Source organism: Talpa europaea (genome assembly GCF_964194135.1).
Source record: "Talpa europaea genome assembly, chromosome: 11".
In the NCBI taxonomy this organism is placed as follows: domain Eukaryota; kingdom Metazoa; phylum Chordata; class Mammalia; order Eulipotyphla; family Talpidae; genus Talpa; species Talpa europaea.
Genome location: NC_140078.1, coordinates 73,755,546 through 73,818,514, shown reverse-complemented (window position 1 = coordinate 73,818,514; position 62,969 = coordinate 73,755,546). Strand labels below are relative to the sequence as shown.

The 62,969-nt window shown below is 46.1% G+C and overlaps 2 protein-coding genes across 4 annotated transcripts; both read left to right on the top strand.

Moving 5' to 3' along the window:
- Positions 1–15,456: 15,456 nt before the first annotated feature.
- Positions 15,457–43,171, top strand: EXOSC7 (exosome component 7; the record flags this gene model as incomplete). Of its 3 annotated transcripts, none has more annotated exons than XM_084246548.1 (8): positions 15,457–15,513; positions 24,671–24,772; positions 25,066–25,160; positions 33,313–33,478; positions 35,925–35,995; positions 37,919–38,042; positions 39,564–39,719; positions 43,067–43,171. In XM_084246548.1, the coding sequence occupies 8 exons, from the start codon at positions 15,457–15,459 to the stop codon at positions 43,169–43,171; spliced, it is 876 nt and encodes a 291-aa protein (XP_084102674.1). The 3 variants fall into 3 exon arrangements, with proteins under 3 accessions (XP_084102674.1, XP_084102673.1, XP_084102675.1); XM_084246547.1 differs by having other exon boundaries at positions 15,457–15,609; XM_084246549.1 differs by lacking the exons at positions 24,671–24,772; positions 25,066–25,160; positions 33,313–33,478.
- A 10,334-nt stretch (positions 43,172–53,505) lies between these two features.
- Positions 53,506–60,447, top strand: CLEC3B (C-type lectin domain family 3 member B). Its single transcript, XM_084246546.1, has 3 exons — positions 53,506–53,785; positions 56,973–57,071; positions 59,849–60,447. The coding sequence occupies exons 1-3, from the start codon at positions 53,677–53,679 to the stop codon at positions 60,247–60,249; spliced, it is 609 nt and encodes a 202-aa protein (XP_084102672.1). The 5' UTR covers positions 53,506–53,676; the 3' UTR covers positions 60,250–60,447.
- The last annotated feature ends 2,522 nt before the right edge of the window (positions 60,448–62,969 follow it).

Genomic DNA, 62,969 nt, shown 5'->3' with positions numbered 1-62,969 from the left:
GTAGGGACAATGAGCCCAAAAATACTTCCTCATGCCTGGCTGAGGGGCTCATCTATGAAAATGCCACATTCCACCCCCAGCCCCCTTTTCATGGGGCTGGTGTGAGGTCCAGGGCCTGGAGGTGCTTGCTGAATGCTACATGCTGGAACACCCGGTACGAGTCACAGATGGTGCTCCGGATTCTCTCTTGGAAAGACATTCATTCCTTCAGAAACAAGTGCTGAGCAATGTGCCGTTCTTCCTCACAGCTGCAGCTGGAGTCTCTGAGACAGCAACGGAGCGATGAAGAATCAAAAACTAAAGTCCGTCCACAGCACATGCTCAGGACAGAGCAAGTACAAGATTTCCCTCCTTCAATTCTTTATCTTAAACTCAGTGGCCGGGCATCACAAATTAGATTTCTCACCAGATACAGGTGCCATGGAAAAGCTATTTGTAGCATAGTTAAGTGACATCTGTCTTTTGAGAACTCAAGTAACTTCCCAGGAGTGGGAATCATTCAAGAGCAGCACTGGCTAAATGTTTTTTCAGAAGATGGTGGCTCTGAAGGACAAGTGCAAGCTTGAAGTGGTTGTGCCGGGTTCTTTATACCCTTTTTACCCATTTTCCTTTTTCCTCCACTGTCCTCACACCCCCCTGACCTATTAAAAAAAGGGCACCTGGGTTGAAAACAGCACCAACATGGAAAATAAAGAAGTGTCTGGAAAGCTGAGGGCAGAACAGTAACTACCACTCAAAATGACACACTAGACTCAAAGTTGCACGGACCAATAAGGCAAGAATAAGGCCAGGGTTGCCTGCCCCTGGGATGGCTGAGAATTAAGGGCCAAGAGGCAGTTAAATGTATACTGTGTAACTGTGCAAAGGAACACTGACCAAACACTCCGAGTGACTATCACATTCCGGGCACACTGTAGTGCGAGCGAGGGAACAAGAAATCACAAGGAACAAAAAATCATAACACATACAGAAATAACCTCAAGTATGTTTTAATAAAGCAACCTTGTGCTCTCCAGAAGACAGTGGCGATTAGTGCTGCTGGTGACACCTGATGCAGGGGAGGCCTTCTCAGCTGCCAAACGAAGGACAGCAGCAGATCACAGACCAGGGAAATCTGGGACTTGACCTATGGTCAGCAAATTCTAAAATTTTAAACTATTCAACCCAAACCAAACCAGTCAAAAGCTAAAATCCCACAAAGATTCATAACCTGATTAAAGCTCAACATTTTGATAAACTTCAGATCATTCTCTTGGATTTCCCACTGCTGCAGAGATTTGTATGTATATGACTGATGTCCCCACAATTACTATATAAACTCTAAGCCAATTTATTGGCCCAGAGCCAGAGCATCTGATCAGGTACTGCCAACATCTGTTTTTACAATATAATGGCAGAATGGGGAGTTGTGACAGACGGTGACTCTCAAGCCTGAAGTATTTACTCTCGAATTCTTTACAGAGTTGCTGACCACTGGTTCTAGGTAGTTGAACTGATAAGTAACTGAGATCCATCCCAACGCCGGCTTTCCCTTCAGGACACTGGGGGTGACAGAGATGGTTAAGGTTACAACTCACCCACACCCATGTCTGTGGCAGCATAACCTCCTGTCCTCTACAGCCTCAGAGGCCTCTCACCATAACCTGTGCCCTTCATCAAACTGTTCTTCAATTGTCAGAAGTGAAATGGTGCAGTTTTTGGAAATGCACAATCACTGGAAATACATTTTAGAGCAGTGCTCCTGTTTAGATATGCCCAGAGATTAAGCTGATGGTATAGTCAGAGTAGTTGACTGTATTCTGTCCTCTGACAATCGTTCATTTTTGATGGCACATATGGCAATGACTCAATTGGAGTTATGTTTCATATGTTTGGTTCTGCTGAGGAATAGGTCCTTCTACAAAAGTTAAGTTTCCCAGGTAACTGCAGCTTGTTCATAAGCAGTAACATCTGAGCCATTTAGCCATTTGGATAGTTAAGATGGAAGTCTTTTTTTTTTTTTTAAAGCCCTATCTATCTATCTATCTATCTATCTATCTATCTATCTATCTATCTATCTATCTATCTATCTATCTATTCAAGCACTGGGTACAGTCAGAAGCACAGGAGGGTGAGAGAATTCACCAGAGCCAGAGCGGGGAGCAGAGCAGGCAGAGGGACCGAAGTACACTGCTGGGGGGGGGCGGCAGGCGGCAGGAGAGGTCTGCGCGCCATGTGGGACCCTCCTCCAGTGGCCGGGGAGCAGCCGGGGATCGAACCGGCGCTGCAGAGGCTGCGCAACCCAGTGCTCAACCACTGCGCCACTGGGGAGGCCCTAAGATGGAAGTCTTAAAAGCAAAATCATAGACAACCAAAACAGACATTATAACCGTTCCTGTCTCAAGTACATGAACCATCCATTTCTTTGGAATGATCTAGTCACTGCTGGGAACATCAATTACTGCGTGTGTTAGATAATGATGTCCTCAGGGCGCACAAAAATACACACTGGGCTCTCCACCTCATACGAAAACCCTATTTGGACTATAATATTGCAAATCTGTGTCCTCTTTGTCTTCCTTCTCCATTCTGTCTGCAGTTAGCAATCCCCCATATATATAACCTGTTTGGTGGAATTGAACTTCTGTTTCTCTAAGTGATAGTTTTCCAAGAAAGGGAACAAAGATCACATTGTGTTTTAATAAATTAAAGTAATTCATACTTTATTTGGGGGGGGGTGCAAGGTTTTATAAGAAGGCTTTGCCATGTTAATAATTCATGTCCGAATAGAGGTACACACTGAGACCCAGAGAAGGGAAGGGACTAAGCCCTGGAGCCAAGAAAGTCTTAAGTGAAAAGACTCACAGCGTTAGGGGGAAAGGATGTCCTAAACAAGCTCCATACAGGTTTTGTGGACTCCACCCCCACCTCGCATGAGCAGTGCCTTCAGCAGCAACAGTGGTTGATCATCTGCTGGTGCCAATACTCTCGTCTTTTGCCACTAGGTTGGTGCCCTGCCTGGACTTATTTGTGTTCTGTTATATTGTTTCATTGTTATGTATTCAGTTATATTCTATTTTCTTTTGTGGGCCATGGCTACAGTGTTTGCTAAAAAAATGTATATAACTTATATGTAGACTGTATAACAAAAAACCCTGAGGGGGTGGATTGTAGGGTAAATAATTTTCAGGCTTTTCTGCCCTCCTGCCATTAGGATTACATGCCTGATGGCAGGTACCTACATTTTGTTACATTGTCATTTTCAATTCTGTTGTTCATTCTTTTATTTTTTTTAAAGTTTTTAAAACCACTGTTTGGCAGTACTTTTTTTTTTCCCCTCAAGATTTATTTTTTATTTATACAATAGCTGGGGTACAGGCCAGAAAAGCGGGAGGGTGAGAGGATTCACCAGAGACAGAGCAGGGAACAGAACAGGCAGACTGATGAAATACACTGCTGAAGCGAGCAGCGGGCAAGACAGGAGAGGTCTGCCTGGCCATGTGGGAATCTCCCTGGCCGGCCGGGAATCGAACCCACACTGCAGGGGCTGTGGACAGTGTCACAGCACTGTGTTCAACCCACTGCGCCACCGGGGAGGCCCTGTTGTTTACTCTTGTGGGCCATGGCTACAGTATTTATATTAGCCAAGAGAAGCGGAGGGAGAGCCAGAGAGCCCAGAAAGAAAAAGTGCAGCCTATCCATGGCTAGGTAGCTCCAAGGATTCAAAAAGGGTGATGCTAACTAAGGTCAAACTCACAGGCCCCATCCCACTGTGACCCATTGGTGGGTTGGCTAGGCTGGACTCCTGGACTGGCAAGTGTTGACCATTAGTGATGGACAGAATCCAGCAACCAGGCATTAGTTAATCATCTTTTGTTGAATGAGGGGCAAATCCTTATAAATCCATCACGTGCCCTAAAAAACTGCCCCAAAGTTCCTGCTTTATGAACAGGGGTCAAAAACATGACTGTCACATAATACTTAAAAGTTCTGTATTAGGGCCTCCCCTGGTGGCGCAGCGGTTGAGCGCTGGGCTGCGAAGCTGAGCAAAGCCTTAGCAGCGCCGGTTCGATCCCGGCTGCTCCCCGGCCACCGGAGGAGGGTCCCACAGGGCACGCAGACCTCTCCTGCTGCCCGCTGCTCCCCTCAGCGGTGTACTTCGGTCCTTCTGCCTGCTCTGCTCCCCGCTCTGGCTCTGGTGAATTCTCTCACCCTCCCGTGCTTCTGACTGTACCCAGTGCTTGTATGAATAAATAAATAAATCTTTAAAAAAAAAAAGAAAAGATTAACATGTAAGAAAATAAAAGTTCTTTAAAAAAAATTAAAAAAAAAAAGTTCTGTATTAGATGTAGGAAAGCCTCAAATTCCACTATTCTCAATCCAGACAGTGTCCCAAGAACCCCAGCACCTCTTAGATTGTTAACAGGTCCTACTTCACCTGCTTTCCTGAGGACAAGACCCTATAGTGAAGTCATGGACTAGTTCAGCTAGATCAAAAATCAAATCCTTGAAGTATCTCAAAGTACAGTAAAGATTACTTTCCTAAAAGACCACACCCATCCACACAGGGATTCATAGATTAAAGTAACAAAGGGCAATGACTCTAACCAGTAAGGGCTATGTGAAGTATCTGCAGGTACAAGTTTGACAAACTCAAAATCAGGTGTAATTATTTTTCCCTTAGAGATAAAGATCATTTTAATAAATAAACAACAACAAAAACCTTTGGGATTACACTTTCTGGGTTCTTACTGGTAGGAATTATATAGTAGAAACTCAGTTTCATCAACTCCTTAGCAGATGTCATGAACATCAGCAAGGCAGTAGAAACCCTTAAACTTTTAACTTAGGTCAAAATTCATTTCAGGTCAACATTTTAAATTTTAATACATTTAGTATCATTGTGGACTGCGATTGGGGGGCTGGCCCGGAATTCTCTTAAACTTGCCCTAAACATTGAATTCTCACCTAAACTTATTTTTTAATTAGATAGTTAAATAACTCAGTTTGCCTTTAAATAGTTATTTAAAAAAATACATGGAAAGAAGGTAGCATGTTTTCTGATATTTCTGTCATAATTCTCAGTTGAAATTCATCCTAATGAGCATTGCAATAACCTATGGTTTAAGTCATACTGTCATAAGAATATAGTGTTTGCCTCTTTTCGAACTCACATTTTAGAGTGATAGACTAAAAGCACAAAAATATTCACAAACCAGTCTGACAACTTCAAAGATTAATAAATGGTCCATGCCTGGAAACTTTAGAAATGAATCTGATCAAGCAGAAAATTAACTTATCTGAGCCATAATTCTCTTAATTTGTGTAAGGATCCAAAAGCATTATAAATTTTACACTCATTTTTAGATGATTCTCAGAAAAACAAAGAATGAACCATGAATCATTTTAGAAATCATTGTTTCAGAAAAAAAAAGAATGAGTCACTATTCTATAAAGTAAGGGTGTGCTCTAGAGGAAAGGTACCTTATCTTCCATGTCACACCCTGTCAGTCAAAGGAAGGTGTTCAAACAGGCAGAGAGCTCCCTGGCCTAGTCTGTAAGATCTTTACCAACAAAGCATACATTGTTTTTCCTTCAAAAGGAGAGTCTGCCTCTCTCTACCTGCCTCTTGTCACTGCCATATTCAACCTTCAGCAAAAACTAAATTAATAGTATCAAAGAGAGGGAAATATCACACCCCAAACCAAACCTTATATACATTAAAATTCACTGAGGAGTGATAGTGAAGGCAAAGATAAACAGCTGGGACTACATCAAATTAAAGAGCTTTTGCACAGCAAAAGAGACAATAACAAAAACAAAGAGAAACCCCACCAACTGGGAGAACATTTTTGCACCCAACACTAATGATAAAGGACTGATCACAAAAATCTGCAAAGAGCTGATGAGACTCAACAACAACAAAGAAAATAATCCAGTCAAAAAATGGGCAGAAGAGCTAAAAAGAAACTTCTCTGAAGAGGAAATGCAAATGGCCAACAGGCATATGAAAAAATGTTCAACATCACTTGTCATCAGGGAAATGCAAATCAAAACTACCATGAGATACCATCTTACACCAGTGAGAATGGCACATATTAAAAAAACTAGCAACAACAAATGTTGGCGAGGGTGTGGAGAAAAAGGAACTCTTCTGCACTGTTGGTGGGAGTGCAAACTGGTCCAACCACTGTGGAGAGCTGTGTGGAGATTTCTGGACCTACTAAACATAGAGCTTCCATATGATCCAACAATTCCACTCCTAGGTATTTACCCAAAGGACACAGAAACATCAATTCCAAAGAACACCTGCACCCCTATGTTTATAGCAGCACTGTTTACAATAGCTAAGCTTTGGAAACAACCCAAATGCCCCAAAAATAGATGACTGGATCAAGAAGATGTGGTACATATATACCATGGAATATTACTCAGCATTCAAAAAAGATAAACACATGCAATTTGCAGCAACATGGATGGCGCTGGAAGGGATCATGCTCAGCGAAATAAGCCAAAAAGAAAAAGAAAAATACCGGATGGTCTCACTCATAGCAGGAATCTAGAAAACTCAAATAAGGGACCAGGAAAATGAATATAAGAAAGTGAAAATCAAAATCAACAAAAAACTATGAACCAGAGACACTTTTAGGGGGGCAGGGGCGGGAGGGGAGGGATTGGGGTCAGAATGGGGGGGCTGCAATTGTATGGGGAATATAACAATAAAATTTATAAAAAAAAATAAATCATAAATACTTAGTATTATTTTTTCATAATCTAAACTCAACATATTCTACCCTTTATTATGACTACTGTTTAATACAGTTAGCATCAAGATCAACGATAATAACAATTTCAGGAACCTATATGGCATTTGTTTGTGACTAAAGACATTTACATTTAGTATATTTGTGTAAAAAAAAAAAATAAAAATAAAATTCACTGAGGAAATCAGGACATGATCAGGAAACCAAATTTGCTTCTGCCTCATAACCAGTCACATTCTTATAAAATCCACTCCTGCACACATACAGATTCCTAACAATGGCTCTTTATTTCAGAAGTTAGGGATTTGGACAACTCATGGAGGCTAAGTTCTTCTCCTTACTACCATGACCACTGTACTTATAACTACCTAGTTTACCACTGCCTGGCTTTCTAGATTTATTAAAAAATCTCTCCCTATATGTAGGAAGATATATGTCACAGATGTTGGGGATCAGCTGAAACTGTCTACTGCTATTTGGGAAATATACTCTTTTTCTGGGTGTGATTTATTATACGCTTCAACAATGAGAAAAATTAATGAGACAAGTCTAAAACAGACCATGCATAAGCTTGACTAGAAAAACAAAACACACTATCTGAGTCAGAATTTTCAAGTTGGAAGAAACCTTAAGACCATCTAATAAATTTTATTTTATTTTATTATTTTTTAAAAAGATTTATTTATTTATACAAGCATTGGGTATAGTCAGAAGTGCAGGAGGGTGAGAGAATTCACCAGAGCCGGAGTGGGGAGCAGAACAGACAGAAGGACCGAAGTACACTGCTGAGGGGAGCAGCGGGCACGGCAGGAGAGGTCTGCGCGCCATTAATAAATTTTAGTCAAACTCCTCTGCTTTATAGTTAAGGAGACTGAGATCCATTTGAGATTTTGTCAAAAACATACATTTTAGACAAAATACGTAATGTTTTGTGTGTCTACAGGAATGGGGATGGATGGGTACCAACATTAACTGAAAGCATGTTATGATGGATTTACATAAAGCAGCATCTTTTAATTCTTACAAATACCCAGCATAGTAGCTTTTATTATCCATGTGAAGAGAAGAATGAAGGGCAGAAGTCTGGGGAATACGCTTCAGGTCATATGAAGTAAGTGGTGAAGCCAGGATTCAAAACCAGCCCTGCTTGCCACCACAGACCACACTTTGAGTTCAGTACATGGACTCCTTTGCCAGAGGGGGAAGGGAGGAATGACCAAGCAGGAATAGTTCTGCTGCCTACTCGCTCACACACAGTTGGACTGTCTCCCTCTCTAAAGTGCGAGTATAGGATAGATCTCTAAGTGCTGTGACTCTTTTTTGAAAAACCAAGAAATGGACTCTAAGTAGGCTTTCCTTCCACTAGCTCCTCGGAGCCTTTCATACCCATTCTTAAGGGAAAAGAACATTCTTTATTTCACTTTTGGCATTCTTTCTTCTACTTCTGGCAGTTACCTGTTTAATGGAGCATGATGCTGACTAGGCTACCCCATACGCTTTGGCCCTCAAAAACACAGTCTTTGGAAAGAGACTGCAGGGACTAGATGGCCTCTTCCAAAGTCTGTTCCAGCCTATTCTACAGATGGTAAGGGAGAAGAGATTAAGCTTCAGGAGTCAGTTGATCTTCCATGAGATGTTGAAAGCAGTGGCAGTGCACCTCCCCTTGTGGCGCAGTGGTTGAGCTCTGGGTTGCGAAGATGCCCGCAGCCTTTGCAGCAACGGTTCGATCCCCGGCTGCAGGCGAGGGTCCCACATGGCGCGCAGACCTCTCCTGCCCTGCCTGCTGCTCCCCTCAGCAGTGTATTTTGTCAGTCTGCCTGTTCTGTTCCTCACTCTGGCTCTGGTGAATTCTCTCACCCTCCTGCGCTTCTGACTGTACACAGTGCTTGCATAAATAAATCTTAAAATGAACGTGGTGGCCGCTTCCTTTACTTGGCTCGTCAGTTAGGCTCTACCACTTGTTTAAGCTGCCTCTCCCTGCATTAATTCAGGAAGTCTGCAATCCAGCAGGAAAATCTTTAAAGAGAGAACAATATTTTACTGATATAGCTACTCAGTATTTGTCAAGGAATGTGATAGTCCAAGGTATGTGGAAGCTTTTATAATGCACATGACATTTGACATTAAGCTGCCTTCTGGTCTCTGTCAGGGTAGATTCTAAGATGGGCATTTTGCAATGGGGCAGTGAATGGAGAGTGGAGCATTGACTTTCCAGAAATCTACTACCGGCTGGGCACATCTCACCCTGGTTGACCTGCACACCTACTCTCTCTTGTGGGTACATGCGCTGACTTTCCCAAACTCCCTTTAGAGATAGGAAGACGGAGGCATGATGAGATTTGCCTAAATTCATACTTCGAGGAAGCAGGGGAGCATGGATACACTTCCACACCTGCTCTCATCCTAGAATCTACTTATAACAACTCACTACAACCATTCATTCTGCTCAGTAACTAGAAAAAAGGGAGAAGGAAGGTACCACCAATGACCTGGGTTACTTACAGCTGGCTCTCTTGCCCATACATGGTTATACAGAGATGGTGCTATGGTGGGCCACATGCAGCGGTATTCACAGGCCTGAAGTTAAGCATTTGTACTTGAAGGCATTGCCCCAGCTGAATGTCAGCCAACATTTAGAAGACTGGTCCTGCCTTAATCTAGGAAAGCAGGAGGGCTGTGAAGCTTTAGCCAGGAGAATCACCCTAAGATCGAATCCTTATAATTTGCTTCTGCTGGGGAATACTTCCTGTGGGGCCAAATTCCAGCACGCTGCTTGTTCTGCAAGTACTACCCATGCTAGGTAGAGACCAACCCACAAAGGTTCCCACCTGAGGGTGTTAAAAATTGCACCTGACCCCACATTGTGCCATGCGCAGGTATGCAGCCACTGTGACATCACCCAGGCAAAAGTTTGGCTATTTTAGGGACTAAAACCAAAAATGTTTGGAGAGATCTGAAAGAGCTAGGGAAGAGAAGAGTGAAGCAGTTATTGCAAATGTACCAGATTTGAAGAAGGGGAGACACTTAGCTTTTAGGTCTCTGCTGACCCAATTTGTCCAAGGCACTCATGTAGCAATGCAAGAGTAGGGCCTTGGGAGAAGCCTGGGACTGAGGCAATGAAGCTGGTGTGCTTTTGTCAGTTCGAGTTCAAGTTCCTGCTTGCCAGCAAGGGACTCTCTGGCATTTGTTAAAGAACTTTGGAGATAGGCAGGAGGCCAGTGTGAATTAGAATGAAGATGGGCTTAGAGTCAAGAGATCAGAATTCTACTTGCAGCTAACCTCGTGATTTGGGACAAGATAGTTATTCTCCCTGGACCTCAGTTTCCTCATATATACACTTCATCTTAGCCAAAAGGCCGAGAAGCGATAGCTTCCTCATCTATAAAACAAGAGGGAAGGCTGAGATGATTACTAAGGTCTCGTGCAGGGCTATTATGGTTCCTTTGTTCTTAGGAACAAAATTCAACATTTTCTTTGTTAATTTCCTGGATTCTATATTTTTACCAAAACTTTACCCTTAACTTTCTTTGTTAACATTCAAAAAGACATTCCCATCAATGCCTGTCTATTGGCAATTTTCCAGAGCATGTTCAGTTTTTTCGCTCTAATATGGCATGTTATTATCATTTCCTTTTATTCATGCATTTAAATTTTTGGGGGGTGATGGTGGAAAAAGCACTATCAAAATACATCAAATATTACAAAAGAGAAAATCTGAAAATCCAAAATTAAATATGACCATTTTTCAGTGTTCAAATATTTGTATACCCAGAATCTACTCGGAATTTTACAACTTGGTAATAGAAGCATGTTAGGGTAAAATGAGGCATAGAGAGGTTAACTCTCAGGGGCCAACTCCAATTCTCTGGAATAAACACCCAAGAATCTTTCTATCATAGATGGTAATCTTCCAAACCAACCTGCCTTTCCGGATTCTCTGCTACTATTTTTTGGTTTAGAAAGACACTTTGTACATAGCAAAGTCAAAACTTTTTGCAACAGAACTGTGGCCAGAACTGTACTTATTCCACTAGGCTTATTTTCCTCAGGTGGGAAGTGGATCCCACCCAAAGAGATTCCATCTCTGCTGATGCACAAGAAGAAATATTCTAGTCCAGGTGGCCCAGAAAATTCAGAGTCCAGTTGCAAATCTCTCCATACCAGGAAGGTTAGAGTTTAGAAGAGACTATCAAAAGATGGTGTTTTTCTGATATTTCTGGATCAGTGAGGTGAAAAATTCTACTGTAACCTTCTCACTTTCATAGCTGAGAACCTGGAATGACCATGTTTCTCTGGGAATATGTTTCTAAAGAGGGAAAAAAGCCATTAAAAAAAAAATGCAAAAACAGGAAGAAACTAGAGGCTGAAACGCCTCCTTTTTTCCCCTCAAGAAGTTAGTATTCAGATATTACTCTTCCATTTCTACTTTGGATTCTGTTACTTTCTAAGGCCAGCAGAGTACATATAGGTGTTTAAATATTTACAGATTTGCTAATCAGGATATATGACCCCATTTAGTCACATATGCCCTAAAGAGAGACATAGGAAGTCTCCTGTCACTCTCTCAAAAGGAAATACATGGGAAGACTTTTTCTCTGAGAGAGAATAAGCTTTACCCATGCATTCCTATGAACTTTTCTATCACTGTAATCCCAAGATAGAATTTCTAGAGTCACAAGACAAAATCAGCTCTGCTGGCCAGATGATGGCAGCTTGTTTGCATAGGTTATTCTTTTTTTTTCTTTAAAGATTTATTTATACATACAAGAACTGGGGTATAGGCCAGAGGTGTGGGGGGTGAGAGGATTCACCAGAGACAGAGTGGGGAACAGAACAGGCAGACTGACTGAAATACACTGCTGAGGGGAGCAGTGGGCGAGTCAGGAGAGGTCTGCTGCACCATGTGGGCAGCTCCCTGCTGGGGGATCGAACCCATGCTTCAGTGGCTGTGGATAGCCTCATAGGTTGCATCTCAACCCCTTGCACCACCAGGGAGGCCCTGCATAGATTATTCTTTAAGACAAGGTACAGGTAGGACAGATAGAGTGTTTAAAGGAAATAAATCTATCGAGAAAACAGCACAACTTGTGCTATTCTGGGGGTGCTAGACTAATTGTGAACGCAGAGAAAAAGGCTTACAACTTGTCTACCTCTGTTTAAGACCTGGGGTAAGATGTCCCTTGCTGGGCTTTTACGAGCTCTCTGCAACTTCAGCACCAAGAATCAACACTGCCCTGCAGCTCTTCTGTAACCACCTTTTATTGCTTTAATTAACCAAGGTTAGGTGGGACATTTTCTGCTCTACACTGTTATTGTTGCCCGCTAGTGGCTAGCAGCGGCTCTTTACCTCTTGCCCTGGATACCTGGCATACACAATTAGCACCTTATTATAGGTTGGCCTCTCCTCTAATTACCACAGGTCTCAATTCACCGTTTTATTTTATTGTCTTCTGCATGTACTAGTTCAAGTGCTTAGGTGCTCTATCTATAATAAATCCTAAACTACTTTTAGCCAGGCATGTGTTTTCAGCTTCTCGCCTCTTCCGATCCAGGAGAACACTAGGGACTCACAGCAAATGTTTTTTGATTGTTTGAAAAGCTTCTAGATGCTTACCCTGGGAGTAAGGCATAAGGTTGAAATCTGGGTCTCCATGCTTAACTCAACTTTCTATAGAGATCCATTGGCCTTCTTTGCTGTTGAGGGCTTTCCTCAGCTACTCTGAGTTAAGTTCTACTTGACTTGTATGTAACATTTTCCCTTATCTAAAAGAATGGGGTAAAACAAATATGGGACTTCCCATCAGCAGGCGGTTCCATGTTCTTCTAGAAAAAGGATTAGAGGGATGTAAGTTTATGCTTGAACAGACTCCTTGCTTTGGGAATTAAAACTAACAATAGCTTATAGAGCAGTCATCGACTCCATAACAAAGATAGCTAGGCCTCCTTCACCAAATACTCTGATGAATGAAATGGAACCTGAGGAGGGACAGCATGAGGTGATGGTAATGAATTAGACAGCTCTCAAATCCTGACTCTGCCACTTACACTTTTTGAATTGCTCCAATAGACCAAAATAGAACTCTGAACTCGGGGGTTTTAACAATGTCTAATGCATCTTAACAACCAACATGACAAAAATGTTCTGGCTACATTGAAGTAGAAAATTAATGAAGCTGTCATTGTTTTAGCAGAGAATTTAACATGAAGATTTTGTCTACAATTCTCACTTTTTTTTTTTAGAAAAGATTTATTTATTTACACATACAAGAACTGGGGTACAGGCCAGAGGTGTGGGGGGTGAGAGGATTCACCAGAGACAGAGTGGGGAACAGAACAGGCAGATTGACTGAAATACACTGCTGAGGGGAGTAGTGGGCGAGTCAGGAGAGGTCTGCTGCGCCATGTGGGTAGCTCTCTGACTGGGGATCGAAATCATGTTGCAGTGGCTGCGGATAGCTTCATAAGTTGCGTCTTAACCCCTTGCACAACCAGTGAGGCCCTAAAATTCTCACTTTTAATTGGCCTAACATGTCAGACATTGTTCACAATATTATTTAGCAAATACTGCCAACTCTCCTCTAGCAAGAAATCTTTAGTCAACTGTCAGGGGAACAGTTCAAATATATGTTCTATAGTTTAACAGACATGAAATGATTTTCATATAAAGATGATTCCATGGAATACAAACTTTCCTTCGTGTGTCTTTTCTGATCTGTCCATTTGATATTGCTTTTTAAATCCTCATTCCCCTTAGATATTCTAGCTGCTAGAATTCCACATCCAGGGTTTCTCCTTTTTTGAGCAATCTGTAGAACAAAGCCCCATGTTATCGCAACACACAAAATTCCTCACATAGAATCCAGGGATCCAGCCACACATAAAGGCATCTATACTCCACAATAGGTGGGGAGAAAACCCTGCCAGCTTCAACTCTTCCAGTTTTCCTGGAGGGCAAAGTCCATCCCTACAAGACCTTTTCCCTACAGCTGTAGAGAACTATGTAGGAACATAAGAAACAACGAATGTCCAGTTTCCTAAGAAGTGATTTGGGGGCGCAGCGGTTTAGTGCTTAACAATGTAGGCAGGTGCCCGTCTTTGACTCATCTTCCATCCACTGTGCCCATCCGTGCCAACATCATGGCTCTTTTTTTTATTTTTTAAATTTATTTTATTTTTTTAAAGATTTATTTATTTATTTATTTATACATACATACATACAAGCACTGGGTACAGTCAGAAGTGCGGGAGGGTGAGAGAATTCACCAGAGTCAGAGCGTGGAACAGAACAGGCAGAAGGACCGAAGTACACTGCTGAGGGGAGCAGCGGGTGAGACAGGGGAGGTCTGTCGCACCATGTGGGACCCTCGCTGGTGGCCGGGAATCGAACCGTCGCTGCAGAGGCTGTGGACAGCTTCGAAGCTTCACAGCCCAGCGCTCAACCGCTGCGCCACCAGGGGAGGCCCACCATCATAGCTCTTAACCACCATGTATTTTGGTTATGTTGGCCTTGGAGCCTTCCCCACTGCCAAGAAATTAGTGTTCCAAAGTTAGCCTTCCTATCCAAGGAAGGCTCCCAATAGTTACCTGTGAAGGTGTACTGAAGTCACTATCTGAGAAAGGCTGGCTCATTCCTTGATCAAGCTGTTAACGGTTACTTTCACTTTCAAAACCAGAGGTTTATCAAAAATGGGACTTTGGAAAAGCCCTCTGATCTCCTTGGCAAATTACTTTGGGTTAACTTTTCCCCATTTGTCCACATGACCCCTTTAAAATCTCTACCATACCCTGTGAGCACCGCCTTAATGGGCTCCTTCAGTGACCCCATATTCACCTTGCAGGTATCCTCTTGGGATATCCAAGGCCCGTACTCCTACTCAGCGAAGGCAGGGGCTGGCTCCCCGCCCCGCAGCTGTCCACAGATCCCAGAGATAAAACCGGGGCTTCCAGTCGCCACTGGAAGCACGGGGGATACCTGGACACCGCGCCCCTCGCCAGCACGAGCCACCAAGATTCTCCCCACTCTCTTTGGGACAATGTTCCACAGACCAGCCGGATCCGTACCACCGAGAAGAACCTAAAGAGTGCTTCACTGCCTCTTCTCTTAAATCATCTTGGAAACTGGGCAAATGGAGTGGGGATGGTGGAGAGGGGAGACAGCTACCCCCGCCTCCCCAACGAGGATCACGATATCCGCTTCCCTTTGCTCAGAGTCCGTCTCAGTCTCTGTCTCTCTCTCGATCACAACCACGACCTGCTACTTCAACTCCAGCTGAGCAATCTGCGCCGCGCGCCTCTCCCACGGTGAGTCCTCCGGCCCGACTCTGGCCGGCGCCTCTCACCTCAGCCCAGCATTTCCACCCAACCCTAGTTTCCTCTCCCAACTGACCGTGAAGCCGGAGGCAGTTTCCCAGTCCCAGGCCTCCGGTGGGGCTCCCGCCGCCGCCGCCGTGGCCTCCCCCTGCAGCCCCCGACCTGGGACCCGGCCTCGGGCTGCAGCGATGGCTCCCCAGCACGCGACGCCGCGGCTCCCTGGGCTCGGCCAGACACGCGGCGGCGCGCAGAAGAAGCCCATCGAGCTCCCGGCACTGGCAGCGGCCGCGGCTGCGGGAGCGGCCGCCGCGCAGGCTGATGACGCACTCGCAGGTGGGGGGGAGCGGGGAGGCGAGGGGCGGCGCGGGCGGATGACGTGCGGCGCGCGGGGCACCTCGGCAGCATGGCGTCGGTGGCGCTGAGCGAGGCGGAGAAGGTGTACATCGTCCACGGCGTCCAGGTAGCTACAGCAGCGGAGTCAGCCTCGGCCTTCGGGTTTCCCTGGCCCCCAGGTCGCGGCCGGCCTCCTGCCCAGAAGGAGGCGACTAGGGCTGCGGCGAAACTGGGTTCACCCCGTGATGAAACAACTGCGGCCAGCATTCGCAGCCCAAGGCCAGCCAACGCGGGCGATTGTAGGACCGCGAACTCCATGTAGGACTGTATGCGTCCTTTCAGCCTTTCGGGTCTGCAGTTCTAAGCTCGAGTTGGAAGCTGTGGGCGGTCTCTGAGGCCTTTCTCGAGAAAGCATCGCTTCCCCCCCCCCCCCCCAACCCCCGGGCTGTTAATTTGCCTTTGCTTGTCGCTTCATGGGCTTCTGGCCTGCTTTTCCTCATTGAGAGCGAAGGCACCCGAGGTGAAAACTCTTTGAAAGTAATAAATCACCTTTAAATTCAAGAGGGAGGCGTGTTTAAAAAGCGGTCCCACAGCCGGTAGTTTAATTGTTGCCATTTCTCATTCTGCCAGTGGAGACTAAGATCCTGAGAGGTAGCAATTACTATACTAAGACGTGTGTTCAGTCTTCAGTACCTAGTTCTGACCACTCCAGAAGCAGAGTTGGAGAATCCTGGGCTTGGTAGTGAGCTCCCAAGGAAAGCCAGGTATGTCCTTCTGTAGCCTTCCAGATTAGAGACCTCTCCCAAACTTAACTCCAAGGCCTAGCAGGAATTGTTATTGCCTGTACAGACCTAATTATTTTGTATTTTACTTTTCACCTTTGGTCTATATGGTCAATTTCAGCCTTTGAGATTCCTTTTCCATCAACCTTTGATTCCATTAAAGGCAATGGATAGTTAGTGGAATTCAAAGGAACTAAAAATACTGAGACTATAATGCCCTGAAGACCTCCCAAAGAGAATGGAATTGCTCCCTTAAATCCACATCATGTGTCTTTCCTTTGTGTCTTCAAGATTCAGTATTCATTCATTCGACCTAGAACTGAGCTAGTCTTGGGATAGAAGGCACATTCTGCCTATAGAGCTCCCTTGCTAGAAGGAAGAGACAAAGTACAGATCTATTTTGTGTTTATAAAATTGTACTGAGTGCTGTGAAAAAAGAAAACAGGAACCCTATCCAGGCTGGGAGGTCAAAGGAGGCTTGGCTAAGGAAATGGCATTGTGCTGAATTCTCAGAGTGACCCAGAATTAAGTATGGTTGATCCTTCCAGATGGACGGATAGTCCACAGCCCTTAGGTGGAGGAAACATGGATCTGGAGGGGGGTAATGGTGGAAGATCAGGTTGCAGGGGTGGCCAGAAGCCTGATCCTAGGGGTCTGAGAGGGTCAGTCATTCCTTCGTTGTGGATCTTAGAAGGTAATAATCTGTTGACTGTATGATACTCTTATGGCCTAGCCAGTGTCTAACACTTGGTTAGTACTCAGTGACATTGAATAAATCAGGCCTTAAAGGAGAGATGATTTGGACAATGATTTCATTTTTTAAATGAAATCACTCTTACCAGTACCATGGAGATATCACAGCCACAGTTGTTGATAAATTCTCAGCTCTGTCTATCATAGAACAAAGCCGATTAACTAACTTTAAATAAATCTCTTCATAGGGATGGTTAACATTGGCCACACATTTACTGTTTTTGAAGTGAAATGAAATTCTTTGTTTATGGAGGAGCAAGACAGAATTCATACCATGGATAAAGGTCAGAATACTGGTGAATGAGCCCAGCATGGGATGTCTATTGACTTAGTTTTAAAATTGTCAAAACTTTTCTTGAGGGCCAGCAGTGCACTTTAAGCAATGCTTTGCTGGATTCCTGTTCTTGCCAGAACAGACCTAATCATTTTGGTGTTGCTCTTCACCTTTGGTCCAGCATGGTCAGTTTCAGCTTCTGGCATCTCTTTCTTTTTGACCTTTGATTTCTTTACTATTTCAGGGATATTTCATCTTGATTTCGTGGTGGTTAAGAGCAGTTACAGTTAACCTCAACATGAATATTGAGGTCTTAGTTTCTGGTTGTAGTAACCAATAAACTGACTGAAGCTAAAAAGTATGTTTTAGAAGCTGTGTTTCTCCAAGAATTCAAGGGCACCTGGATCTTCAGGCTCTGCCTTGCTCAGCTCTGCTGCTATTTTGATCTTTCTTCAGATTGACTTTCTGTTCCTTAGTTCATGTGCTAGAAAGAATGTGGTTACTTCCCAACTCCTGGGGTTATAGTTCCTCTATATGAAAAATCAGCTTTTCTATTTCAGTTCCGATTTCTTATTCCCAGGAGGAAAAAACTGTTTAGCTTGAGTTGGGGGAGAAGATGAATTGTTAGGCTCAAACATGGCCACTGGAGGGTGAGGCACGACAAAAGAGAGAGAGAGAAAGAGAGAGAGAGAGACTTCTTCAGCTTCCCTTCAGCTGCTCTTAACTTCCTTCACTCAAGTATTTCCTAGATCAGAGATCCAATTCCAAGGGGAGAATCAGTTCCAGAACAAAAAGAGCTGGCTTTGCTAGATTGTAGGCCTTTGGTTTTGGTATGTACGCCTGGTTCAGCAGTGGAGGTAAGTGGTGACTCAGTTACATGGCCTGAATAGGCACAACCTCTTTCTTTCCACAGTTCTGCTTACTGTGGCCTTGACCTGAATGTTAGATTGGCTCTCCTAGGTTCAGACTGGGCCCCAGCAGCTGATGAGCCCTACCAAGAAACATTCATCCTAGGGCCTTGTCAAAGCCATTTCATTGAATTTTCTTGGCAGTTGTAATGAAGTGTGTGTCAGCTGATGGTTTCAGTTCTGAGTCTGACTTTAATTGTAAGCAGTTGTTGAGGGGAGCAGCACCGAAAAGGGAGTGCAGGACTAAACTGAGCTGTGGGATTGAGCAGTCAGTGCTGTGTTGCTCAACTCAGCCGTGCAAAGCAGGAGCCAGCCCCAGCCCCCTCTTGATTTTTAGCACTGTGGCATTTCCATTTACAGACCTCTGGCACAAGAAGTCTGCACCCCAGCACTTCACAAGGTAAATAGAATCACAGCCTTCTGAGGAATTTGGGGCTACTCAGCAGGCTTAGAAAGTGAAGTAAGGATCAACATCTAGGTTTGCATGCTGTGTCTTGGGCCTGGGCCTCACAGCTGGACCACATATTGTCCCTCTCCTGGGGGGTCACTTTTTAGGTGGGGGAGGTGGCATTCTGGGCTCAGTTCTAAGCTCTGAATATTGATGAGTCAAAGCAATGTAATGGGGATTCACATCACCTTAGAGGACCACTTGAGTGTCACATCCTCCAAGCGTGTTGGAATCTTAAGGGCCAACTTGTCAGATTTTATTAAGGAGTAGAGCACTGGGTTCCCTGGGTGTGAGGAAAAGTAACTGGGCAGTTACTTTTGTCTGTCCTTGCGCTCTGTCACACACAGGATACTGAAACTTGGGACCTCAGTTTTCTCTCTCCAGGGTAGTTTTTGAGGATTCAGTGAGCTAATATATGCCTCCCAGAAGCAAGGGAAGGGAACTGCTGAGGAGCAGTCTTACTGTGCTGAGGGTTGCCCTTAAATGACTTACGGCTTTTCCATTCTCCTATAACTACATGGTGGGCTGGCTTCTACTTTTTAGGTGAAGAGACAGGGCAGTTGAGGAACTTACTCATAGTCACAAAGTTGGTGTGTGACAGCAGGGACTTAATATAGGTTGGAAGGTGACTCCCCCACACCATATTCAAACACCAGGGCTGTTGTGGTCACAAGGGGAACAACTTGCACGTCTCCAGGAGCCTTCTTGGCATCAGGAACCCTTATGTAGAAAGGTGCTTTAGTCTCTGTTGGGAAGAACAGGGCTCCGCTCCAAGCTGCTTCCATCAGCTGTTGACATCGCTATTGATTTTTCAAATGGAGCTTTCACTTCAGAGCAGCCCCTGTTTAAGTATTCACAGGTGGATTAATTCCTTTGCTCCTGAATCCTACAGATAAATGAAAATTGTGGTAGGGCACCAGGCGCTGAGCCAAGTCAAACAGGCTTGGGCAATTTCCTAAGCATTTTATGAGGAAAACTGGATAAAATAAGTTGCCTGGATGCAGTGATTTGTGAACTAGTTTGATTTTTTTTTTTAAATTTGTTTTTCTTCTGCATTTTTTTTTAAACATTTATTTATTTATTTATACAAGCACTGGGTACAGTCAGAAGCGCGGGAGGGTGAGAGAATTCACCAGAGCTAGAGCGGGGAGCAGAGCTGGCAGAAGGACCGAGGTACATTGCTGAGGGGAGCAACGGGCAGCAGGAGAGGTCTGCGTGCCATGTGGGACCCTCCTGTGGTGACCCGGGAGCAGCCGGGGATCGAACCGGCGCTGCAGAGGCTGCGGGCAGCTTCACAACCCAGCGCTCAACCGCTGCGCCACTGGGGAGGCCCTGTTTTTCTTCTGTATTTTTAGGTGCTTTATTACTATGAAAATAAAGTTTTATGTGTACCTGGAAAAGAAAATTTGTAGCTGTTTGTTTTATCTTGTCACCTGAACCTTTCCTACTGAGCCTTCTCCTGGAAGTGGAGAGTGATTTAAAGGCTGAAAAGGAAAAATCTAGTGAGACCCAGTTTTCTGGCACTCTTTTAACCCCATGCTGGAACTAGAGTGTTGTCACATTAATGGTGTGGTATGAGATCTTTCTGGAGTGAGTGATATTTAAGTAATGGTTGGAAATCTGTAATTTGTGGCCTCCCTGCTTCCAGAGTCGTTATCACCATCATCACTGGTATAGCCAGCTAGTTGATCCTTGGAGGGAGGCCTGTGTCGACACCCTGTGAAGTGCAGATGGCCGTGTGGAATTGTGGTTAAGAGATCTGGCTTGGAATTCCAGCGCTGCTCGCTGACTTTGTGACCTTGGATCAGCCATTTAGCATCTTTCAGACTGTTTTCCCATTTGTAAAATGGATTGAAAAAATACCTATCTAATTGGGGTATTGTTTTTTTTTTTTTTTTTAAAGATTTGTTTATTTATTTATTTTATTGATTGATTGATTTATACATACATGCATACAAGCACTGGGTACAGTCAGAAGCGCGGGAGGGTGAGAGAATTCACCAGAGCCAGAGCAGGGAGCAGAACAGGCAGAAGGACCGAAGTACACTGCTGAGGGGAGCAGCGGGCGGCAGGAGAGGTCTGCGCGCCATGTGGGACCCTCCTCCGGTGGCTGGGGAGCAGCCGGGGATTGAACCGGCGCTGCAGAGGCTGCAGGCAGCTTCGCAACCCAGCTCTCAACCGCTGCACCACCGGGGAGGCCCTAATTGGGGTATTGTAATGATCAAATGTTAACTTTCTGATTTTGCTAACACATTATCTGGCATATTGTAAATGTATGTTGGATAGCCATTATTTGCTTTTGCAAATATTTATGGCTATTTTAATTTATAGATCTGTGGAATTAGAGAAGCATCTTTGAGACCATCTCTGTCACCAATTTGTGTATGAGTTTTCCCCACATCACTAATTCTCAGACACCAATTTTGTGTCCTACAATTCAAGGCAGTTCTGACACTATCCAGTTGGAAAGAGAATCAGATTCCATGGGTGAAGGACTCAGCCCCACAAGACTGCCCCTGATTTTATGCTAATTGCAAGTTCAGGTTGTTATCTGTGCTTTTGACCAACTGGCTGTACATCAGAGGTCCCCAGAACCTCCTCCTTAGATTTGTTTAATTTGCTAGAGTGACTCACAGAACTCAGGAAACCAGTTTACTTATTAGATTGTTAATTTATTACAAAGGATATTAAAAAGCGATGAGTTGACAGCCAGATGAAGAGATGCACAGTTCTGTCCCTGTGGAGTTTGGGTCCCAGCATGTATGGATGCTTTTTGGTTCCCCAACCTGAAAGGTCTTCAAATTCCCTCCTTTTGGATGTTGCATTTTTACAGAGGCTTTATTACATAGGTATGATTTATTAAGTCCTTGGCTAATGACAATTGATTCTAACTCCAGCCCCTTTCTCCTCCTCATAAATCAGGGGTGGGGCTGAGAGTCCCAACCTTCTAGTCAGGCTTAGTTCCCTTTTCAACCTGCCCTTCCCCACCTTTAGGAATTTCCAAAAGTCACCTTATTAACTTAAATTTAAATGCAGATGGGTCAGCATCCCTTTCCACAGATAGGAAAGGGACATATACCATTTTGGGAAGTGGGGCTTGGCAGAACAAAAGAGTTGAATTTCATTGGTCAGGGACTCCGGGATTTGCAGGACATCATTGGGTAAAATGGACACAGAAACAGGAAGGCAGAGTTGGCTGAAGGCCATTGGATAGTGGTGGGCTCTTGTCCTTCTGATGTGTGACACCTTGTGGACAGAGAGCTAGGCCTGGGCTGCTAGGTTTTCTTTATCTGTCTAAGCAGAACTGCTCTGGAAGAATAGTTAGCCTTGGTATTGTGGCAAAGGGTCCTCATTATTTGATTCAGCTGGCCAGCCTGGAAAACAGAAAGCAGTTAGATTTGGTTAATAGCTGAGCTGTGGGCAGAAGGAACGCAGACCTCCTTTTGGGATGGATTTCAGCTTTGAGAGACTGGTTTCACCTCCAGGGAGGGGGCAGACTGGGAATGGATGGGCGGTAAAAGGACTTCAGCCTGACTTAGGTTTTTTTTTTTTGTCCTTCCTACCTCTCATCCTCCTCCTAGCACCTCTCCCTCCCCCACAGTCTTATTGATATGATTTATATTTTCTCCCCTTTAACAGGAGTTGAGAGAGAGAGTGAGAACTGAGACAAACACGACAGATGGTAGTAGTTAGTGCTGTGTGGTTGGAGCATGTAGTGTTTTGCTTTTCTGTATTTTAATTTCTCAAAATAAAAAAGTCAATCACATAGGCAGTTAGCATGGCAGTTTAAAGATAAGTTTTTAACAGTTATGAACTTCAGAGTACTGTTTTTTTTTTTTTTTAAAGATTTATTTATGCATACAAGAGCTGGGGTACAGGCCAGAGATGCAGAGGGTGAGAGGATTCACCAGAGACAGAGTGGGGAACAGAACAGGCAGACTGACTGAAGTACACTGCTGAGGGGAGCAGCGGGCGAGTCAGGAGAGGTCTACTGCGCCTTGTGGGTTTCTCCCTGGCTGGCCAGGGATCAAACTCTTGCTGCAGAGGCTGTGAATTGCTTCATAGTGCGGCACATAACCCCTTGCACCACCAGGGAGGCCCATTGTTTTTTTTTTTTTTTTTTTTTTTTGACAAGCTGAGGAACATTAACCCCTTTGAGAATCTGATAAAGCTAATTATTCCCTTTCTGGAAAAAAGTGTTTTCAAAAAATGTTTATAAGAATGAAGAGGATCTCTCTGTGCCTATGTGGAGTGGATTGATTTCATGCTTATTTGTTGTTTAAAAGAAAATACACATGCAGTATATCACCTGCCATATAAGAATGGGATAGAAAAAATACTCATGCACCTGCACATTTGTGCAAACGAAATACAGGAAAGATGAAGCAGAAACTAAAGACCCTGGTTACATGCCTTAGTGGGTGGGAGAGGGGTAGAAAGCAGCCGGCATGGAAATAGGGAGAGAGGAAGTCCCATTTCTCTGAGCATATCTTTTCTAATAGCCTTTACTTGTAGAAATTGGGGTGGGGGGTATGTGTACCCCCAAAGTAAATAAGTAACAAAAAAGTAGCCAGAATGTGGAGGACAAATTGGAACATAAACAGTTTCAGGTTAACCTGAAAGGGGTACAGATGACTAACAGCAGGGTGAAGGCGTGGGTGAGGTGACTGGAAAACAGTATTTAACTGGGTAACCTATGTCAAAGACATAGGAACTCCTCACAAATATGGTATTCTGTTGATATTAATAAGTTTGCTTCTCATTGAAGCATGGGTTAGCAATTCTGACAGTACTTTTTGTATATGTATCTTAAGACATTGAACAGAAACATATGCTTAGATGAGAGAAATCAGAGCCAGGTTTCTCACCCACTGAGAAAGAATTTACATATAGGACAAGGAAGAAGGCTGTGGTGTTAAATTGGAATCCAGCTATAGTATGAACACATGGCATTTTAATAGATACATGAATGCATAGCAGAAATAACTGTGTGTGTGTGTGCATGTGCATGCGCACGCGCATGCAAACACATGCATGGAATGGTAAACACACATAATTTTCTAGTTCTGTCTGCCGAGAAGGTCTAGTAGCAGTGACACCCCAGTAGTAATGAACCTACTTAGTACCCAGATCTTGGTTTTTAGATTCCTTTCTCCAATAAAAAGAACCATGACTCCTTGGAGAAAGGAGGGAGGCAAGGAAAACACAAGAGGCCATATTATCTTGTATTGCCAGAAAGTTAAGAAGTGCTCAGAAAAGACTGGAGACATGTTGAAAAGACGTAGCAGCCAATCCAAAGGAACTCCCAGTGTCCAAATCTGGAACACTTTGAGCAACAAGATAAATAATGGCAGTATTGGATTGTAAATAACCAGAGCCTAAAATAGAGTCTGTGAGTAATACAAGAAAGAAATAAATGGGGATAAGGGACACGTAGTATGTAGACCACCTTAAAACCTCTCTTCTGCAGCAAGGGTTAGCAGACTTTTCCTGTAAATAGCTAGAAGGTAAGGATTTGGTGCTTGCAGGTCGTAGGGCCTTTGTCACAACCACTCAATCTGCTGGCCATCATGACCCTACTGGGCATGGTAACATCCCAGTAAAATGATTTACAAAAACAGGTTGTCCTGCAGGCCTAAGTGTGTCGCCATGTCCTAGAGATTGTTTGTTTTAAAACATACCAGCTAGTTGTTTTGCGCTGTTGACAGTACGTCTTGTTGAGTTTGGGGAGCTAGATGGCTTTGGCAAGACAGTTTTACTTTGTAGCTCTGACAGCGCACCTTTTGGTACAATTTCAGAATTGCAGATTTGAAAAGAGGCAGTTTGTTTTGTCTCCTCAATATTTTATCTGTTTTTGTGCCTGTTCTGTCCAGTGGTATATAACAGTTGGGCAGACTTGGGATGGAAACTTCTTTGTAGCTGTGGGACCTTGGATGAATTGCTTGACTTCTCTGAGTCTCTGTTTCCTCACATGTAAAATAGCAATATTATTATTTGCTATGAGGACAGGATTTTGGATGAGCCACTAAAAGAAAGGGAGATTATGTACTGCACATTCTCCCAGGTGGGGAAGGAGCAAATCAGTTTAAACTCTATGGGACTGTGCTTGCTGCACTTAGGAAGACCTCCGCGTGGATGGCCGCGGCTGCGAGGACTACCGGTGTGTTGAAGTAGAAACCGACGTGGTGTCTAACACCAGTGGGTCTGCCAGGGTCAAGCTGGTGAGTATTATGGCCACAGCCCATGCCCAGGTCGAGGATGGGGAGGGCCTGAGGAGCCAGCTCTTCCAGCCTTTTGGAGTGCAAGTTGTTCCTGAGGAAAGCCAAGACCCAAGCCAAACTCAGGGAGGGAGTCCTTTGAGCTCTGAAGGACCCGTTGGTTCTCTAAGGGCCACATTCCAAGGCCCAGCCCTGTACCTGAGAGAATGCCCAGTGGTGTATGATTGGGTAAGAAGGGAGATGGGTGGGTACCTGGCTGCCAGCCCTGAGCAAGGACCCTTCTTGTTTGTCTGCAGGGCCACACAGACATCTTGGTGGGAGTGAAAGCAGAAATGGGGACGCCGAAACTGGAGAAGCCAAATGAAGGTTACTTGGAGTTCTTTGTCGACTGGTCAGTACCATGCAGCTATTTTTCAAGAAAAATGATTTACTGGTTTCATGTTGAGCTCACCTTTATTCTATATTTTTTAAATCATTCATCTAGCCAGCAGGTATTTACTGAGTTTATCCTGTGTGCCAAGCCCTGGAATATGTGGGATTCTTGGCTCAGGTCCCACCTTCATCCTAATCCCTTGGCCCTTGCTGGGCCTCATTTTCCCTGTCTAAAAAAGGAGGGTGTCTGCCACAGCCCAGCCCTTGGTTGTGCGGAGAGTCAAATGAAGTGATGAGTGTTACCAGGCTTTGAAATATAGCAGACATAGATGAGCAACCTTTGATCTAAAATGCCCTATTTCTTTTCCTCTTTTAGCTTTGCAGAAAATTTCTCATGACTTGCTTGGCAGAACAAGAACTAAGGCCAGCAAAGTATCCTGACAGGCAGCTGGGCAGGCAGTGTGGATGCTGGCAAGGGCAAGGGACTCTGCAGTCTTGGCTGCCAGCCAGCCTTACTGCTGGCTTCCTTCTTGGGCCAGTGTGTGACCTTAGGCTAGTTACTTAGTATGTCATTGTCTGCATTTCTTTATCTAAGAAATAGGGATCATAATAATTGTGATGAAGAAGTGAAATAATGAAGAGTGAGCACCTAGCACAATTACTACTCCCAGTGGGCTTTTAATAAATGTTATTCATCTTCATCTTGTTACCTCCCCCTTCTAGGGCTGGGAGCTTTTTATTGGGTTGCTGATCCAGTCTCGCCTATCTATAGTTTCACTTATAGCTGGCAGCCTTCTTTAGGTGGGTAAGGGTCACTATTAGCTCCTGCTAGGTGCAGGTTTATAATATTGATACATATCAGGTGTCCCCAAGACCCCCTCCACATTTGGACTTAACACGACGTAACATATAATTGTACTCATGGCTAAGATTTATTAATAGCAGTGAAAATGCAGTAACGTGATTCTGCCCAAGAAAACCCATTAGAACCTAAGTACTCAAGATTTTTATAGGGACTGGTTACATAGGCACTCTCTGCTGAACATACACGAAAATTCCAGACTCCTAGAAAGTAGAAAACATTCAGCATAAAGCATATTATTTGCACCAGCAATCTTGGCACAGTGGATCACAGTTTACTGGTGCTGGGGACACTCTGAGAGCCACTTTCCCAGATGCCGGATGCCAGCTGACAGCCACTGTTGCAAGCAGACCGTACTGAAGATAGCAACCTTGGGTCTGCTGTGTCAGCCCTTTTCTGCACAGAGGCTAACCCACCTTTGTCTAGCAAGCTATGGTCTTCCACTTCACACTCCCAAGCCCAGGAATTGATCTTCGACACACTTATGTGAGAGAGATGGAGTTCGGAGAGGGTAAGTGTCTTTCCTGGGGTCACATAGCTAGTAATGCCAGTTAGGGCCTGTCTTACTTGAAGGCTTTGTTTTTTCTATTTCATGCAGTCTGCAGAGTTCAGCTTTAGAAAGATGCTGTCTTTAGAGGTCCCAGAACATAGCTGTGTTTGTCTTTCTTAACAGTTTTCCTCCCAGCCCATCCCTTCCCCTGGCCCTAGCCTCTCATACAGTCTCCAGGTTCTGTCCAGCTGCTCTCATCAGCCTGAGCTCCCCACTGGAGCTGGCCCATCATTTGAGTTACTGTGGATGCCTGGCCTTGTTCAAGCCTCTAGCTTCTCCCTTTCTTTGCTTTTGGTGGAAGAAAAATGTCTCTCTTGGCCTTGATCTGCCTAATTTAGTGCAGTAAACATTACAGATGAGCAGATACCATGTGTGAAGAACTATAATTTGCTTTCCTTTTCTTCCTCTTCATTACTTTTTACCTCATTTATCTTAGGAAGACCCAGGCAATCAGGCCAACCACACCAAAGAGAAGGTGTTGCCCTCAGATGCTTGGTATAGGAGCCACTGTTTGTTGTGGCTCTGTGTCTGGACATGACTATAGATTAGCCTGCTGCTCTTGTCCTTTTCTTGTCTTCGCTCCAGGGTGAGAGGAGTCTTTGAGCAGTGTCTTCCCAAGCCCCAAAGGGGCTAGGAGTAGCCCCTTTCCTGGCTGAGAGTGGCTGCCTACTAGACTCTTCTCCCTGCTTTGTCTCAGGAGAACCCCAGCAGGCCCAGAAGCTCCAGTTCCCAGGTAGTTCTCCTGAATCTCTTAAGGGAATAATCTCAAGGCTGTAATTTTAGCTGCTTTAAATGGCTCAGTTGGAACAGCTCAGCAGGTAGAATTACCCTGAGGAGTCATAAAACCCCATTTCCTACAGAGAAGGGAGGGATTACCAAGCTTTGCTGCCTACCACCTTAGTCAGAACCTCATTTGGGTCTTCCGGGAACAACCCTTCACCATTAACAAACATAGACCTTTGTTCCAATCTAGTGAATAGGAGTGGCTTCTGAACCCTGTGTGCCAGCAGTAAGGGTGCTCCGAAAACTAATCGCTTTTCTATTAACTCATTCTGTTTGGTTTTTGGCAACATGAAATAACACATGGACATTGGCTCCCACCCCATAATTTTCAGTGTGTCTTGGAAATGATGTCTTATGGAAAGGGTACCCAGCTATAATGACCCTCACCCCCATACTCATGGAGTGGTAAAGACTTGGGGTTCCTGAGCTGTGCTCCAAAGATGTCTGGCAGCCTTTCACTCAATTGGGAGCAAATGAGAACCACCTTTGCTTTGTCACTTTGAACCTGAGAATAGGTAATTTTAAATAAGAACTTTGAAAATTTGGGGAAAGATGGTTTGCATCTATCTAAAGCCCAAAGGTAGGTAAGAATTTACCAAACTGCTGTGTTACTCTGGGCTGCTGTTAGGTAGTGGCCCATCATGTTGATCTCTGATCACCATGTTGATGGGTTTATGAACTGTGATTTAGCTTCTCAGAGAGGCTTCCTTTTTTAACCGAGGGAGTTGAGAATGTTTCATTCAGAGATGTTTCTGTGTGTGCAACACTTATTACTTCCCTCTGGGATCTTGACTACTTTCCAGTGTGGTCACATATTTTTAGTAATATTGAGCCAGAAACTTTGGAGCCCTGAATTAGTGGGTGGAGCCAGTTGGGCCTTTCTTTGCTTGCTTATGCTGCTTGAAGGGAGCACTGTTCTCCACTCTACGGCCTGGGGTGGAAACAGAGGGACCTACCTGCAGAAGCCACTTGAGACTAGCTGTATTCTGAAAGTCTGTCCAGAGCTGATGAGACAACTCCCCCAGAAACTTCAACCAAGGACTTAAACAATGAAAAGCTTGAAGTGTGCTTCTAGTCTTCTAGAAGCTTCTGCAGACTCAGAAATGAGCACAAGTGTACACAGAAGAATCAGAGGAATGAGGACCTGCCTTGGGGCACTAGATGACTGATAGAAGTCTAAGGTCTGGAGTTAATGTTGCCCCAGGTAGTCACTAAAGCACTTTTTCTGTCTTGGGCCTGGCCTCACAGGGCTGTAAGAGTCCACAGAATTTTAGGTTCAGTTGATTGCAAGGGAAACAATGAGCCTAGTGTCTGAAGTCCCATTCAAGGTAGTCATGGCCTTGATCTCAGCCTACCCTAATTAAACCAGAGGTGTGCCAAGTGGGAGGAGTGGAGTTGAAGTGATGAGTCAGAAGGGGTGGGGAACTGGGAGGGGCAGCGTTCCCAGCATTTTTATTAGTTTATGTAGCTCAGGGAGCAATTTCCCAAGAGCTCAGGAAGAGGGACTGGGTCATGTTTTATGAAAGATCTGAATTGATCTTGGAGCCTGTAAACATGGAAAGCACTTGGTCTTTTGACAGAGGGCGTGTATTCTCCCCTACTGAAAGAATATATTGTGATACATATGAGCAGGGGCTAGGATTAACAGCCTGTGTTCTCTCTCTTTTTAAACTTTGTATTTAATAGAGAAGCTCTTCATTTTGGACTCCCTTGGTGTATATTCCTTGACTCTAACTTTCACGGTCCAGTAATAGGTCCCAAGACCAGAGCACCCATTCATTTCCTTGAGGTGTAAGACAGGCCCCAGGAAAGCCAGTCTGACTGAGGTTAGGCACCAAGCCTAGCGTGCCAAACTGTTCATTGAGAGGGAAACAATTGCAAGGGAATTGTGCAAGCCTGGCACATACAAACCTGGCTGCCTGCGTTGAATTTAGCTCCCGAACACTAACTGTGTGACCTTGGGCAGATTGTATAATCTTTCTGTGACTTCTTCCTTGTCTCTTAAAATGGGGTCAGTAATAATGTAGGGTTGTGGTGAGAAATAATTGAGCTAGTACACCTGAAGTGCTAAAAGTGGAGTCTACAACAGTCAGAAAATGCTGTTGACGTTCAAAAATGTTAGAGTTTCCCACCTCATATCATGAGGGAGTCAGACCCTCTGAAGTCTCATGGTATCACCCTGCAGGTGAGATCCCAACTGAGATTTTAGTTGACTGACAGACTTTTTGTTTGTTTTATTTTTTTTATTATTTTTTTTAAATAATAAATTTTATTTTTATATTCCCCCATACAATTGCAAACCCCCCATTCTGACCCCAATCCCTCCCCTCCCGCCCCCCACCCCCCAAAAAGTGTCTCTGGTTCATAGTTTTTTGTTGATTTTGATTTTCACTCTTATAGTTATTCATTTTCCTGGTCCCTTATTTAAGTTTTCTAGATTCCTGCTATGAGTGAGACCATCCGGTATTTTTCTTTTTCTTTTTGGCTTATTTCGCTGAGCATGATCCCTTCCAGCGCCATCCATGTTGCTGCAAATTGCATGTGTTTATCTTTTTTGAATGCTGAGTAATATTCCATGGTATATATGTACCACATCTTCTTGATCCAGTCATCTATTTTTGGGCATTTGGGCTGTTTCCAAAGCTTAGCTAAAATATGGAACGCTTCACGAATTTGCGTGTCATCCTTGCGCAGGGGCCATGCTAATCTTCTCTGTATCGTTCCAATTTTAGTATATGTGCTGCCGAAGCGAGCACTTTGTTTGTTTTTAATGGTGAATTAAAAATACCTGTAGAGAAGGCTGGAGTTTTCCTATTAATTCTATGTGACCCTTTGTTCATAGCCATGTACCTGTCTGGCCTTTGCAGGCATTTGGCATTTTGTCCTCTGGAGATGGTTTCTCAGGCACTTTCCAGGTCTGCATTTCTGTTTTGCTCTGTCAGAAAATGTCATTGTGCTGTGAATGCCCCTGGTGAGGAGGTGGGACCCTCGTTTCTCTATTCCAGCTCTTTTCTTCCTTTTTTGGCAGAATACAAGGTTTCTGGTTTGTCTTACACTATCCCAAGCATTGCATGCCATCCTGCATCCTAAGCAGTTTCCTTCCTTTCTCCCAGCCTGCTCTCCAGAGTCACTCCGTGGCCAGAGCACCATCCACACAGCAGCTTTCCATGGACTCATGAGTTACTAAACCTTCTTCTAAAAGAATAATGTGAATAATGTTTAAAAACAAACTTTTAAATTGGGTAAAATTTCCATTTTAAATTAACTCAGGTAAATCAATAAAATTTAAAATTAAAAAATAAAATTCAATTAGCTTAGTATAAAAAAAAAAAAGGCATGATTTTGTAGCTAGATTAGCCAGTTGGGCCAGGAAAGTTCTACAGCCATCTCCCGGGTCTGTAGACGAATTAGTTAAAGCATGTGTTCTCACTCTTAGTCACACCCAGGAGAACGTACTCACTATAATCAGGGAAAGGTAAACATCTGAAACATAAGCATCTCTGACTGGATTTATCTACACATTGATCTATAGGAACGTGTTGGGATATAATATTGATTGCTTAGCGTTTAATTTAGAAATAGGTTGTGTTTTGCTGACTGTACAGAATAAACTTGGTCTCTGGTGATTTGATTATTTCACCATAAATGAGCTGCTTTTCATGGCTCAATGCCTGAGTCCAGCAAAGGCAATAAAGGAACATTGAGGTTGCTATGGCAATAATGAAGTTTCTCTTGGGAATTTAAAATTGCAGTTCTGCTGGCTCATAGTGGTAAAAGAAGACTATAATTGGAGAAGCAAAGTTACTAAACAACCATACAATCTGATTGTTTTAGGATTTGTTCTTATATTAGAATGGACAAATACATGGACTAGAATCGACTAGACAAATATATTTAAATATATTCAGTGAGGGCCTCCCTGGTGGCGCAGCAGTTGAGCACTGGGTTGAGTGCTGGGTTGTGAAGCTGCCCGCAGCCTCTGCGGCACCGGTTCGATCCCCGGCTGCTCCCCGGCCACCGGAGGAGGGTCCCATTTGGTGTGCAGACCTCTCCTGCCGCCCGCTTCCCTCAGCAGTGTACCTCGGTCCTTCTGCCTGCTCTGCTTCCCGCTCTGGCTCTGGTGATTTCTCTCACCCTCCTGCGCTTCTGATTATACCCAGTGCTTGTATAAATAAATAAAAATAAATCTTTAAAAATAAATAAATAAATAAATATATTCAGTGAGATTTCTTTTAGCAGTACCCAAATGGGGTGGGCACAGCCTTGGGCCTTCAAGGAAGTTTTGCTTTGCCTGAAATCCCCTGCCTGTAAAGCTGCCTGGCCAATTCCTCCCTCACCAAACCATCTTCGGGTTTGTGGTCTCCTGTAACCCTCAACACTGATTGACAGCTGTCTCCCCCGCCCTCCACACCTGTTAGTGTTGTTTGCTCCATATCATGAAACTCCCTGATCCTTCATTGGAATTGCTGACTTGGGTCGGCATCTGCTGTGTTCCGTCTCTGTGTCCCCAGTGTCTAGCAGGTGGTGGGGTACCTTCCTGATGGCCAGCAGATGGCCAGATGGACTGGGGGTCAGAAAGCTTTATATGTGATTGTAGAGAACATACTGAAACAACTGGTCTATTACCTTTCTGGGCCTTATTCATTCCAGTAAAATGATTACTGAAATGTTTACTTACCTCATGGGGATATTAAGGTTTTGTTTGTATTAAGCCATAACCCTCAAAAAATTCCTGTTAAGGGGCCTCCCTGGTGGCGCAAGGGGTTAAGCATCAGCACTAAGAAGCAATCCGCAGTCACCGTAGCACGAGTTCGATCCCTGGCCAAGGAGGTGACCCACATGGTGCAGCAGACCTCTTCTGACTTGCCTGCTGTTCTGCTCCCCACTCTGTCTCTGGTGAATCCTCTTACACGCCCCCCTTGCACTTCTGGCCTGTACCCCAGTTCTGGTATGCATAAATAAATAAATCTTTAAAAAAAATCCTGTTAAGCACTGTGAGTAGTGCTTAAGATGGCAGATGTTCATGCCTATTCATTCTTTCTTGAAGTAATTTGGGGTAGCCATATCAAGAGGCCACATAGGAAAAATTTTTCTCTTGAAAAATAGCAAATAGGGCCTCCCCTGGTGGTGCAGGCTGTTGAGCACCATGCTGCGAAGCTGTCCGCAGCTTCTGCAGGGCCAGTTTGATCCCGGCCGGCCAGCGAAGGTCCCACATGGCTCAGCAGACCTCTCCTGTTGCGTCCGCTGCTCCCCTCAGCAGTGTATTTCATCAGTTTGCCCGTTCTGTTCCCCGCTGTGTCTCTGGTGGGTCCTCTCACCCCTCCCGTGCATCTGGCCTATACCCCGATTCTTATATAAAATAAATCTAAAAAAAAAAAAGAAAAGAGTAAAATAGCAAATAAAGTAAAAAGGGTAACCTAATGCTTAATCAGCCAACAGTCTTTCTTATTTAATTTTCCTGCTTTTTAGGACAATGGTAACTTAAAGGTTCTGACATAACTCTGGCATTCTATCATACATATCTTCTAAATCATTCCATGAAGGTTACTGTTTCTATCTTGTGGCTTTTGTTTTGAAAGTATCTTAGTGCATTCTGAAGCTGAGAAACAGGCCTGATGTACATAATGTAGCAACCTCACTGTAAGCCAGACTGATTCTCTAGGCCTCCCTGCATCCTGACCCCTCTAGAGAAGAGTGTTTATTATATCCACAAGATAAGAGTGTAGTATTCACTTTACCATTGCATTTCTTGGTTCTCTTTCGATAAAGATGGCTGCTGTTAGAAGTCAATGGGAACTCCCAACACACATTGAAAAATCCAGTGCATGGTCTGGCTCATTGAGTGTGTCTGTGGACTGCAAAAGTGGGGGGATGCCATTGTTTCTTCATTCCACAGGGAAATTGGAATCAAGCTTGCCCCTTTGCTCTTTGCATTTGAAAAGATTTACTCTGCTTTTCTGTTGCTGTTCTGTATAGTTCAGCCAGTGCTGCCCCTGAGTTTGAAGGTCGAGGAGGTGATGACCTTGGAACAGAGATTGCTAACACCCTGTACCGGATATTTAACAATAAGAGCAGTGTCGATCTGAATTCCCTCTGCATTAATCCTCGTGAGCACTGCTGGATTCTCTATGTAGACGTGCTGGTAAGTGTCATGTCACTGTACTGGTCACACTCTGCCTGTGTTGGAAACGAGCTCGCCTCTTTCCCTTTACTGCTTTTGCCTTCTTCAAGTGGATGCTGTCAGCTTCCAAGTTGGAAAGAGGTGGTCTCCTGTAATAATTTTTTAAGTTAAATACAAAAAATGTGTAGTAGCACTTAATGTAGTTTTTATAGTAACAGTTAATATGTTTTTAATAAGCCCCCCAGGTGATTGATGCAGAGCCAGGGTTAGGTACCTCACTTGTCATTGGTGAAGATGGAAACCACGTAGCACACCACCTCAGGAGGTCTGTGAGGACAGCAATGGGAAAATGGAGAAGATCACTGTTTATTTTAAAACACTTAGATAACACTTACTATGTGCTAGACACTCTCCTGAGGGCTTTACAAATACTAACTCATTCAGCCTTAATTACATCTCTGTGAAATAGGTATGATTTTTATCCTCTGCCAGGCATAAAGAGCTGTGAGGGGGCCTCCACGGTGGCGCAGTGGTTGAGCGCTGGGCTGCGAAGCTGCCTGTGGCCTCTGCGTCGCTGATTCGAACCCCGGCTGCTCCCCGGCCACTGGAGGAGGGTCCCACATGGCGCGCAGACCTCTCCTGCTGCCCGCTGCTCCCCTCAGCAGTGTGCTTCGGTCCTTCTGCCTACTCTGCTCCCCGCTCTGGCTCTGGTGAATTCTCTCGCGCTTCTGACTATACCCAGTGCTTGTATAAATAAATAAATAAATAAATAAATAAATAAATCTTTAAAAAAAAAAAAAAAAAGCTGTTAGGTACCACTCAGGTCAAGCAGCTAACTGGTGAATCAGGAGTCAAACCAGACAGTCTGACTCGGGTGTCTGGCCGGAGCCTTTTGCTTTGTAGCAGGCATTCAAGCAGCTAACTGGTGAATCAGGAGTCAAACCAGACAGTCTGACTCGGGTGTCTGGCCGGAGCCCTTTGCTTTGTAGCAGGCATTCTCAGAACCAGAATGGAGAAGGTTCCGAGTCAAACCAGACAGTCTGACTCGGGTGTCTGGCCGGAGCCCTTTGCTTTGTAGCAGGCATTCTCAGAACCAGAGTGGAGAAGGTTCCACTGGAACCTTCTGGAACCTGGGTGCCACTGGATGAGCTGTGGTCATGAAGGCTGTGGGGGGATCGTCTTTTAATAAGCAGTAATTATGCAAGACTGTGGAAAGGACAGTGTCTGCACTGTCCTTAATCAGCCAACAGTCTCTCTTAATTTTCCTGCTTTTTAGGACAATAATAACTTAGGTTCTGATGGAACTCTGGCATACTATCATACATATCTTCTAAATCATTCGATGAAGGTTACTATATCAACCTTGTGGCTTTTGTTTTGAAAGTATCATAATGCATTCTGAAGATTTCTTGTGCACTTGAGGTTTTTTTGAAGAACTTAAAGGTGAGAATACAGATTTGCATGGGGCATGAGACTACAGATTATGAATGAGTATTAGTTGAAGGCCCAGGCTTAGGGCCTGCCTGTCTTCTGTAAATTGTCACCAGCTCCCCTTCATGATAGCCTGTCTCCTGGGCTCTGAGATTTCAAGGATGGAGCAAAATTGACAGCATCTAGTCCTCACAGTTCACAGTTTAGATGAAGAGGAGACAGATTCTAAATTAAAAACACACAGAAATATAGGGCTTTTCTCCCTCCATGGAGACTTCCTCTCCTCTCTTCCTTGGGGCAGCCCAGTTGGCTTTTTCTGTAAGCTCAGGCCAAGACTTCTCTGAAGTGAGGACAGACGGAAGTGTTACCTCCTCTTATTAATGTGTTCTGACCTTCCCTGCTGGATGACCGCAGTAAGTGCAGTCAGCACTTCTGTTCACGGGCAAAAACTCATAGGCGAGACCTTAGTGTTTCTCATGCCTCATGTAAAACACGGAGTGTAAAACAGCGGAGTATCAGGTAGACATTGGGAATTGCATACATTAATAAACATGAACCTCGCAGTAGCCACAGCATTGGTGGTCACCTTTTTTCACTTGTTTGGAAACTGAGCGTAAGTCAGCCAAGATGAGTGTGACGCTTGCAGTGCCATTGGGAGTTGTCTGTGGCAAAATAAGGGTTATCAGTTCCTCCTTCAGTGCAGGCCCAGCCTACTGGAGGGCCAGTTAAAGGACATCTCCTGCAAGCTGAAGCCTGGGTGGTGTACCACGCCAGGGCAGCTGTGACCTTGCACACGTGTTCTGTGTAAGCACAGCCTTGCAAGGCAGTACTTACCATTAGGGTAAGCACACAGTGTCAGGGAGCCAGCATAGCAGGCACATGCCTCATCTTTATAGACACTTGGTCAGCATTTCTTAGCAGCAGAGTCCTTTAATTGGAATAATTGTGCTTACTTTTTTTTTAATTATAAATTTTATTTTTATATTCCCCATAATTGTGCTTACTTTTTCTCCCCGCTCTTATTTGTTGTCCTTAGCTGCTGGAATGTGGTGGAAATTTGTTTGATGCCATCTCCATTGCTGTAAAGGCCGCTCTCTTCAATACAAGGTCAGTCTTCTGAAAGCCCCATGGGCTTGTGGAGAACCCAACCAGATACTTGTAATGGAACATTGTGGAAATTTCTACTGAAGGTTATAGATGAAGAGACCAAGGGATGTTAGCATTGAGAATGTGGCATTTAATGTTAGGCTCCAGTAAGACAGATTTCATAAGTAAAAGCTAAATATATGCCTGTATTTCTATATATTTTTTATAGTTATTTTCATAAGTAAAAATGGATCTTGTACAAAAATATTATAAGAACAAAAAACAAAAAGTGTAGACACCAGTTACAGGTCAATTGTCCAAATACTGTTACTGGATAAAGCTCCGTGAGGGCAGGGGTTTGCCTGTTTTGGGTCCTGCTATTCCCCCAGCATCACAATGTCTCACATGTGGTTGGTGCTCATGATCCTTGACCGGATGCCTGTGTGTTCTAAAAGCAGTGTAGCAGTCTGTTCTTTGGTTTGAAGTAAGAGCAGGAAGTGATTATATCACTGTGGCTTGCAGATAGGCAGTGTAAGGGGACATGGCACTAGACTTTTTTGAAGGTGACATTTCCTCTGACTGCTTGATTATGTAGCTTTCCCCATCTTGGCCTCCCTAACACACACACTAGGAAAGCTTGCAGCTTTTGAAAATTAACATGTGGGTGGGGATGTTCATAGAGAGCTTACATTATGGTAATGGTGGGGAACCCTGGGGCATTAGAAACTGAGGATTAGCCCCTTCTAAGCAATTAATTGAATAAGTGAGCAAAGATAGTATTCTTGAATGTTCATCATAGCTTCTTGTAATGGTGAGGAATTAGAAACAACATGAGGTCCCAACACAGGGGTTTGAAATCAGCATGTTTGTGGGCTTGTCGATCTGGAAAATCAGTCATTAAATAGTCCACTCATCTGTTTTATTGTATTTTACTTTTGGTAACTATGTATTTATTATGTCTGGGGAAAAATACATATATTCCAGATGATCATTGTGATTATTTTTCAGTGCTCAAGTTATGGGCAATTTAACATTTTCTGAATTTTAGAATGTTTCTGTAGTAAATTTAGACTGTTGATATAATTTAAAACAAGACAAGCAAAAATAAAGAATTTTAGGTCAGAAATTCCAGGATGGAATATTTGCTGAGAATGAAAGCCATAGAGCCCCCCCCCCCCAACCCGGCTGTGCCACTAGACTCCTGGCTGAGACTAATTGAGGGGTGGGCCTGGCGCTTATGGCCACTGTGGAGCCTCGAGTACCAGATGCCACCAGCAACGGCAGCCTATGCTTGGGCTCTTTGCAGAAGAAAGGAAATTGCCATCTGTTTTACTTCGAGCCTCAGAAGTGATTCCCTGTCTGCCAGCTGGTTTCCCTGGGCACCAGGGCAGAAAGAGTAGAAACCAAATGAGGCAGTTTGGCTGTGGGGGAGGTGTTGGGCAAACTGTATACCAGCATGGTAAAGCCCAGCTGCTCAGGTTGGGAAAGCCACCTGTTGTGGGCAGAGCCAACCTCATCCCCACAACAAGGACAGCCCCGCAGCAGCAAGGAATGGGGACTCTGCAAGCCATTGGGCCCCCTGGTGTGTGGAGAGCCCTTTTGTACAATTAAGGTCCATTTGGTATGTATTTTGTATATATAGTGTGAGATACGAATTGAGATTCCTTTTTTCCCCCATGTGGATATCTGATTGACCATCATTTTTTAAAAAGGCTCCTCCCTTGCACTACAGTATCAACTGTGCTTTTGACAGGGGTGACAAGGATTACAGGTGAAAAGGATGACAGGAGAGACAGGGTGACAGGGATAAGGATGATAAAGGTCAGTCTTAGCATAACTGTATCTTGTGAGATACAGAAATTCCGACTTCTCTCAGTCTCAAGAAATTAAGTTATCTTTCTTCCTCTGAATAAGTGGGAATTTTCATTGTGCTTCTGTTTCCAGGATACCAAGAGTTCGTGTTCTGGAGGATGAGGAGGGGTCAAAGGACATTGAGCTGTCTGATGACCCTTATGATTGCATACGGCTGAGTGTGGAGAATGTCCCCTGCATTGTCACCCTGTGCAAGGTATGCGCTTGGTTTTGTCTGAAGGTTTGGAGGTCTGATGGTTTTTTCTTCCTTGTGAGTCGTCTTCGGCCCCAGCCTACAAGGCTTAAATAGTAGATTGAAAAGGCATAGTTTCACAAACCATATAGAAGTAGCTTTAACCCTAATCTAATAGTTCAGTTATATTGGAAACCACTACAATGAACAGCTCTTTTTTTTTTTCCCCAATTATTTATTTATATATATTTTACATCATTGTTCATTTTTGTACAATGTTTGCTTTTTTTTTTTTTAAGATTTATTTTTATTAATTTATATAAGCACTGGGTACAGTCAGAAATGCGGGAGGCTGAGAGAATTCATCAGAGCCAGAGCGGGGAGCAGAGCAGGCAGACTGACGAAATACACTGCTGAGGGGAGCAGCGGGTGGCTGGAGGGGTCTGCGCGCCATGTGGGACCCTCCTCTGGTGGCTGGGGAGCAGCCGGGACTCGAACCAGCACTGCAGAGGCTGTGGGCAGCTTCGCAACCCAGCGCTCAATCGCTGTACCACCGGAGAGGCCCGAACAGCTCTTTTTTTAATTGGAAGACATGAGGGCGTCTCAAGAGCACATGAGTGGGTTCATAATAATAATAACCAGATTTAATTAATCTACATACTACATATTTCACTGAAACCCTATGTATCTATTTCCTTTAATTCCCTCTGCTCTAAGGGTCTGCCCTGATTGAATAGTAATAGGATGGTTTAAAGGCTCTCATGCTGCCTCTTGCGTGGGCCCCAGTGTCCTGATCTGTGAAATGAGAGGGTTGGAGTAGGTCCTGGATGTCTGATGTGTCACGTGTGGTTTTTACATTCCCACGGAGGCCTGTGGAGCCAAACATCTTACTGAGCTGCACTACCTCCGATTATGGCACTACCTCCGATAATTGGATAATAACTGGCATGACCTCCGATTATGCAGGGGGGCCTGTGTTAACTGGGATTGCCACTGATTCATTCAGAGTTCATTTTATCAAAAATAATATGACTGAACAGGTTAGACTTAATCTCTCTAAATATTGCTTCATGAACCTGGGGTATGGTGTATATTCAGACAGAAGGATGTTGGGACTGATTAAAACTAGTTGCACTTGACTCATTCTTGAGCATGTCCTTTTAGCATGGGCCCTCTTGATTCATCTTTGCCGTCGGTGAAACATCCATGTCATCTCACCTATGAATTTCCCCCTGTACCCCTCTAGTAAAAACCCTTCGTGGCCTCTGACTTGGATGCTCTCTGAATTTAGTTCTAACATCCTCCACCTCCCAACAATACTCCATTCTATGTTCTTGTTACACTGTTTGTATAGTGGCCTATGGTAGAATTATTGACCATCACTTCAAATCGAAAGCTGAATCTAAAATACGCTGAATCTAAAATAAGATCTGCATGGGCAATGGTGGTTCTTTGCTGGTATAGATACTCCCTCCATGAAGCTGTCAAGAGTGGAATCTTGGGTGTATGTGACCCACATGTGTGCTTTGCTCCCTGGCTTTGCAGATTGGTTATCGGCACGTGGTGGATGCTACTCTTCAGGAAGAGGCCTGCTCCTTGGCCAGCTTGCTGGTGTCTGTGACCAGCAAAGGGGTTGTCACATGTATGAGGAAAGTGGGGAAAGGCAGCCTGGATCCAGAGAGCATCTTTGAGATGATGGAGGTGAGGCTCTGACTCTGAGGCAAGCGCTGGGACCCAACTGATGCTTGCTGCTTCTTGCCCCCTTGGTCACACATGGGAATTCTCCCATCTACACCCTTGACCCCAAATGCGGAGCCTGGTGAACAGCTGGTGTGAACTGGATGCCTGCTAGCCAAGGGTGTGGTTGGGGGGCTGTGAGCAAGGAAGTAAGGAACCTGCTACTATCAGATGCCTGTCCTCCCCTCTCTCACTGCAAGTTTCTGCATTTCTGTTTGACATTGTTGAACTTTAATACCGTAAAAACTCACTTGTAACTCTAAAATCCCTAGCTTTTGTGATTTGATGAGGAAATTAAATTCCTGGCTGACTGCTTTCTATCCCTTTAAAGGGAGTGAGTAAAGGTGGAGCTAGGAGACTGAAGAATGGGTGTCTTCCCCCAGTTTTCCCATGTCCAGAGTGTTTAAATGGACACTAACAGGAATGGTGGGGCATCTTCCCAGTTGCCTCAGTGAGTCCTGCTCTTCGTAGGTCTCCTCAGCACCACTAGTGGCAGCACCACTAGGGGGCTTTCCAGCTGCTCTGTGCTGATTGGCTGATGTGTCTGTCTCCCTTGGCCTGGAAGCCACTCCCAGGCATCAACCAGGTTCTGCTCACCTTGTCTTCCCATACCTTCCTCCCTTTGTGTCTACCTTCACTTCCCAGAACTCTCTGAGGATTCTGACACTGACTGACTGACTGACTGACTGACTGACTGACTGACTGACTGACTGACTGACTGACTGAATTACCGGTGTTAGCTAGACTGGGATTTTTTTTTTTCCTGCTTTAGATAATGCTACATCACAACCCATTCTCAGAGGTCATTGTTTGACAGCACACAAGGTTGTCATTTGCCCTGTCCCTTCATTCTTAGAAACAGTGACTTTTCACTGAAGACTCTAAGCACTTGATGTCTTTTTTCTTTTTACCATCTTATTTGAAAGTGATAATGGGTGGTGTATATATGGTGTTAAGGACCTGAGTGTGGGCGCTGAAGACATCATACTGCCTGGACTGCATGTCTCCCCCTTATGCAAAATAGGGTGATAATAACAGTGTCCCTGCTGCTGAGCAGTTGTGAGGAGTACGTGGGGATGTAGAGGTAAAGCATTTGTCAGAGTGTCTGCTAAATCCTAAGTTCTCAGTACATGTCAGCTCTGCTCTCTGTGCTCCATGACACAGTCGAGTTCAGGTGTCCTCGGCTGGACGTGGCAGTTAGTGTTCTTCACAGTTGGTTGGTTAACTAGTTCATTTTTTTAAACGAAAGCATGTGCAGTTTTCAGAAGTTCTACCCAAGACCTCTCTGGACAAGTGGCTCTCAGCCTTATTTTAGGAAGAACTCTCTTCCCACCCCCAGGAGAATTGTAGGAGAATTCCAGTATCTAAATGACAAAAACTTAAACAGCTAAATCTTACTATGTGCTTACTATGTGTCAGACCCTGTTTTTGGTGCTTTAAACATATTGTCATTTAATCCTCCATAATTCTGTGAAGAAACTACAAGTGATTTCTGATTTATGATAGTTCAGCTTAACAATTTTTGGACTTTACCATGGTGCAGGATGATGGATTTGGTAGAAACCATACATTAAATTTTGAATTAGGGCATTCTTTTCTTCACTTTGAGTTCAGTATTCAATAAATTACATGACATATTAATACTTTGTTATAAAATAGACTGTGTTAGATGAGTTTGCCCAGCTGTAGGTTAATGTAAGTGTTGTGAGCATGTTTAAGGTAGCCTGGGCTAACCTCTGCTGTCTAGTAGATTTGGTGTATTGAATGCATTTGTGACTTATATTCCCAATGACGTAACCCCATCGTAAATTGAAGAAGACTGTATTATTATCCTTATTTTTACAGATGAGGAAATGTGGGGCTTGGTAACTTGCCTAAGGTCTCAGCTCATAAATGCTGGCTTTCGGATTCAGGCTCAGACTGTGCCTCCAGAGTCCCTCTCTCAGTCAGCTCTTTTATAAACCAGGTTGGCTCTTGTCACTGTGGGTGGTAGGGAAACCAGAGCTCTATCCAGTGATTCGAGCTTCATCCTCCCCTGGGGCTGGGGAATGAGGTCTGCAAACCCTGCTTAGGGGGCCCTGTCTCACTGCTTGTTCCATGAAGGAGCACAGAAATCCAAAATGCCTCTGATGGGATGCTGAGAGCTGGCGGTGGTTGTGCAGACTGCCACCCCCCCGCCTGTACACTCTCTTTTCTGCAAGTCCAGGTTCAGACCTTCTCAAGTCCTGGTGTCCTGTCTCATTTCCTCCTATTCTGTCTTCCCACCTTCACTTATAGGAATCATCAGTACGCCTGTTTGATCAACTTCAGCACCTTTTCTTTCTCTAACGTTTGATAAAAATCTTCCAAAGTCATTTTGAACCTTACCCCTGACTTTGCATTTTGTGGACTCGATCACTTCCCTCCGTTGAGACAGATCTTTTCATGGGCGTTTTTACTAACACTTGGAACCTCATCCAGTGTTCTGGACAGGCGAGAAGGGACATGGGACTGGAGCAGGGGTGTGGGCCTGGGTGTGTCTTTCCCTGACATGGGGCCCAGTGGCAGAGTTGAGTAAAACTGCTCTGGGAACATGGAAGACTTGATGAGGTAGAGATTTGGAGTTGATTCACTGTATTCTTAAAATCATTCATGAGCAGCCAGAAGCAGAATGTGTTTCACAAAGATTTTTGGATCCTGGGGAGTTGTTTTGAGTTGTCTCCATGTGTGTACTATGTAGAGGAAATCTTGGGTGGTCTGACCTCTTGCTGTGTCCACTGGCAGATGGCATCTCTGCGTGACACTCACTCTGCGTAGACCCTGTGCAGGTGCAGTTCTGCTCAAAGGCTTGGTGGTGGGTGAATTAGAAACTGCGTGTTAAAGTGTGTCCTCAGTGTCCTCTGTTCCTTCATTAGACAGACTCTGGATTCCCTGTGGCCTCCCTACGCCTTTTCACTACAGTGCAGTGGACTGTCACAAGTCCAGAGTGGGTTGACAGTTTTGCCTCTTGTTGTAATGGCCACAGGGTTGCTAAGTGTGAGCTCAGGACCAGGACAGCCTTTCTACCTCCTGCTTGCTACCTGGGGCTCTGCGTCTTTTGTTCTCTTTCTTTTTCTTGGTGTCAAAGTTTTTCCAGAATGTACCTGTTGATGTTGTTGGGCCTTGTGACTTGTTTTTGTTTTAATGTGTTTTATTAAGTAAAAGTTTTGTAAGGAAGAGGTAATGTGTTTAATTTTGGAGTGGCTAGCTGGCAGAAAGGGAACCCTTTTCTGTGTCAAGTATGTGTCTCTCAAGTGGGTGGCACTCTCTTCCATCCCTCCTCTGTCCTGCAGACTGGCAAGCGAGTGGGCAAGGTACTGCATGCCTCCCTGCAGAGTGTCCTACACAAGGAAGAGAGCCTCGGGTCCAAGAGACAGAAAGTCGGATTCCTGGGATGATCGGCACATCATCCCCCAACCGTGGAGGTTTTTTTTTACTTTCAAGCTGAAGTTTGTATATATTTTTCTTAACTGTTAAGAATTTGGAACAACATTTGTACATGTAAAATTAAAGTCTATTTTCTTGTCTGGTTTGGGATGGCTAGAATTCTTTAGCTATAAGCCAAGATGCCAGTTGGTGACCCCTTGAAGGTACTGGCCTTTGTCTAGTGGAAGGCAAACAAGCCCAGAGACCTATTCCAAGAGAGAGGGCTCTGGGCAGAGGCCTCCCCAACGGGACTCCCTTCTCTCCTGCTGCAGGAGTTCAGAACAACAAGAAGAAGCCTCCTCAAGAAAGACCTGGCAGGATGGGGAAAAAAGACCTGGCAGGAAAATATTTCAAGAAAATGCTCATGATATGTACTTTGTGATTTTTTTTCCCCCCTTGTAGGGTTTTCGAAATAAGTATCACTCAAAGAAGGTTATTCACTGTGTGTTTGCGTAGTTCTGGGGGACGAGAAAGGAGGAAGCTTTCTGCCCAGGTAGCTGGCTGGCAAGCCTGCTTGCGTCCTCGGGAAGTCCCAGCCTTCCCGCCCTCCAGGAGATCAGGCAGCACTCCCTCGGGTTGGGGGCTTAGCAGCCACGTTGGTGCTTAGCCAACTTTTATCACTCATGTTTTTAAATTGCTTTGTGCTTTATAACCACTCCCTGGTGTTTCGTAAGATTTTCATTTTTCATCAACGTTAAGAAGACTGCTTCAGAGATGTTATCATGTGATTACTAATCTGCCTTTATACTCCGGGGACAGTAAGGGAGGCCATGCTCAGTGGCCCCAGAAGGCGCTTCCTATAACTGTATCTGCTCACAGTGCAGTGTGTGCAGTTTAGTGTGTTCATGGTTGAGCAGTTTGTGTTTTTCTTTTTTTTTTTTTTTTTATAGAGGCATGTTTAATTTATTTATTTATTTGTTTGTTTGTTTTGTTTATACAAGCACTGGGTACAGTCAGAAGCGCGGGAGGGTGAGAGAATTCACCAGAGTCAGAGTGGGGAGCAGAGCAGGCAGAAGGACCGAAGTGCACTGCTGAGGGGAGCAGCGGAGGTCTGCGCGCCATGTGGGACCCTCCTCCGGTGGCCGGGGAGCAGCCGGGGTTCGAACTGGCGCCACAGAAGCCACGGGGAGCTTCGCAACCCAGCGCTCAACTGCTGTACCACAGGGGAGGCCCAGTTTGTGTTTTTCTTTTCCAGGGGAACTGAGACTCCCCAGTCAGTGTTTAAGAGCCCTGGGGTAGGAACTGATTCAGGAAGGAGAATATTTCAGCCATGGCATTTGCTGTCTGCATTGCAGTTAGACAAATAGGGTAAGGAGTTAGGAATTTATTGCCTCATGGAAAGAACAATGTGAGCCGAAGCCCTTGCAGACTGGTTCCAGAGGTCCTGGCGTGGGCACCTCTTCCTGGCATGGCCAGATCTGTCCCTGTGGAGAGAAGCAGCTGCCTAGACATGGTCTTGGAACTGCTGCCACATCGAGAGCACAGCTTGGGTTTTCATTTTATGTGTTTTTCCAGTGACTGTGCCTACTGGCACCAAGATGGTGCTCCCAAGAAGGTAGTCATCAGCCTGTCCCCTTCTCTCCCGCTCCTGGTTTACTGCTGTGATGGAACATTGGCAGTTGGGGGTGCAGAGATGCAGCCAGAGTTTGAATAGTTTAGAAGCCTTCAGTCTTGATAATTAAAGGCATCAGAAAAATGAGGCAGGTAGATAGATGAGGCTTTCCCAGACAAGTTGTATGTCGCTTATCTAGCTGGGCTGACTGGCTAAGCAGTTAGAGCGAAAATAAAGGAAGGAAAGAGATAAAATAAAGGAAGGAGAGAAGTCTGTTAGTATCCGTTGCTATCACCCCATTCCTTTCCTTGAAGGTCACTCCTACCTGTGCTAAGTGTACTTTACAAATGGAACAAAACACCTAACGAGCAAGTTCTCTCCAAGAGAGAAAATTGAAGACACACTAGCCAAAAATACTCTTCTGGAAAGACCCAGAGCAGAACCAATTGTTAGTAAAAATCAGGGAGAACATCAAAGTTGGTCAAAAGGCAATTGAGAACTTGGGGCTGGGGAAAGTAAGGGCAGGCATGGAAGAACTCATGTAGCTCACTGGCAAAACCCCCCATTTAAAAAATGGATAGACCTTTTTTCAAAGAAGATATAAGAAAGACCGATGGATCCATGAAAGATGCTCAACAGCACTAATCATTAGGAAGATGCAATTAAAACTGTGATTGTGTGACAGGCCATCATATAAAAGCCAAGAGTCAGCATAGGATGATATAGATGTGAAGAAAAGGGGACCCTTGTGCACTGTTGGTTGGATTGTAAATTGGTACCATTGTAGAAAACAGTACGGAGGTCCTCAAACACTTAAAAATTGCACTACCATATGATCCAGCAATTCCAATTCCAGTTTAGGAAGATACCCAAAGGAAAAGATGATTGCACCCACATGTTCATAGCAACATTGATGGATACTTAGGTAGTTTTCATGACTTGGCTGTTGTAAATTACAGACAGACACAGACACACACACACGGTGGAATATTACTCAACCACCAAAACAAGGAAATCCTACCTTATGTAATAACAAGAAAGGACTTTGAAGGCATTATACTAAATGAAATAAGTCTGAAATAAAAAAGCTCTGATCTTGCTTATATCTAAAATCTTACTCTCAAACTCAGAAAAAGAAATCAGACCTGTGGTTATCAGAGTCAGAGGGTGGGAAGATGGAGAATTCTCCAATTTTATTTCCCCCCAGTTTTGTTAACTAATTGCATTTATCACTGTATAAGGGTTACAACAGTATTTTGATTTACATAATTGTGAAATGAGAAAGATAGTCAAGGGGCCTCCCTGGTGGCTCAAGGGGTTAAGCGTCAGCACTATGAAGCTGTCCATAGCCACTGCAACACAAGTTCGATCCCCGGCCAGGTAGGTGACCCAGATGGAGAAGCAGACCTCTCCTGTCTCGCCCGCTGCTCCCCTCAGGAGTGCGTTTTGGTCAATCTGCTTGTTCTGTTCCCCACTCTGTCTCTGGTGAATCCTCTCACCCCCTGCACCTCTGGCCTACACCCCAGCTCTTGTATGCATAAATAAATACATTTTTAAAAGTAAAATAAAATAAGTGTCTATTAAAAAAAAAAAAGATAGTCAAAAGGCACAGATTTCCAGTACATATCAGGGATGTAATGTGCAACTTGATGATAATTAACACTGCTGTATGACATATAGGAAAGTTGAGAGTAAATCCTAAGAATTCTTGATACAAGAAGAATTTTCCCCTTTTTTTCTTTATTTTCATTTTGTTGTATCTATATGATAGGGAAATTGGTTGAACTTATTGTGATAATCATTTCACAATATAAGTCAATCAGACCATCTTGCTATATACGCTTCCTGCTTACTCAGTGATATGTGTCAATTATTTCTCAATAAAACTGAAAAATTTTAAGTGAGGGAAAGGTAGTATCGGTCAGGATCTACATAGGAAGAACACTGGAGAAGGAATAAAGGTAAAAGAAAAGCTTATTTTCATATTCTTAATCTACAGATAACTGAAGTAATAGCAACAGTGTGTTAGATTATGTATGCTTATATATTTATAAAGTATGTATAAGCAAAATGAATGCCATCAATGATACCAGGGAGGAATTAAGATTATTTTGTTATTAAAGTACTCTGCATGTGAAATAGTGTAGTGTTATTTGAAAGTGCACTTGGATTAGTTGTAAATCAATGGACATGTAGACCGCTTCATCCATCAACATTTTTAAAATCTCATGGATTATTCACCAAGATAGACAAAATTCTAGGCCATAAAACACACCTTAGCACTTTAATAGAACAGAAATCCATACAATGTATGATCTCAACCAACAACAAAATTAAACTAGAAATCAATTACAGAAAGATAGCTGGAAAATTCCAAAATTCTTGAAAATTAAGCAGCATTTTAAATAACATGAGTGAAAGAAGTAATCACAAGTGAAATGTTTTGAACTAACTGAAAATAAAAACAAGTTATCAAAATTTGGACAAAGCAAAAGCAGGGGCTAGAGGGAAATTTTTAACTTTAAATGAACATATTAGAAAACAAGAAAGATCTAAAATCAATCGGCTAAGCTTCTGCCTTAGGAAACTAGGAAAAAGAAGAGTAAATCCAAAGTAAGCAAAAGAAAAGAAAGAATGGTTAGAGCAGAAATCAATGAAAATGAAAATGGGAAATCAATAGAGAAACCAAAAGTTAATTCTTTGAAAGGTTGGAGAAACATGAAGGTCTGAAGTGAGCAGTTTGTGGCCAATTATTTTCTTCCATGGGGACATTTGCATATTCTGGACACGACTGAGGATCAATGTACAGAGAGATTTGGGGGCACAGGTGGAGGGAGTGGGGACCAGCAAAAATCCTGGCAAGGTTGTGCAGGGCTTGTGATGATTTGGAAACCAGGATTCCTCAATACACAGGTGGGTTTATAGCTGTTAAATCCTCGTGCTCCATGGGGTGGGGACGAGGGCAAGGAGTGCGAATAAGGTAGATTAAAATTTATAGTATATTTTTTATTTAAGTGTAAATATATTTTAAGTTTATATTTTATATATTTTTATTTTATATTGTTTTATTTTTATACGTGAGCTAGTAAAGCTAAAGACATCAGGTAAATTCAGAACTGAGCTGAGTATGCCCAATTTATTCTTCCCCAACTTAGAAATTAGGTAACTTATCTCTCCCCTGGAGCAGAAGGAATAACTGGGTGAACAGCACTGGGTCCTGAGGGCCATGTGGCATCTTGGACCATGCCTTCCCACACCTTTGCTTCTGCCTCGCACTTGGGACCTCTATTTGCTCCTTGAAAAAATTCCAGAGGAATCCGGGTCTTGAATGACTTGCTTGGGGATACAAGTACCAGGTGCCTGATTTGCAACCCAGGACTCCAATTTTCTTTTCACTAGGATGCTGCTAACCTTTCGGCAAGCAATATGGGCCCCACAAGAGCCAAACACTTGCCCCCCACTTCCATCCCCAGCAGTGTTGTGTGCCCTTGGGCCTGGCATTCGGCAGAACAGAGCACCACAGCAGCCACTGCAGCAGGGTTTGAAAAGAGTCATTGAGGGCAAGGTTATAGGCCCTTTGTCTTTGAATTTGGCTAAGGACCAGGACTGCTCTTGTGATGTTCTTGGCTAAGGACACCCTAGGTGGTCTTGTCTTTGAAGAGAGTGAGGAAAGTTCTCTGCCTCCATAGGCCTGGCCCCATTTCTTTTGACATGGGGCCAGTGGAGCTAAAGGAAAACATCTGTGGGGGCCAAGGGTGGAGGGTGCTCCATATTGGGCCAGGAGTTTTTACATTGCTTGGGCTAACATGGGTGGGGTGACCAGAGCTTGTTTTGTGTAATTCATATTTCCAGCAGCTTTGGAGGGGGAAAAACAATGATACAAAACCTTGAAAACTGAAATGTTTTCTCTCTTCTGACTTATCTACCACGGGGCTTTGTCAAGATCACATTGTGTACAGGGAAACAGGTACTAAAAGACTGGGTCCTGAGTGTGGTTTGCACAGACATTTCCTGTGCTGGGGGTGTTCGTGAACATTAGCCTGCCTGAAGCTATCCCGAGGCCTTGAGGACTTGCAGACAGGGAACTTCCCTGCTGCGAGGATGAAATCTATAGACTCCCCCAGACTGTGGGTGAGCCCATGGTGGGGGGCTGTTAGGATGGGCCTCAGCTGGGCAGGGAGAGCTGGGCTGGACAAGGGGACCTGGGTATTGGGTGGCCAGGAACTCAGCACTAGCTGTAGATGAAGCGAGGTTGCTGCAAAGGGTCTCTGCCTCTTGCTTTCTGACTAGGGTGCTCAGTGGGCCCCAGACTGGTCCCTTGCAAACAGGTTTGTTCTGGGAGCTGCACCACAAGGAGGTCAGTACTAAGCAGCATTCTAGCCAAAGGGGATTTTTCAGAAGATTAAAAACGGGTGGTGGGAATTGTATGGGAACTATAACCAAGATGAAAAGGCATACATTGTGCAAAAGTGAAAAATGATGTAAAAAATACATAAAATTAAAAAATTAAAAAAAAAAAAGTCCAGGAACAATATCATAGAGGAAGCTTTGGGAGAAAAAAGAGAAAGGAATGTGGGAGTAGAAAAAAAACCCTGCTATAGTCATTTTGAATATTTGCACATTTCTTACATGGCACAAGGGGCCCCTGGGTGATATTTTGGGGGACCTGCCTCACCACAGGGACTTTGTAACAAGCCAAGCGTCTTGTGATAGAACCATCTGCTTCGCAGAGTAATGAGCTGCTCGTCCTAGGAAGGTTCAAGCAAGTACATGGAGACCTGACGGGCCGAGGGAAGAGCACTCCTGTCGAGGGTGGCTGGACCAGAGGCCTCTTCCAACCTGCTTTCTAACTCAGAGACCCAGAGGCGCTGGGTTGCTGCATTCTTTTTTAGGCCCACTGAAGCAATTAAAAAATAGTGCAATGCAGAATAGGGTGACCAAAAAAATGGCGATAGATCTTCAATGTTTACATTTGATGAAATAGCACGTTTAATATGCAAATAGACACAGGACAACATGCTACTCACAACACAAGATTTCCTTTTAGAATGACGTTCTGAGGCTGCCACAGGAGCTGGTGATGGTACAAGTTTATAGTTCTGTGATGAGCTTGTCTTCTCTCAGGGCATCTGGTGTCCCCCTGAGGCTGTGGAGGCCCTCCTTGGAGACATGCCAGGCCTAAACTTGAGACGGCCCCAGGCCAAAAACACTCCCTTGCTGTGATTCTATATTAAATCATGACTCGACTGCTTGGAGGGGAGTCCTGTGCAGGCACCATGCATGCACGTGTGTTCACGTGTGTTCCTACACCCACGGAAACCTGCAGGATGAAAGACCAAAGACATCGCTCACTACTCAGTGGTGAGCTCTGAGGCACACCTTCATCCTGAAGCGCAAAGGGAGGGGTCACTTGCCAGGTTGAGCAGGAGAAAGTCACGCTCCCCCCAGTGAAGGCGTCGCCCCATCTTGTTTGGGGCTAATGTTGGACACATGCTTAATATCTCTCTGCTTCCTCTCTGGGTCCCCCAGTCCATGCCCCACCCAGGAGCCAGCACACTTCTTCCAAAGTGTGATCTGGTCACCACCCTGCCCAGCTTGGCTTTTCACTGCCTCCCACTTCCTCCTGCTTGTGTCCAAAGTCTATAAACGTGGCTTGAATAGCCCTTGGCGATCTGGCCCATCTGCATCTCCAGCTTTATTCCCTCCCTGCCATCTGTGCCCAGGATCTAGGATGTGTCACACTTTCTCTTGGTTCCAAGCCTGGAGCACGGTCCAAATTCCTTCCTGCCCTGCCCTGCCCTCCCCGGGCCAACAACTCTTTGTCCCTTCCTCAGCTTGGGGGCTGCCTTCCTTCCACCCCCTCCCTCCCCCGCTGTGTTAACTGCCCTGGGACACCCGTCTGCAGTCTGATGATGCAGCGTGGACCTCTCACTTTGAACTTTGGCCTTTACACAGACCCAGGCACACTGGGGTGACGAGGGACTGATGGGGTGCTAATACTTCCAGGCGTGTCCTGACAGTCTGGCTCCGGGCGTGGTTCCGGTGCATGGAGACATGGAGCAGCCAACCACCCAGGGTGTCCCAGTTTTCTGAATAGCCACAGCACAGCTTTTCTGGAACATTCTCCCCAACATCCAGGGCAGGGCCTCAGCCATGACAAAACTTGGGGCCCCTGACTGCTTCATCTTCAGAGAGCAGACTCCTGCCCTCTCCTCACTGAATAGCCAAGAGGAGAAAACCCAGGAAAGGCAAAGGAGCTAAAGCATAAAGAGAATGATGAAGATGCTTGCCTCTGCCTTGTGCTACCTGCCGGGGTGCCAGGAAGCAGGGCTCCTGTAAGGTTGTGTAATCTTAGGCCCAGTTCACTGAGGCCCAGATGTGAATGTAAAACCCTCTCCCACGAGAAGGCCAGGATCACGGAGCCGTGAATGTGTTTGCTGCCTGCCCCAGGCTCCCGCCCTTGACCCCACCTCAGCGCCCAGGTCAACCAAGTGGGGCTGCAGCACGGACCCCTCCCTAAATCACACGGGGCCAGCAGGGGCCCTGGAAGAAAAGCCTGAATGACATAGTGCTGTATTTTCTTTCTTTTTTTTAAAGAGTTTTTTTTTTTAAGATTTTTATTTTTATTTATTTATTTATACAAGCACTGGGTACAGTCAGAAGCGCGGGAGGGTGAGAGAATTCACCAGAGCCAGAGCGGGGAGCAGAGCAGGCAGAAGGATCGAAGTACACTGCTGAGGGGAGCAGCGGGTGGCAGGAGAGGTCTGCGCGCCATGTGGGACCCTCCTCCGGTGGCCGGGGAGCAGCCGGGGATCGAACCAGCGCTGCAGAGACCGCGGGCAGCCCCGCAACCCAATGCTTAACCTCTGTGCCACCGGGGAGGCCCAGTGCTGTATTTTCTTTTTGAATAATCTCAAGCTCACAGGAAATTTGCTCTGGAACAAAGAACACTCTTCCCCTGAACCTCTGGTGAGGGGGCTGTCAGCAGCTTCATAGCTGAGCGTGTTTCCTGCCCCATCACCAGACGCCAGCAGAATCGGGATAGTAACGGGGACGGCTTTGCCTCGTGCCCCTCACTCATCATGCTTCTCCGCTTGCCCCCACATCGTCCTTCGCAGCACAAATAGCCCGTCCAGATCCCTGAGGTGCATTTACTTGTCCCGTGTCTTCAGTCTCCTTCAGTCTGAACTGACCCAGTTATTTTGTAGAGGCCCTCAGTCTGCACGATGTTCTGTGGCAGGAATCTCAGGTGCTGCATATTTCTCACCCGACCCCCCAAAGCCAGGATGGCTCATTAGTCTCCCCACAGCCCAACCGTCCGATGATGCAGCGTGGACCTCTCACTCTGAACCCCCAGGCCTTTACACAGACCCAGGCACACTGGGGCTTCCAGGCTTCTGCGAAGTCATGTTTTTCTCTGTAATTAATAAGCGATTTGTGGGCTAATTTGACGGTATGACAATATCACATCCCGTCAGACTGCTTCAGCGTTTTCACTCGTTTCTATCTGTGCACTCGTGAACTTCCACTTTATTGTTACTGTCACTGTTTTGGCTCAAGCTGTCCTCCAATGTTGGCCCCTGGAAGCCCCTGAAAGCTGGCTCTGGGTTCTGCTGTCACGCCCCACCCTTCTTTAGGTGTGTCTTTGCTTCCTGGCAGAACAGCTGTTCTAGGATAATTTTCCACTTTCCCTGCACCACCCCTGGACTCAGCCATTTCTTGAAGGTGTAGATCCCCTGATCCCCTGTAGAATCTGGTAGTCGTTGCTGGGAGGCTGCAGGCTTTGGAGGGGTTGCTTCTCCCAAGCTTGCCCACTGTGAGCTGGGGTACACTTCCTGATATTTCCATCTAAATCTGTGGGTTCATCTTTATATGCTGAAATCCACAATTGCACACTGATAGATAGCTCTGACTTTCATCCTATTCCTTAGGATTCATTCTTCTTTGGTCTCCATGTTTATAACTCCACTCTCTGACGAGAAACCTGGCTCCTGTTGCCTATAGTCATTATTTCCTAGGATTTTGAAAAATACATGAGCAGTGTAACTGCTTGCTTCTGCCATGGGGGCCCCCCTGAACTGATCTGTCAAATTTGCTCCCACTGGACCCCTCCTCTCCTCCCTTGGACTCCAACTCCCCATCCAGCTCCCTTGAGTGATGCCCCTTCCATGTGGGACTTGACACCCCACATCGGGCCCCACTTCTCAGAGACAGTCTTTTTTTCCCTGCTTCACCTCTGGCACCACTCTGGGGCTACGTGGCCCTCTCCCATGGGTGTCATCGCTGTTGGAGAAAAGAAGGTGAAGGAAGGGGAGGACTCTTTTAACCAAGGATGCATCAAGTGCATCACATCATCCAAAACAGCATCCTGCTCAGTCAGCAGCCAGCCCTGGCCACTCTGTAAAGGGCCATCAGAGCTGCCCTGTTTTGGGGTCACCCTGCTTGGGTTCAAATCCTGCTCCCAACATCTCAGTGGCTGGGGCAGGCCCCTTAATCTCACCGAGCTTCAGTTTCCTCAACTGCAAAGTGGGGAAATGCCACGGCCTCCCTCACGGCCTCCGTGAGCTGACGGCCCAGCGCCTGCCCATGGGAGCTGCCCACCGGCTTAGGGACTGTGACAGCTAGCCTGTACGCTTCTGAATCCTAGAAAATATGGCTCCATTTTAGAAGGCAGGGCCAGCATGCTGGGTGGGTGAGGCTCTGTGGCTCCCAAGCCTTCTTCCTTTTGCAGACTTTTTTTTTTTTTTTTTTTTTTTGGCACACCCGCAGCCAAGTCTGGGAGGGTTTCCTGGACAGAGGGCCTCGTGGCTGCTGCCTTAAGATGTGCAGCCCTGGCGGCAGCTGCCACTGCTATCGGACCAGGCCCACGGCAGCGGCAGCAGCAGCAGCAGCAAAAGCAGCAGCAGGCCTAGCCAGCGCAGCAGCATGGAGCTCTGGGGAGCCTACCTGCTCCTGTGCCTCTTCTCCCTCCTGACCCAGATCACTGCCGAGCCACCAACCCCCAAGGTCAAGAAGTCTGCAAATGCCAAGAAAGGTAAGGAGGGGGATGGGACCCCTCCCCACCTTCCAGGGTCACCCTCCCTTCACTGAGCCTCAAGCTCCTTCCCTTCATTTTCTTCGATGAGTCCAGGGAACTTCAATGAAGTACCCCCTGGGGCCTCTGCCCTGGAGTGGAGGGGTTTTCCACCAGCAGGGGCAGTTATAGGAATTTATAAGGATGACTGACTCAGGTTCAGAAGAACCTTCCAGATCATTTAAACTGATGTCCACTTCCCTCCTCCTATCCCACCAATTTTTTAAAGAAATCGACCCTTTGGCTTGGCAGTCTAGATGTGCTTGACTCTCGTCACCAGAGAGAGCCAACTGGCGCTGCTCTGTCATCCCCAAGCCTCAGCTTCTCAACTGTAAAATGGGGGTAGTGGCATTTGCTCAGAGGCTGGTCATGAGGACTTAATGACAGAAAATACATAAAGTGCCCAGTCTAATGCCTGGCAAGCAGGACATACTTGAGGTACAGGAGGAAAGGGAACAAGTGAATTCTCACTTAGAGGTACGTCAGCCCTCCAGATTGTCACCTGTAAGTTCTATAGTGTTGTCAGCAACCTTAAGAAAGAAAAAATGTTCATGTTCAAACCAGGATCCCCGAAGCAGCCTTGCTCTCCTCCTGCCGCCTCTGGGGTTTAGGGTGTCCTGGGGTTGCCTTGGCGGCAGCCAGACCTGCCCTTGGAGTCTTGCCTGCAGTGAGGTCACCCTGCGCTGTGTTGAGACAACATTAGTGAAATGTCATGGCAATGAACTGGGCTGTATCCCCACTGGGCCCCAAGGCCAGGAGAGAAGAGTTCCAGAAGATGAGTGTGAGTTTAGACAGAGAAATCCAGGGCATGTACGCAGAAAAAGCAAGGCAAAGAGGCGTGGCTGCCCTCAGGCCCCTCTGGGTCTCCTCTGTAAAGGGACAGTTGCCCACTGGTCACAGACAAGTGACGCTCATAAAGGTGCATTAGCACCTGGGAGACCGCGGGGCTGCGACAGAGAGTGTGGCGGGTCTGGGTACTAGTAGAAGAACATCTCCAAGGTTCAGCTTATAAAGTAAACAAAGAAAAATTCAAAACAGAGTCAATACTGTGCTGACCTTTGTTGGGAAAAAAGGATGTATATAAAAATGCGCATTTACTTACATAGGCATAGACTTTTTCTGGTAGGATTTGCCTTTTCCACAAATCTCCAGTGATCCCTTGGAAAAGCAAGGCGGATGGACAATCTCAGGAAAAATTGAGTTGTAGGGGCCAGTACATGAAAATGGGGGCTGGAGTCCAGAGGAGAGATTTGGGTCTGCAGAGACCACTTGCTGCGCTGGCCAGGTGGCAGAGTGCAAGTTGGCAGCCTAGCGAAGGGAAGAGAGGACGGGCTGTGCCAGGCCCCCGCCCCTCGCCCCTGGGGTGGGGGAAGAAGGGGTAACCCAGGGTGCTTCAGGGGGCTTAGTCTGCTCATGCTCTGGGGGTGTGGCTGTGTGGGGTTCAGCCAGAGTGAGGCATGTAGGGAAGGCTCTGGAGGTTGGTGCTCCAGGGGACATGTGGCAGAGCTGGTGGAGGAGCCAGAGGACCCTGTGGGTCACCAGCCCTTAACCAAGGCCCGGGGGCTGGAGGATATCCAATGCAGCAACACTTCTTGGGGCCCTGAGACTTGGAGATGGGCAGCACAAGAGCCTGCTAGCTCCTTGCCCAGAGCCGTAGAGACCCTACCCCATACCTTCCTCGGGAGTTAGCCTCTAGCTCCTTGGTCAGTGCCTGGAGGCCTCTTGCACACACGGGCAGCTCTGTAAATTAAGAAAATCTCTGAGCAGAAAGAGGGAACAGCAGAGGGTATAGAAAGACACCCCCTGCTCTGGTCTGACCCAGCTAGCCATGTCCCCTCAGCTGAGCGGCCTGTGTAGGGACCAGCCTGTCCAGCTTCCATGGCGCCCTGTGCGGGCGCATCATGTGACTGAGGCCAGCGCTGCGGGGAACTAACGGAATCAGATGCCTGGACTAGGCACACATGACACAGCCAGGCTGGTTTCCCAGCCCCAAACCCTCCTGTTTTGCCCGGTTCACTGGGTCTTATTTTCCTCATATTTGATAAGTTACATCAGCATTTCTGTACATATGAGCGTGCTTCTCGCCTGCATGTGTTTCCTGTGATCACCCTGCAAAAGCATCTTACGGGCAGACAGAGGCGCTGACCTCACCCTTCGTGACCGTGGACTTCAGGCAGCACAGCCAAATGGACCATGGAACTGCTTCCCCACCCTCCATCCTATGCTGAGCACAGCTTTCCTGAAGCCCGTGGGATTTTAGAAAGACTGGGGTCCACCCACAGAGCTCTCGACTTTCGTACACCCACAGCAAGATGTTTCCTGTCACCTACAAACACTTCCAGCAGGAGTGGGTGGGAGTGCGAGATGGCTTGTGTTAGCAATTAGCCTGGAGCTGGAAGAGCTGCCCTATGGCCATATGGGCCTGAGTCGCCAACTTGGGCGAGTTGCTTCAGTCTGGCCTCAGTTTCCTCTCCATGCAGCACTGCTGGTGTAGAAGAGACCCACGACCCAGTTGCAGGAGTGATCACAAGCCAAGCACTGATCACATGTGTGATATTTCTCTTAGTCTTCTCTAGAGTCCCCTGAGGTGGGGTGTTATCTCATATTGCAGCTGGGGAAACTTGACTCAGAAACCCTGCGCAACATGCCCCAGGTCACCCATGCTGTGAGTCCATGCACGTGCCTGCCTGTGCTGCCCCCATGGACCTCAGGCTAGTGGACCATCCACCCTGGTCTCTCTTATTCCTCCAGCCTGCAGAGGTGAGCCTGAGAGGTCACAAGGCCTGGCCCTACTTTCTGTGCTGTTCTTTGCAGCTGAGGGGATGGGTAGATGGTTGGGGGTAACTGAAGGCTCTGCCTACACCTCCTGCCCTTCCCCTGCCAATCCCAACTCCATCTTATGCTAGCAATGGTCCTAAGCAGATGCAATACAGGGCTCACTTTAGCAGGAGCAAGGGAAGGAAAATGACGAGCACTTACTCAGCGGCTGCCAGAGGAAGTAAACCACATTATCAAGGCCGAGGGGAGTTGTTTCTGCTTGTCTCCTTGTGGTGGACAGAGGTAGGGACAGGAAAGAGGCCCCCTGTCCTCTCTCCTGCCTGCCTCCTGTGTTTGTGATGATGTCTCCTTCCTTTTGCCTTATTCCTAGATGCTGTGGGTCCCAAGATGTTTGAGGAGTTCAGAAGCCAGCTGGACAGTCTGGCCCAGGAGGTGGCACTGCTGAAGGAGCAGCAGGCCCTACAGACAGGTGAGCAGGATAGCGGCCTCTGGGCAGGAGTGTTCAGGGGCAGCATGCAGTGTGCCCATAGCCTCCTCCAGCCCAGGGCTCCCGGCCAGCCCTGTAGGCCAGGGCACCAGTTCAGGGAGGTCCATCCCCAGTCTGCCCTTCCAGGGAGATCTGATATGGGTGGAAGAGAAAATGTCTCCAAAGGACACAAAGATCTCCCATAGGAATCTGTTACCTCCCACCTGGAGTGCTGATCTCTACTCGGCTCCCACCGTCCCAGAGGGCACACGCTTCCCCATGTGTCAGCACCTGGCTGGCACTGTCTCTCTCAATCATCACTATGCTGGGGTGGGATTTATCATCCCCATTCTAAAGATGGGGAAACTGAGGCACAGAGCGGTCTTTGCCCAAGTCCCCAGCAGGTCAGTATAGACCAGGATCTGAAGGAAGGAGCCTGCCTGGTGTGTGCTGGGTATCAGGAGGGGTGGGCTTCGGACTTCCTGCCCCACACCAACTGCTGGACAAGATCACACAGCGTCAGGGCTTGGGGGCACAGGAACAGCCACCTGCCACATCCCTGCATGGCCAGCCCACCTGGGCAACCTGGCTCTCACTCTCTCTGCCTCTCTCCATCTTCCTTTCATATTGTCACAGTTTTCTGCACACCTCCCACTCATCCCTTCATGATCTCGCCCTTCATTCCATGGAGAGTGCAGAACGTAGAATAACAGCTACAGTCAGCACTTACATGGGAGCCCGTTACATGCCTGGAGCGACTGGAAGTGTTATGTACACTGACTCAGTCTTCACAGAAAACCCATGAGAATCCACTGAGAAGCTGAATACCGTGCCAACAACGGAAAGGTGCAGCGTCTCTTAGCTTTGCTACGCTGCCTCTCAGGGTATCATCTGGGAATCACCTTGGCTTCTTAGGAAACCTACAAACCTCCCCGTGTCCATTGCCACTCCTCACCTGTTGCTTCTCTGACGAAGGTATATCCACTGCCTGTGCCCTGGGCTGGCTCCCCTGCTGCCACCTCAAAACTCTCCAGATCCTATTTATTAGGCATTTTTCACAAATTCCCTCCCACTCAGATGTTTTCTTTCAGCATTCACACTGGCTACCTCTTGTCTCTGTAAAACGTCATACTTGGTCTTTCCTACCATACCACAGGGCCTCTGCCATGCTGTTCTGGCAGCCTGAATTGCTTCCCCAACACTCACCTAATAAGTGCCTTTGGCATCACCTTCTTGAGGGTCTCTGACCCTTCATTTCAATCAGGCTCTCACAGAATATCCTCTCATTTACTGGCATTTTTAAAAAAGATTTATTTTATTTACGTATGCATACAAGAACTGGGGTGTAGGCCAGAAGTGCAGGGGTGTGTGTGAGAAGATTCACCAGAGACAGAGTGGGGAGCAGAGCAGGCGGATCTACTGAAATACACTGCTGAGGGGAGCAGCAGGTGAGACAGGAGAGGTTTGCTGTGCCATGTGGGTTAACTCCCTGGCTGGGGATTGAACTCGTGCCACAGTGGCTGGTGGTAGCTGATGGTGCTGAGACTTTAACCCCTGCGCCACCAGGGAGGCCCCCTTTACTGGCATTTGTAATGTTATATTCATTAGTTGATTGCTCTGCCTCTCCCACTAGACTGCAAGGGCTCATGCTGCCTTTGCTAGCCCTGTCTCTCCCACCAGCCTGGATAGCGCTTGCCACCTATCAACACTCGGTAAATCTTTGTTGACAGGAGGACAAACACATGAATTTGGACAACTTGCTTCCCATGGAAAGTGGGTGGAGCTGTTCTAGAAAGGGAATGTCTACCAAGTACCTTTGGCTTCAAGTAATAGAAAACATCACAACAACTTAAAAAAAAGAGAGAGATTCTGGAAGTGGCTGTGTTTGTTTAAAAGTTTTACCTGGTTCCAAGTTTTATCAAGATAGCTGCCCCAACTCCAGGAATTAGGAGTGTACTCAAGGCTAAAAGATGGCTACTGAGCGACTTAGCCACTTGTAACGCCAGTGAAAGTTCTTCTACTTCCATCCTATAACCAAAATTCTATCTGGTGACCACCTGTAGCTTCAATGCAAGGAGTTTCTCCAGCCTCTGAGTGGAGGCAGACAGGTGAAAAGACACATAGGTAGAGGTGGTGGTTGGGTCAACTGACAGTGCCTGACACAGAAGGAACCTTTAGAAAGAGCGCAGTACCACTGTGGGCCTCAGTTTCCTCATCTTTAGGTGGAAAGATGGGGAAGGTTTGCAGGGCAAGCTCAGAGGTCTCCCTCATGTCTGAGCTTTGTGCTGAGCTGGGTGCGATGAAGTGCAGGGCCCTCCCTACACCCCTTACACCGAGTGCAAGCACAGGGAGGTCCAGCACACCCTCCCCCGCATGCCTGCTGATTCCCAGGACAGTCACACTCCCTAGCCTTTGCCACCACAACCTGAAGATCATTTTGTTAATAGCCAGATGTTCCTGAGCTCTGTTGACCTTGCCGAAAAGTTGAGAGAATCAGGCTGCCCTCCTGCCACCTACCCATTCCTCCTGCAATCAGCAAATGCCCAGGAGGTCCCCACCTAGTGTGTCTCTGCCAGACCCCAAGTGAGAGGTGGCCCGGCCTGGGCCCTGCCCTCGGGGAGCCTCACTGGCTCATGGAATGGCCCTGGTCACTGGAGACCTCACAGGACCTAGGGGTAAAGGAATTCCAAGCCGAGGGCGGGTAGGAGCCAGGGTTTGGGGGCGGGCTCTGGCTGGGGAGCCCAGAAACCCTCCGTGACAGTCACTTCTCCCCCTCCCAGTCTGCCTGAAGGGCACCAAGGTGCACATGAAGTGCTTTCTGGCCTTCGCCCAGGCCAAGACCTTCCACGAGGCGAGCGAGGACTGCATCTCCCGCGGGGGCACCCTGGGCACCCCGCAGACGGGCTCGGAGAACGACGCCATGCACGAGTACCTGCGCCAGAGCGTGGGCAGCGAGGCCGAGATCTGGCTGGGCCTCAACGACATGGCGGTCGAGGGCGCCTGGGTGGACATGACCGGCCGCCACATCACCTACAAGAACTGGGAGACGGAGATCACGGCGCAGCCCGACGGCGGCAAGAGCGAGAACTGCGCGGCCCTGGCCGGCGCGGCCAACGGCAAGTGGTTCGACAAGCGCTGCCGCGACCGGCTGCCCTACATCTGCCAGTTCGCCATCGTGTAGCCGCGCGCCCGGCCGGGGGGCGCTCGGCGGGCGGAGGAGCGCGGGGCCCGGAGCGCCTGCCAGGCGGCCCTGGAGAAGCGGGGCGCGCGGAGGAGCGGCGGGGGTCGCGGGAGGGGCTCGAGGGCAGCCCCACGGTGGGACCGTGGGGTCCTTCGGGACCCGGCTCCACGGGTTCCCTCCCTCCTTTTGCAAATAAAGTCGGTGCAGCTTGGCAGAGAGTGTGGCTGAGGTCTGTGCTGGGTCCGCGGGGCGGGGAGGTGTCCAGAAATCTGAGCCACCCCAGCCCCCTGGAATGCGTCTTGAAGGAGGCGAGCTGGACGCTGCGCTTCCCACGGTCAATAGCTTCTCAGCTGGAGGCCCCCTGAGGAAAGCTGGGCGTGGGGACAATAGGGGAGACAGTGCCGGACTGCGGCTGCCTTTTCTCTCTTTATAATTTTTTATTTTCACATAATTTCTTAAGGATAAGTTGCAAGAATTCCTGTATACCTCATCCAGATTCTCCAAACATGAGCCTTTTCCGGTATATGCTTTATCCTTTTTCTGCACGGGTTCACGGTGCTTGCATCTCTCTTCTTCAGCACACTTTGGGGGCTTGTCCAGGAGTCGTATTTTACAATTGCCATTGCTGTCTGTCTGGGGTGCTCCCTTCCACAGGACGCGCCATGCAGGCAGCAACAGCTCCTGCTGGTGAGCCCACCGTCTTGTAGAACTTTCAGTATGTTGTCTTAATTATTTATCCACCCAGGACAAGATGTAATACCAAAAAAAAATTTGGTGTTCCTGTTTTGGAAGAAAGTGGAGGCTCAGAAAAGTTAAGTTACATAACCAGTAAGTAGCAGAGCCAGAATTTAACAGCCTTTTAATCAGGGCTGATTCCAAGGGCTTCTGTCTTTCCAATCCCACTGTGATGTTTCTTGACTGAAATAAAACATCAGAGAAGTGGCCTAGTGATTTCTGGAGGCTTTGGCCATTTCCTGACCTGACCTGGTCCATGCAACCCTGTAGGCTCAGGTGTAGTGACACCTCCCAGGGGAGTCCTCCTTGTCCCATTAGCCGTGATATCCCGCCAGCATCTGCATGTCTTAGGCCCCTCTCCTCCCTGGTTGTCTTTCAGTGTCCCCTGCCCTCAGTAATAATAAAGTGGTAATAATAAAGTAATAATAAAGTCTCATTTGATTGACAGGGGGTGGGGTGGCCTGGGGAAGCAGTGCATAGTGAACTGTGTGCATACTTCACGCCAGACAGCCTGTTCAGCGCCGTCACAGAAAGCGTGTTGTGAATTCAACAATTGTGGCAAGAGGTAATGAGGTCTGTTATCAGTGCAGAAACAGGCTCAGGAAGGTGTAGTGATTGTTCAAGTCAGTGCAGCAAGCAAGAAGCAAACACAGACACAAATCAGCTCTTCTAACTCTGAGTCTTGGACTCTTTTTATCCCCCTCAGCTATCTAGCAGGATGTAAGTGATCAGGGGTTTTTCAGAATTCTCAAAATGGGTGGCTGCAGCATGAACTTGGGTCCTGGTGGCACAGGAGCCGTGGGAGCAGTGCCTGCTTCCAGCAGCAGGTGGCAGTAAAGGAATGATTATCGCTTCTCGTCTCTGATGGTCACAAATGCCTTTACATGAAGAACACTGAAACCTCCCAACTTCAAGCTGGGGTACACCTGAACTGACATTTTGTTTTTATTTAAAATTTTGATGTTTTGGGCCTCCCTGGTGGCGCAAGGGGCTAAGCACCGCTCTATGAAGCAATCACAGCCTCTGCAGCATGAGTTCGATCCCCGGCCGGCCAGGGAACAACCCACATGGTACAGCAGACCTCTCCTGTCTCGCCCGCTGCTCCCCTCAACAGTGTGTTTCAGTCAGTCTGACTGTTCTGTTCCCCGCTCTGTCTCTGGTGAATCCTCTCACCCCCCGAATCTCTGGCCTTTACCCCAGCTCTTGTATGCATAAATAGATCTTTAAAAACAAAATAAAAATTTGATGTTTCATTTATTATGGATTTTTTGCATTATTTGATTTTTTAAAATATCATTTTCAAATATTTTTTCTTTTTAAAAAGATTTATTGTATTTATTCATTTTCAAATATTAATCATCATCGTTACTGGGTTTTTTGGCACTTCCTTAAACTTTATAAATTTTTCAGTGCCTCCCATACCTGACTCAGGTAAAAATTTGGAGAATTTTCCAAGGAGTATAGAAACAGCCACAGGTAATGGGTTTCTAGAGTTTCATCTTGAGTATTCCTCTTGACTAGATCTGACAGCAGAGGCCTCCTTCCCCATCTTCTCCCTCACGACCCTTTTTCTCCCTCTTTACCACGGTGTGTTACCCAATGTAGAAAAAACTCTGAGGATCCGAAACAGAGGACACTTTAAAATATTGGTGCAGATGTTGAGGAAACGAAAGGCGGGTAAAGAAACTTTGCCTTTCACAGCCTTAGAGAAGAGCCTCAGCAAGACCTCAGGCTGAGAAGTAGTTTCCAGGAGAGAGCACTTTTGACCTGTACCTTAGAAGTTCAAGTACTGAGTGACATCATTCTTTCTGATCACACCAACATACCTATCCAAGCAAGGTTTCTCAACATTTACAGCTCTAACGGTGTTTGATCCACTGGGTGCTAAGGGTCATGTGCCGAGAGAATGTCTGCTTGGTACGTCTGGACAGCAGCGGCCTGAACCCTTCCCCCGAGAACAGTGCCTTGCAAGGTGAGTGACTCTC

Bases quoted from the DNA above. Each gene is read 5' to 3' on its own strand.
- CLEC3B (XM_084246546.1), top strand. From the start codon at position 53,677: ATGGAGCTCTGGGGAGCCTACCTGCTCCTGTGCCTCTTCTCCCTCCTG. The intron at 53,786-56,972 runs GTAAGGAGGGGG...CCTTATTCCTAG, and splicing joins GTCTGCAAATGCCAAGAAAG to ATGCTGTGGGTCCCAAGATG. The intron at 57,072-59,848 runs GTGAGCAGGATA...TCCCCCTCCCAG, and splicing joins GCAGCAGGCCCTACAGACAG to TCTGCCTGAAGGGCACCAAG.